A 72,089-nucleotide genomic window follows, 5' to 3' on the forward strand; every position below is an offset into this window, starting at 1 on the left:
ATGGTAGCTTTAAGGTAATAACAACCAAAGCCAGCAACTGAACTCTGTAGATCAGGCTCTCAGGCTACTTTCTCCCTTGCCTCTCCATCCCTCAGATCCAACTTTGAATCATAAATTAAGGTTTTTACACTCAAGATTAAGTTGTGAGTGAGCATTTGTGCCCCACTCTTGTGCAGACCAGTATGGTCAAGAAAAAGCTGCCAGTCACTGTTGCTCCATTTCCTCCTCCCACTTTTCTGTTGCTACTTTACAGAGGAAGTTTGAAACAAACTGAGGACTTTTTCTTTTATTCTCACAAAAGGAAATGGAGCAAAAACCTGAACTTGAAAGTAATTTATGTAGCTGTTTTTGTTTGATTGTTTGGACCATTTGTTTAGAAACAGTGCAGAATAAACAAACTTAAATCATTTAGCAGTTAAACTTGGTAGTTGATTAGAGAGACTGAAAGTTAACTATTCCATGTAAAACCAGCCTTATCAAATATATGGAGAATTGAATGTAGCTAATACAAGGAACAATCACTTTATTTCAACATTTTGCTCATTAGTTTTACCTACCACCTCCACTTTCTTCTATTATTTTTTAATTAATCAACTTATTTTTAATCAACATATAATAAACAATCTTTTAAGACTGAAATTGTATCTTAAGAAGCATCTTTTCTATTTTTTCAATACCTGTTACGGCACAACTACATAATCAATGTCTGAGGACAGAAGAAGAAAGGTGGAAGAGGTGACTCCATAGCAATGCCTCTGCCTATATCAGGCAGGAAGACCCATAGACAGACAGGATAAGGGCCTCAGAGAAGGTGAAGAGGGGAGGAGAATATCATGCCTTCCTGGAAGGAGACATCAGACCTGTAGAACATCCTGTCACTGCCCCTGACCACTTCAACCACATCGCTCCTCTTTAGCTACCCTACTCCTACCCTTACCAATGGTTGACCACCAAATCTACCCTTACTAAAGTGCTTCCTCTCTGCAACAGACATGCCAAACCACAAGGTTGGATGGGTCCTCTTAATTATGTAAAGAGGCCATTAAACTTATGCACTTTTGATTGGCTTATTAAGTTCAGAACATGAAGAGTTTGATTGACCCCCTCACCCCATCAGTCACCTGAACTGGGTCATCAGATATGCCTTTTAAAACCTCTAGACAACAGATATCCATTGGCATCCCTGTTTTGGAACCTCAACCCTTTGGGAGCTCTGCTTTTTAATACTCTAATAAAGCCTATTACTTTGCTCTCATCCTGTATCCATGGATTTCATTTGTGAGACAAAGAAGCTACCTGACATCCATGTTCCATGTCACACCAGGAATCTGGTTATTGGTCTCTCAGTTGGGGAGTGGACTTCAGTTCTCTTTCCTCAGAGGAGTGTGGAAAGCACTCCTCAGTTTCCCATGCAGGGCTCCCTTTTGCCATCTCCTGGTAGATGCCTCAGGAGAAGCAGCACATTCTGAGAAACAGGGCAAGTATTTTGACCTCACGGATACCCCTGGACCAAAGGGAGATGTTGGCAAATGGGAGCACAGCACCAGCAGGTGGAATACCTCAGGGTCACCTGTGTGCCCCCTGAAGTCTCTCTCCACCTGCCAATTAGGAGGAGAATTGGAGACTCACCATTCCCAGTGACCTTGACTCCTCCCCTGAGGGTCTTGGTCCTTGCATTGGTGAAGATCTAAGAATAGAAAATTTTTTTATTGTTCCTGGAATTGATGATTTTTAGTTAATATTTCAACATGTCCTCAGTGTGAGCTAGGAACTCCTTTTTATAGTTTGACTGGTCAAAGATGAAAAATCCAATTTGAAAAGCTATGCCTAGATATGTTGGAATTTTTAGCTTTGAGACTTTCACCTGAGAAAGAGCATGAAGTTGCAGTGAGCACAGTTTTGGGACAAAGCAGCTCAAGAATTTTGACTGGGGATTTTTGTTCTTTGGAGTTGTTTGTTCTTACAGATCTATTTTTTAAATTCATTCAATGCCTCAGTAAAAATAAAACTCATATCAATGATATATCTCTGGAAATAAAACAGTAGGAAGCATTTTTCAAGGCAAAGAAATTTAGAGCCAATATCCAGAGAAATAAGAATCGTATGTGGATTATCAAATGTGGTTTAGAATGAGGTGTCCCACAACAGCTCATTCATGAGACAATATGAGAATGTTCAGAGGTCATATGATTAGATTATGAGAGGCATGACCTAATCAGTGAATTAATCAATGCCAATGGTATGATAACTGAGTGGTAACTGTAGGCATGTAAGGCATGGCTGGAGGTTATACCGCACTGGGTTGTGCACTTGGAGTTTGAATTTTGTCCTAGGTGAGTAGAGCCCTCTCTCTCTCTCTCTCTCTCTCTCTCTCTCTCTCTCTCTCTCTCTCTGTCCCTCCCCCCGCCCCTCTCTCTCTCTCCTTCCTCATTGTCAGCTCCTGAGCTGTTTTCATCCACCAGGCCCCCTACCACCATGATGTTCTGCCTCACCTCAGGGATAGAGCTATGGAGTCAGCTGGTTATGGGCTGAACCACTAAAACTGTGAGCCAAAATACATTGGTTCCTCTACATTGCCAGATTTTTTGGTGACAGCAACACACTGCTAAAACAGATGTTTACCAAATGGCTTAATTAGTGAATGGTCTCTCTGGTCTATGCCTGCTGATATAGGACTGTATGAAGAGGAGCAACAAAAAGAGAATAATAAGAGCAAAATTGACAAGGGTCAGATGACACTTTGTTCATTAAAGAAAACTTTTGATTGCCATTCATAAGATTTCACACAATACAAATAGAATTGTGTATTTTTTTGCTATAAATTCCAATGACCAAACACTACCTAAATATAACTTAAAGAATTTCCTTCTACTTAATAAATTCATGGATTTTGGGGGGGTACTCACCCACCTAAATTCAATATATTAAGATAATTTGTTAACTTAAATAGCATCAGCATAAATTAATGTTAGAATAAAGAGAATTATGTGATAGAGAATGAAAAATAGATGATCTGGCAGATATCAGATGTATTGAAAAAGTGTAGACTGAAAAGAGCTCTAAATCTAATTAGGACATAGAATTATTTTTGTAGAGGGTATAACTATCCAATAGCTAAAAGGTTACATATTCCTTGGTTCCTATGCTGTTATAAATACAACTGAGCAAAACTGGTTCTCTATTGCAATTTTATGTCTAACAATTATCTTGCCCATTGATTTCTTCAACACAAAAAGGGAGAAGCACAATAAGAAACATGTACGTCTGGTATTTGGAGAAGTTCAGTTCCAACTATGATTTGGATGTTATGAAACAAATTATCTTAACTGAAAATTGTTTTTTTTTAACAATTTATATATTCATTAAGGCCCTCCTCTCCCTGCATGAGTTTAATTCCAGTCAGCAGAACATATCAGGTAACTATAAACCAGAGTCCAGTCACCATGTCTAAAGACATTGATCTAGTCTCAAGAACAAATGTAACTCCAGAGATGATGGAGACCCCAACTCCTACCATCTGTCCAAACCTGGCAACATTCTTGATACCTGGAATCAGACTCAAAGTGTTTTCCAGGAGCTGATTTTTCATGGTTGGTGACCATCTACCTCCAGCTTCAGGTTGAAATCCAGAACAGTCCAAAGACTGAATAGAAACTCACAATTTCTGTGGAATCTCCTACTCCAACAGGACTTGGTAAAGATTTCACCCTGATTAGTTCTGTGAGTTCTGTCACATAACTAGGACTTGGTTAAGGAACAGGAGCTGCTAGCCACAATTTCCATACACTTCCTACAAAATCATTACAAACTCTTTCCCTTTCCCTGGGTCCTCTTTGCTCCACCAAAGACAACTCAGTCACAGGTAAGGGATGCAGGTTGGTCTTCATTTCCATACATTTCTTCATAAACTGGAAGCTTTTCCAAGGCATCATTATTGATAGTGCCCATGCTGTTGTAGATTAATGTGCTGCTCAAAAGCGCGTCCAGGGTAACAATCCACATGTCATTCTTAAGATCACACAGTTAAAACATGCATTTTAAAACAAGCACCTAGAAGTCTTTTCTCTGTTCATTTTCTATTTTTTTTTACAGACTCCTTTTTGATTCATTGTACACAAATAGGGTACACATTTTCATTTCTGTGGTTGTGCACAATATAGATCCATATCATTCATGTAATAATACATGTACATAGGGTAAAGATATCTGTCTCATTCCACCATCTTTCATACCCCAACCCCCTCCTCCCTCTCATTTCCCTCTACCTAAAGTTCCTCCATTCTTCTCTTACCCACAAACCTCCACTCCCTCCAATTATATATCATCATCCACTTATCAGGGAAAACATTCAAACTTTGGTTTTTGGAATTGACTTATTTCACTTAGCATGATATTCTTTATTTTCACCCATTTATCTGCAAAAGTCATAATATTATTCTTCTTTATGGCTGAATAATATTCCATTGTATATATATATATACTACACTTTCTTTATCCATTCATCTGTTGAAGGGCATCTAGGTTGGTTCCACAATCTAGCTATTACGAATTGAGCTGCTATAAACATTGATGTGGCTGAGTTACTTTAGTATGCTGATTTTAATTCCTTTGGGTATAAACCGAGGATTAGGATAACTAGATCAAAAAGTGGGTCCATTCCAAGTTTTCTGAGGAATCTCCACACTGCTTTCCAAAGTGGCTGCACCAATTTGCAACTCCACCAGCAATGTAAGTGTGCATTTTTCCCCACATCTATGTCAACATCTTTTATTGTTTGTGTTCTTAAAATCCTATAGTTGTTTTAATTTGCATTTCTCTAATTACTAGGGATGTTGAAACTTTTCATATATTTATTGATTGCCTGTATGTCTTCTATAATGTATCTGTCCAGTTCCTTGGCCCATTTATTGATTGGATTGTTGATATTCAATCAACACATAAACAAAGCACCTTGAAAACAGAGTTAACATCAAATCTTGCTTTTGACGATTACATTGATACTTTTTGTGAACTCAGTGAACTCATTTTTTTCTCCTCTATGAAAAAAAATTCAAACAATATTTTCCTCAAAGGGCCTCTGTTTCAATGAATGTAATGAAATGAGAAAATAAGTATAATAAATAGTGTCCAATGAGCAATTAGTTGTTTAATAATAAAAGAAAGTTTTCACATGGCAATAAGGCAGCTATATTATATACACTGCATTAGTCACAAATGAGCATTCAAATTAAATTTAATGAAATCAAACATGTATTGGGTAGTACTAAAAGTTACATACTTTGCTTAGTTGTAGGGAAACAAAGATAAACATGGCAATTGCTACACTCAAAATGACTATCTCAAGTTATTACAAACATTAAAATTAGAGGCTACAAAGATCCTAATATGTTCTAAGAATTTACATATTAATAACAGATCTGAGTGGTAAAACTAATAGCCATTGTATTGGATAAAAATATTGTATCAAAAGAGAACCAAATCTTTGGGAGTTAGAGAAGGAGTGTGTGTACAATATGGAATTTCCTGGAAATTTTATTTGAGTGATAAAATATATGTAAAATATGGGCTTGAAGAAACAAAAGCAATATCTAAGGAGAAAATCTTACAGAAACAAAATAACATTAAAATAAAATAAACATAGAGTTATTAGCTCTGACTAGCACAGAGAGTGTCTAGGTACAGAAGATGTGACTTCGAAGCAAGCTCTGGTGCTGGGGAATGTAAAGCTTTATAAAAAGGAAAAGCTGTTTTTGTGTTGCCTAAAACACTGAATAAGCTGCAGTCGGATGTAGTCAAAACCTGATAGGATTCTTGGAATACCTTGAAAAAATGAAAACCCTAATCTAAATCTGGAATATGGAAATTTGAAAATGAAAAATTATTAATGTGCCCAACTTTCCAAATTCTAACGATTTTTAAAAAGCAATTGAGTAAGAGCAAAAGTTGAACATAGGAAAAACATTAATAGGCTTTGGTGCCTTGTCTGTATCTTTGTTTTGTATGTCATGATAGACTGTACTTCTTCACAGATAGAAATGTAAGTCTATTGAAGTGGAGATCTTGTTTCCACTTTAATCTCCAAAAAATGATTTGAGAGAGAGAGAGGTGGGGGAGACAGAAATAGAAGTTCTCATTCATTCCATCCCCAAAATAAAAACGAACACACTCAAAACCATCTTTTAAAACCTCCTGTGTTCCAGAGTGGCTGCACCAACTTGCAACTCCACCAGCAATGTAAAAGTGTGCCTTTTTCCCCACATCCATGCCATCTATTATTGTTTGTGTTCTTGATAATAACCATTCTGATTGGAGTAAGATGAAATTGACCCAGTTATCCCACTCCTCAGTTTATACCCAAGGGACTTAAAATTAGCATACTACAGTGACTCAGCCACATCAATGTTTATAGCAACTCAATTCATAATAGGTAGATTGTGGAACCAACCTAGAGGCCCTTCAACAGATGAATGGATTAAAAAATGTAGTATATATAGTATATATACACAATGGAATATTATTCAGCCATAAAGAAGAAGAATATTATGACTTTTGCAGATAAATGGATGGAAATGGAGAATATCATGCTAAGTGAAATAAGTCAATTCCAAAAACCAAAGTTTGAATGTTTTCCCTGATAAGTGGATGATGATATCTAAGGGGGTGGGGGGTGGAGGGTGAGAGAAGAATGGAGGAACTTCAGATTACACAGAGGGAAATGAGAGAGAGGAGGGGGCATTAAAAATGGTGGCATGAGACAGACATCATTACCCTATGTACATGTATGATTACATGAATGGTATGAATTTACATTGTGCACAACCATAGAAGTGAAATTATGTACCCCATTTGTGTATAATGAATCAAAATGCAGTCTGTAAAAATAAAAAATAATTTTAAAAATAAAGACATTGTAAACCATTAAAAAAAAAAAACCTGTCAATATATGCCTGTTACTCTCCTTTTTAGGAAACCTCCCTTGCTTACTCACATCAGAGAACTGATCACATGGTATTGTATATTAAATACAAACACATGGTCTCCTCAGCAGTGTTGATGGCTGTCTGAGGCAGGGCCTTTCCTTGTTGGACTACATCTATAGTACTTGGCCACTATCTTAAGCCCAGCTTATTAATAAAATTTTTAGTGAAATGGATGAAATGACTCAGGTTAATGAGAATGAATTAATTTCTGAGAGAAATGAAAGATTTTTCCTAGTACTATATTATATGATAGAATCTTTGAAGAAACCAAAGGAAGCCTCATTCCATACAGCTGAACTCCAAAATTTCAGGAACGGATCACAACAGCTAAATTACAAAGAATGTCACAGAGCTAAGAAAAGCCAGAATAAAAAGGACTGCTCTGGGACTGGTGGCCTCACCTTCTTAATATTACCAAAATCCTAGGAAGACAGTGTGTGGTTCAGTATGGAAGAGTGGGACACACTCCACATTCAGATGCCCTTGGTTTCAGATTGCACTGTGGGGTCCAGCAGAAGAAAGCCTGAACACAGCAAGCAAGCAACACACAGTGACAGCAGATCACCTAAGCAGCCTGGGTACAGAGCCACCCTGGATGACAAGTACCACAAGATAGAAGGCAGTGCTTTCTCCATGACAAGGATGTGCAACCTTGTGCCATCTAACCAGCTCATATAGATCACAGTCCCTCTCCCTCCTTTTAAAGTCTGGTGTATTCATAATTGCTAATTCCTTTTCCAGTTGTGAGAAAATATGTATTCATGTCTATGTGGCCCATCAGTGCACTGGATGAGAGAGAAGCCATGCTGCACATGAGGAGATATTTACCTGTTCAACCAGTCTGACTTCCAAAAGAGTTTAAGTCAGTGAAGGTATTGCAATTAGATCAAGACCTTTCAACCATCCGAGGAAAAAACAAACCAATTTAATCAACCACTATTTATTAACTCTTATGTTTCAGGTAACACAGATAAGTTAAAGTATCAGGAGGTACAGTAGTGACTGAATCAGGTAGAAATAGCTTCCCTTCAGGGGTGCTAAAGTTATGAATGCTAAGACACTGAGAATTTATAACACCTCATGGGTCAGTCAGGTGTTGTCTGATGTTTATGGACAGGAATAGGGTAAGGAAGAAATGGGTGAGACAATATATCTTCAAAAGTTTCACAAAACATTGTCTGCATCACTTTTCTCACTCGTTTCAAAGTCACTGTAAATCACATCTAATTGAAGGATCTCAGCAGCAGTTAATACATTTCTAACAACAGTAATATCACATCCCATTTAGCCAATTTGCCCCGTGTTGAGGAAAAGAGAACTGAGTACCCTGTGGTGCCAGGACAGAAGTGTGGATGGATGGTTGATGCTGCTGCTACAGTCTAGTTGTCTGCCCTTGAGTCTCAGAAACTTGACCTCTATTTTTCTTATTCTTTTTTAAATCTTCCCACTGTCAGAAGTTCTTTACACTGGATCATACCAGCCAACATTGTAAGATTTGGATGTGCTAGTCTACAAGGTAGTCTGCAACACAAAGACATGTACCCTACTCAAAAATTTTATTAAAGTTAGCTTTAACCACATCACCAAAACGGTGAGACAAAGATAAGCATTCTGATTTACTTTTCTTTTATTCATGTAAGTATTTTTTATGTACCTGATGTTTTATCCCGTGTTCTTATTGATAGAAATTTGGCAATAAAGAAGCCAGATTTCTTATTCTATAGGTTTATATTTTCATATGAAAAGACATAAAATAAATAAGTAAAGATATTTTAAAATATGTCTTCATACTGTGTTAAGTTTAAACAGAGGACCACATGAGACAACAAGGTCAGAGAAGACCTCTTAAAGACTAGCACTCCTGCAGAGCATTGAAGAAAACAAGTCAGTTCTGCCTGCTGCCAGCAGAGGATCAAAAATGCAGACAACTGGAGAAAGAAAAGGGTTTGCAATTTGCAAGAATAAAAAGGAACTAACATTGTCAGTAGTATAACAACAAAGAAAACATAGATGAATTTTGTGAAATTAGAAACATTAGATTATATGAGACCTTTACAGAGTATGAATTTCATATTAGTCCAATGGATGTTTCAGAAGGGTACCAAAGGCAACTTGATTAAAGATGACTCTGATTGTTTTGCATACAATTGATTAGACAGAGACAATATGATAGCAAGTAGCCACTTGGGCAAAAACAAGTACTTCAAGAAAAAGATGAGGGTGACTTAGCCCATGACAGTATCATAGTAAAGGAAAAAGGTACAGATCTGACCTGTTTAGTTAAAGAAAGAGGACACTATTCTCATTCAGGAGGCATCCACCTTTGTCACCGAATCACTTCCAAAGGCTTCACTTCCCAATACCTTCACGTTGGGGTTAGATTTCAACATGTGAATTTGGGGCTCTATATTCAACCATTGCTTTGTATAAACAATATACCATAGGTATTTAAAAGTCGATTCCAGCTAACACCCATGGAATGGTCAACAGTCCATCATGTCATTAACCTGATCTGAAATGATTATCTTAAGATCTGGTGATTTAACCCAGGAAGAATTTTTTCTACATTAAAGAACAAAGGTTTGGTTAAGTGATATAAGGATTGATAGAAATAATGATGTCAGTAGGCCTTAAAGGATGTGATTGTTTAAAAGAAGTAAGCAGGTCCCTGTTCTTTTTCATAAACGCGACTTAAGTTACAGCAGTCCTAGAAGCCCACAGCAGACATGCCATGTTTCTGGGACTGGAGTTGCTGCCTGCTTCCCTCACTACAGGGGGTGGATCTTGTTTCTGGTCTTATTTCTAGGCTAGAAAACCTGCCTGAGAACCTCCCTGTAATCCGCTTCTAGTGAGACTTTGCTTCACAGAGGCCTCTCAATGGGACACAGGCAGCTTGGTTACATGTTCTTACTTCCTCTCTGAGATTATATGTTTGTGTAACAGAATGTAATCTGAGACTGAGGAGGCCGGAAGGAGAGCTTGTAGCTCTCTCCTCAGCTTTCCTGCTTCCTTATGTTATTTCCAGTTCTCCTGGACAGAGGTCTGCTTCATTTCTTTGTATTTCCAACAAGTTCCCAGCCCTAACTTCTCAATAACAGAATAGTTTCCTGAAAACACTGATTTAATCTGGGTTGTTCAAACATGGCACCAACAGGTAAGAAGGTGGCACTAGCAAAGTGGACACTATTTGAAAACAGGCACAAGGGGTTTTAGAAGTGGCCCAAATACTATGTAGAGGAGGTGGGTATGCACTTGACTTCCTAAAAAACATTTGAGAAGGAGTTTGAAATAGAACCATTGTTGGGGGCTATGCCATGCGGACTACGCCAAGATGGCGCCTGGCAGCCAGCCAGAGGTTGTTTTGATCACATCGGTGGTGAGGAGGTTGATTAACATAAGCACACCCAGATGATTTATCATTGGCCGTATTCAATTAAGTCCACGTACACAATGCGCGCACAGGTGTTCCTAAGTGCTCCTGATCATGCCTGCTCCTTTTGACCTTTACCGTGATTGGACAGCTAGCTCCTCACCTAATCTTCGCATAATTGGCGTCAGCCCTACCCTTCACCTCCTGGAGGGGATATAAGCCGGCTCTCCTTGAGCACCGGTTGGTTCCTGGGTTTCTGAATCATCAATAAACCGTTTCCAGTTCAAGAGTCTCGCTACTCGTTTGTCTCCTGTGCCAAATTGACCCTGCTGGACGGCGTCACATTGTACCTTCAAATTTTTAACAAATACATGTTGATTTTCAAGAGAGGACTTTTGCCTAGAAACTTATTTGGGGTATGTATAAACTTTAACCTAACAAGTGATGACTTTTGACTAAACTTTAAACCGGGTAGAGAATCATTTTGTTGTGCTTTCATTGTTTTATTACCTTGCTTTTGATCTCTTCATGATAAATAGCTACAATTTCATGTCAACATTTCCTTATGGAGGGGTTTTACAGTCCATTGCTGGTCACATGTGTTGGGAAGATGTGATGGGACATCAGAACTCTAGCCTTCCCCCATATTGCCCTTCACCAGTCCCTCCCAATGTGCGGTATTCAGGGTCTTTTTCTAAGTGACAACAGCAGTTCCTTGGAATCTGGCTCAACGGCAGGACTTCTGTTGTCAATGGTTTCATTGGGGAAACTGAAGGATGACTAAAGTAATACTTTAAGATCCTAAAGAAAGCACAGGTGTGCTCTTAGTTAGGACGTTAGAAGGAAGGAACAAATAAGGAGTGTTTGCCATTTTGCTGTCTTGTGGCTTTGTGGACAATAAGCAGAACCTGTCAGAATATGATCCTCATATAAAAGGCATGGTTTTATGTCAGCAGAACCAGCCTGGAATGACAGAAGGACTATGGCAGGAATGAGGTTTGCATGACTCTGGCACTTTGTTTACTATTTTAAGCATTTTATTTTTGTTAGGAACCAAAGATGCACGTGATGGCATTCCTGAGTAGTTTCTGTGAGTGAGAAATTTGAAGAACTCAAGGCTCATGGAGTGTCCAGTCCTTCAGAGAAGACAGGAAGCAGTTTCACACTAACATACAGGTCCTTCTGCTTCGGTGAGCTGCTTCAGCACTAGTTTCAGTCATGTTCTTCATTTTGAGAGCCCTAGAGACTGAGGAATAGGGTGAGGACCTGATCAGCTGGTGCCCTACTGGATCACAACTCAAGTGTTTAATCAGCCCATACCTAGTATTTGGCAAAATTACAGACTTAGAGTTCATTCTGGCTGGAAGTCTTAAGCATTAGACAGCTTAAAAGAAATCCTGAAATGTTGAGTTAATCCTGAAGAAAAACTTCCCTTCTAATTCATCATCTTTATAAATATGGGGGGGAGGAATTTAGAGACCATTCCAGTTTAGTATCTTAGGAGAGTTATATTTGAACATGTACTGGGGAGTAAACTTTTAAGGACAATTGAAAGGCCATAATGAAAACAAAATCAGGATTCAGGTCTTGGTCTTTCTAGTTCCCTGTTCTTGTGAGTAAACTATTCCTGTTGGGCTGACTTATACTATTTCTAATAGTATCAAAAGCTTTTATCCTGTCCTAGAAGCTTTCCCAGCCATGTATTTGTGTGAATAAATGACAGATTCATCTAAAGTGTTAAAAGCATGGAAGAACATAAGATATAAAGTTTGGTATTTTCTCATTTTTTACCTCAGCTATCCAAGTCCCAATCTATTGTGACCATGGACACTAGTTTCTTTTGTGTGTTTGCACAGGTAGATAATAACATATGTGCACATACATTATGTTCTGAATCCAGTGGTCTCATATATATATACACACACACACACACTTTCTGCATCCTCTTTTTCACTTTCAATACATCTTGGAGATGTTCTCATATTAATAACAACGAAGCTTCCCCTTTCATATTAGTGAAAATGCAGAGTATTCTTCTGAAAGTATGTCTCAAGGTTTACCATATCAAAAAATCATATCACTGATTGTGTTAGTCAGCTCTGTGACACTGTGACCATAATGTATAATAAGAATAACTTAGAGAGAAAAAAGTTTATTTTGGTCAGGGTTTCAGAGGTTCAGTCATTGGTCAGTGAACTCTACTGCTCTAGGCCTGAGGTGAAGTGGAACTGTCACACTGGAAGGACATAGCAGAGAAAAGCTGCTCAGCTCATGGTAGCCAGGAAGCCAAGAGAAAGACAGAGGGCACCTGAGGAGCCAGGGACAAGATATAATTCACAAGGGCATGATCTCAATTACCTATTTCCTCCAGGCATGCACAACCTACCTACAGTTAACAGTCCATTCAATTATTAATCCATCAAATGGATTACAACTCTCATCAGTGCCCAAAACTCCACCTCTAAACCTTTCTGAATTGTATATCATGATCTCAAAACATGAACTTCTGTGATACATTTAAGATCAAAACATTAACACTGACCAAGGGACTTTAAAGTTTTGTTTTTCAGTCTTTTGTCATTTTAATGATCCTGTGACAAATATGCCATTAACAATGTCCATTTCATCTTGGGTAAATAGATTTATAAGAAAAATGACTAAATGTGGAACTGCTAGGTCAGAGATATCTACATTCTAATTTTTAATGTATAATAGCAACCATTCACAATCTCAATAGCAAATAAGAAAGGTCACCAATTTCACCAAACCATTGTTACCTCAGGGTCCTGGCAAAATTACTCTTCCTACCCATAAATGAAGTGAAACACAACTTCATAATTTCACTTTGCATGACTTTTATTATCAGTAAAATAAAAATTTTTACCATATCTCTGCTGATTTTAGAAAATGTGGTTGTCTCTTCTCATAAGAGTTCATCATTAGTTATGATATCACCGTGTCTGAAATGCAAATTGCAAATGTTTACTTCATTGGCATTCATCTTTTTGCTTTCCTCAAAACTCAAAACTTCTCTAGGAATTATTTCATTATATTCTCATTTGTTTCCCATTTCTTTAAATTATTTAATTCAGTTAAAATTAGGTATATTTCTAGGGATGTCAGTCCCTGATATTATTTGAAAATTGCTTTTCATTTAAATTTTTCATGAATTAAACTGCTATGAAATGAGCAACAGTATTATATAATTAAAATAAGAAGCCTCATTTTATTATTTCCTTAGAATTCCCTTGTAATAGATCACATATATTCCTTACTATATCCCAGAGTGCTTCAGCCTCAGTTCCTACCCTTAACACAGAGGAAACTACATCAAGGATCTGTGAGATCAGTGAAGGTTCAGTGCAAGTTTTTTGGTTTTGCTCTCCTCTAGTTCATCTCGTAGTTGATCTATCTCTTTTCTTAGCTTCTTAGCTTCCTTTTGAAATCCTTCGCTCAGAAGTTTTTCTTGGATCTGTAAAAGAGCAGCAGTTCAGTTTTGAAAATCCCATTACTAACAGCCAGAGTTTTGCATTGAACAACTTCAGCATTTAATTGTGGGGAGCAGTGATTTGGATCAAGGTTTTTGATTGCCTCATGGTTGTGGTGCATTGTTTGCACTGGGAACTCCCTGTACAAAATTACAAGTCTAAGTTTGCCCAGTTGCTATGGTGATACCCTGCCCAAGGAAACTGTGCAAAGGTTCAGAGTTTACAGTCTTGATCTTGAAACTCAGACACTAGCTCCCAGGGATAAAGGATTCTGAGCATAGCAAGATAACCATAATGTCTCATCAGTGCTGTGAACTTCAAGCCTGCCTACTTTGAAGAAACTTTCCCACAAATAACCTTTTGATGATAAAACCTATATAATAAACGTGCCGAGCCAGCTCTGGGTCATTGTTCTCAACCAGAGATCAGTGCCCCACCTGATCCCAGCTTTTTCTTTTAATGCTGTGTGTTTTCCTAATCCCCCATCACTGGTTTCTAAATTAAGTCATGCTGGTCTTGGCAGTTATTCACATGTGTCTATTTCTTTACCCCCTTAGAAAGTGTTTTGATGTCTCCAGGCATTTGGACCTGGATAATGGGACAATCCATGGTTCATACTTTTGTGGGATCTCCTCAGCACCACCTGGCTGTGTTAGAGAAATGTATTTTTCCAGCCCAGAGAATGCCATGAATCATATGGTTGCAGAATGGATGCACCCAGCATTCACCTTCTCCTCTGCGGGCTAGAAACAAAGTCACAGTTGTGGAGCTGCATGTGGAGGTGAGTGGCACTAGGAAAGCAGTGGAGTTCAGCAACAGAGAGATGGACACCTGGTGAACACAGAATCTTGGGACAATGGCATAGCAAGATAAACACAATGTTCCAGTCCCTACTGCCAAGCACTGAGGTCAGGTGTTGGGAAGTCTCCTCTTGATGAGAATAAAGGGTCCCAGTCAGCTCCATTAGTGTACATGCCAATACACTGCAGACATACAGTCTAAATAGATAAAGAGACCTGGGGTCTACACTTTAGGTTTGCTCTGGAGAAGTCCATTCCTTCTCCCAACAAACTCTCAAGGGGCTGAAGCCAGAAGTCATCTTGAGAAAGGTCCTTTTATCTGAGTTTGCGCTGCTCAAGGGTGGCTCAGATCCCTGCATATTCTCATCTCTGGGACTTCATGGACTTTCCACTGTACTGCTTCAGTGGGTGACTGTTTTGTGAGAGGGTCTTGACTCAGGGAACTGACTCTGACAAAAACTCTGAAGGAAGAACAGACTTGTCAAAAAATGGTGCTGGGAAAACTAAATATCCAGATGTAAGAGAATGAAATTGACCCCTATCTCTCATCCTGTACAATAAACAACTCAAAATGGATCAAAACTGAAGTATAAAACCTGAAGTTCAGGAACTACTAGAGGAAAATATCAGAAATACTTTAAGATATTGGCACAGGCAATGATGTTTTAGACAGTGTTACAAAAACAGAGGAAACAAAAGCAAGAATTGAGAAATGGGATTACATCAAATTAAAAAGTTTCTGCACAGCAAAGGAAACGACACTAAAGAGGAACCTTGCATGAAAATCTTCGTGGCCTATTCTTCTGACATTGAATTAATAACTTCCAAAATCTTAACAACAAAAAATATCCAAGTAATCCAATTAGAAATGATCAAATAATCTAAACAGATATTTCTCAACAGAAGTACAAATGGTCAATAAATAGGTTAAAAAGTGCTCAATATCTTTAGGTATCAGGGAAATTCAAATCAAAATTACCCTCAAACTATATCTCCTTCCAGTTAGAATGGCTATTGTCAAAACAATAATGATGACAAATGCTAGAAAGGATGTGGAGAAATAGGAATACTTCCATGTGGTTGGCAGGAATGTAAAGTAGTACAGCTACTGTGGAAAATGGTATGGAGTTTTCCCAAAAATCTAAACTTAGAATTTACCACATAATCCAGCTATCCCACTCCTGGGTAAATATCTCATATGTGGAAACAGTGACAAGAAAGTAAAAGAGGGAATATTAGGGACTAGGAATGGGGCTGGGAGGGAGGAAGGAAGAGAGGAAAAGGGTAGAGGAAGGGTCTACAGACCTGATCAATGCACAGTCTACCCACATATGGAAATATCATAGTGAATTCCATTAACTTGTGCAATTAATATACGTCCATATTCATAATTTTTAAGATCCTAAGAAAATAATTTCTCTTGGCATGCCGATTGAAATCTAATTGATTATTGGTTCCACTGAAGTAGCATGACTTTGAATTTCTAACACATAATGGGAAATACCTAGCACAGAACACAGGTTATTAAGCCCCTGGTTGGGACAAAGACTTTAAATTACTCTAGTTATAGAGGAAGAATCAGGCTATGGAAATAAATGGAGCAATTTCAGAACTTTCAAACATCTTCCATTTTATATCAGATCAAATTTGACACATGCATCCAGATGAATCTAATTTTGATCTCTTTGATGGTTGTGCCATGAATCCTAAGGATCACTATTCAACTGGGACACAGTAAGACCATCCTATAAACTCAACAAACCTTAATCCATCACCCTAGGGGACAGTGTATACTCTGAATTCTATCAGTATATAAGGTGCTGGAGTCACATAGATTTACAGACTTCAGGAGGATCCAGGTGTATGTGAGGAGTTAGAGGGACACATACCTTTTGAGTTTCCCATTGGAATCATGCCCATGCTTGACATGTTGGTTTTTCCCTTCCTGAGGAACCAACGCATTATCTGTCAGGCACTGCCAGGCCCTGTCCAGACTCACCTTCAGCTTGTGGTCTAGATTCCATTCAAACCTTCTCAAATGGTTCTGCATTTTCCTGTCCAACTTCTTCTCCAACTGAGCAATGTGTTCCTTTGAGCTTCCCTCTTGAGCTTCTTTCCCTTCCTGCTCCTCTTTCTGCTGCTGTCTTAGCAGCTCCTGTTCCTTCTCAGCTGCCTCCCTCTTGGCCCGTTCAACTGTTTCAGAAACCGAGGGAAGAAAAAACAGTAAGGCCTGGGCTCTATCATCCTAGGTTCTTAAACCAAACTGATTTCAGAAAAGGCAAGAGGGATATCCAAATCCTTCCTTTACCTGTGATAGCCAGAGTACATTTCCAAATATGATAGAAAACTCATTATCTGGCCTCCCTGTTGCTCTCAGAGGTAGCAGAGCATGTGCTCCATAGCAGGAAAAAGCTTCTGGTTTCTGGAACGTTTTTCTGTCCAGATAGTCAAGGCCTGTGCGGGAACCTTCCCCACCCTCTGAGAGCTGCAGCCCCCTCTGTACCTGCTATGGCCTTCTCTCCATCAGTGAGGGCCTTGTCTGAATGGAGGATGGATTTTTCTATGGCAGACTGTGACTGCAGGAAGTTCTGAAGGACCTCCTTTGCCTGGGGAACCAAGAAGGAACAAAAACACCAGGCATAAAGATCTAGTTTTCTGATGAGGAAGTTGTTATTCAATAGATCACAAAATGGACTTTCAAATTTTGCATCCTTCTTAGGATACCATAGTGATTCCTGTCCTCCTGTGGACACAACAAAAGTCCATGCTCTTTGGTGAGACATGAACACCCTCTAGTGCAGCCTCTTCCTAGCTCCCCATTGTCCTCTCCCATGAATACTGCCCACCAACCTCCCCAGTCAGATGTGGAGACAGTTCTACAAACACATAACCCCTCCATTGTTTGTGATATTTGCACATCCTTTTCCTTCTGCCTGGATCTGTTCTAACCTTTCTTATTTAGGATCATATCTACAGTTTCTTTGACTTGTATCTTCTACCTCCTCTACCATGAAGCTTTTCTAGGCTGCCTTCTGAGTTTCTTTTTAGTTTTGTTGAGATTGACTATTGTATACATCAAAGGTATATAATATGATGTTCTGATATATGTTTACATTGTTTAATAATTCCTACACTCAAGCCAATTTTCATGTTGCTCACATCACATAGTTACATTTTCCATTGTCATAAGAATGATGAAATCTACTCTCAGTAACATTCATGTACACAATAGATTATTTTAACTACAGTCACATTTGTATATCAGGTGTGCAGCACTTACTCATCTATAGCTGCATGTTTATATATTTTACCAGTATCTCCCTTCCCCTACTCTCAGCTGCTGCTAATCACTATTCTACTCTAACTCAACTGTATTTTAATATGAGCTTGATGGCTATTTGCTCTTGTTTCAGAATGGAAAAGACAATGTATAGAATGGGAGAAAATATTTGCAAACCATATATCTGATAAGGGGTTAACATACAAAGCATATTAGAAAATCATAACTCAACAGTAAAAAAGTAACTAACTGATTACAAAATGGGCAAAAGACCTGAATAAACGTTTTAAAAAAAAATTTCAAATGTCAAACAGATATTTGTAAAAGTGTTCAGCGTCACTAATACCAGTGAGACACAAATAAAAACCACAATGAGATCACAGCACATCTGTGAGGACGACTATAATCAATGAGTCAAAGGACAACAAATGTTGCTGAGGAGGTGGAGAAAAGGGAACCTTGTAGAACTGCTAGGGGAATGTGAATTGGTGCAGCCATCATGGAAAACAGCAGGAGAATTCCAAAAGGAAAAAAGAATTCTGAGTTTCTAAAGGCTGCCCTATAAGTTCTGATTGTATGATCTTAGGTCACTTATTAGGCCTTCTATGCACTGCACTTCACAAGGGTATAAAATATGGAAGGTAGTAATATGTACTTTATATTATTCTGAGAATTAAGTGGGTAATGCAAGGAAATCACCAGAAACTGTACCTGGTATGGGAAGAGAATATTCTGTTTCCTAACAACTATGTCCATCATCATTCTCTGCTACTATCAGTACACACCAGTTACCATTAACATGATAAACCTATCACTCCATACACCATTGACTATTATTTTTCCAACTGAAGTGTGCTAAGCCTCACAAGAACAAAGTCATTTCTTTCATAGTGTATCTTTTGTATTTATCAGAAAAAAATTAAAACACCTTTTAATTTTTTATTTTAATAAGTAAGAGAAATGTTTGGTTTCACCCGAATTCCTGGTTCTAAATCCTCTCTGGGAAAACTATTTCCAGTTTATTTAAGAGTATTTAACTAATAGGGGATATAAAATGATATAAATGTCAACATATTGCCATTCTCTGCCTTTGCTTCACAAATGATGCTGTGAGCTTAGAGTGTCAGTAGGAGCAACAAGGCCTTCTGACCACACCCTATTGGCCCTCCCCCCTCCTCTTACTCCTCACCTTCACTCCTTTCCTGGGCAGCTGCTTGTAGCCAAGTTCCACCTTCTTCTTTTCTTCTAAGTAGAGACTGCGGCCTCCAGGAACAGAGAATGCTCCTCTTGAAATTCTTCGCATCAGGGGCTCTGAAAGTTTCTTCAACTGAGCCTGGCAGTATTTGACAGATGCCTCTTCATTCTGCATCAAGAGAGCTTCCTTCTTTCTCTCTATGGTGTCCTGGAAGGGGAGTGTAGGGAAGTAAAATTAAAAAAAAAAAAAAAAAAAAAAGTTGTTATAAAGAAGGTCCAACAGGGATCCTCTCGGAAAAATGCAGTCTGACAGCCTCAGAGAGGACTGGGATATGGAAAGGAGTCAGAAGATGTGCTTCGTTCCCCCATCTGGCCAATTCACTGTGTGACTCTGAAAAGTCCCTCATCTCCCTTAGGGTCAGTCTCAATATATGTGAAATGATGGGGTTGGAAGACATAAACTTTTTGACTTATTTAGTAATAGTATGAATAATAGCAATGTAAACCCTAGTTATCACCCATAAAATGTTAAATGTTAATTATGGTTGAAAGTATAATTCCCTCAGAAAATGTGGGTTGCTACAGATGAAAATACATGCATGGCACACCTAATTCCCAGGAATGAGTGAAGTGTGTTCTGAGCAGAGTTTTGAATGCTTTACAAGTTCTTTTGGTGACAGTTTCATTGTGTGAGGATATAGGAATCAGTGCATTTGTTTGTTTCTACTTGCAAATTACAATCCAGCTGGATTTGCTCAATATGAAATAAGAGAATTTTGTCACGTTAAGGTCAGTTCTAGATAGTCTGAAAGAAAAACTTTCAGTGACAGTTCCTCCAGTCACAGAATTAAGCTGTCACCTGAGTGTTCTTTCCTAAGTGTCCATATCCTGCATTGTCCCTGGGTCTGTGAGTATGATGGATAGTAATCCTATGCTTACACTATGTGGCATTGCACAGGATTCATTTAGGAAACGGACAGAGCACCCTGTTGAACCTAACCATATCATCCCATTAAAGCAGTTTTCTCTGGCTGTAGCAGAAGGGAAATCAGAGACTAGAAAGGAGGGAAAGATGGAAGGCATCACTAGCGTTTTGAAGATGAAAGGTGCTCCCAGGTGCCCAAAGGATAAGTAAGTTCATTTCACATCTTGATTTCAGCTTGTGGTATACTGAGCAGAACACCCACACACCCTGCGCGAGGATCTGACCTAAATGAGCTAATGAATGCATGCTGTTTTAGGCTGCTGAGTACAGGATAATTTGTTTTGCAGCAATAGAAAACAAAGTGTCAGCCTTTAATTAAAGAGAACACTAGTAGCCTGACGAGTCTTGTTACCCACAGAAATTTAGCTTATTGGGGCTGGAGTTCTGGCTTGGTGGTAGAGTGCTTGCCTAGCATGTGTGAGGCACTGGGTTCAATCCTCAGCACCACAAAAAAATAAATAAGCAAAATAAAGGTACTGTGTCCACCTATAGCTAAAAAAGTTTTTTTTTAAATCTGTTATTTCCGAGATGAGAAGGATACAAATCTTGGAATAAAAAAGTGGAGTCTAAGGGTTTTTGTGGCTTTGTGATGGAGTGATTGCCTAGCATGTTTAAGGCCTGGGTTTGATCCCTAGCACAAATATAAATAAATAAATAAATAAATATCTGTCGCTGGCTCTTTGCGGTTCCAAAATCCATGGATATTTGTCACCGCCTGCAGCAACAACTTGCACGGGTCTTATAGGTGGTGGAGTGGAAACTGAGGCACTTCTATCTTTCTCTTTGGTGCACTTATTTCTTGCTTGTTTATAGAGGATAGAGGAAATGAGGTTTACTTGCTTTGAGAGGAGAGAGAGAGAGACTGTTTCTTGCTTGTTACTTGCTTTGAGAGGAGAGAGAGAGACCCCACTTATCAGAGAGAAAGAAACTTTGCTTAAGAGAGAAACTTTGAAAGAAAGACAGGCTTTTCTTAGAGCTTAGAAGGAGAGAGGCCTGCCACGCCTTAAAGTCCTGCATCCTGTGAACTAAGGGTGTGTCTACCTAAGGTCCCCTAGTGATGCGTCTCAGTTCTCTGTTCCGCAATCTGCCTTCCGCAGCTGCCCCTACTCGCTGCTGTGTTTTTCCCTCTGGCTGCTTCTAATGGCTGCTGTGGCGTGTCTTCTGCTTCTGCTTTTCTTCTGCTAACGGCTGCTGTAGCGTGTTTTTCCCTCTGGCTGCTGCCCCGCGTGTGTCTTCTTCTACTAGCTTTTCTGGTAATGGCTGCTGCCGCTTCTGTCTCGCTCTGCCTACGCTTATATCACCTCCAGGACGCGGAGAGCAGGGCCACACCTCTTACGCAAAGATTAGGTGAGATGCTCAGAGCAGGCAATTAGTGCTGGAGAACACATGCGCATACATTGTGTACGTGGACGAGAAAATCACCTGAGTGTGCTTATGTCAATTAACCTCCTCGCTGCCGATGTGATCAGGCGCCATTCTGGTGCCGCCAACATGGCCCAGCCCCCAAAAAATATCAACCTCATTCCAGGATAAGATCAGGAAGAATATAAGCAAAGGTGAATTACCACCAGATTCTTCTGGAACTCATGCTTGTCGTCCTTGAAGGAGTGCTCCATGAACACTGTGATGGCTTCCCTCTCACAGGCTGTGTGCACATTCAGCAGCTCCTGGAGTGTGTCTGTGGGGAATTCCACTCGCTGGGCCATCTGCTCACTGTAGTGGTCAGCTGCCTTCTGCACGGCTGCTGAGTTCTTACACTGGGTCAGAGTGGTCACTGCATCCTCCAAACAAGGCACCATCCCGCTGTTGATGGCACCCACATATATCTCCACCAAACTCCCCAGCACTGAATAAGGCCAAAAAACACATAAAAATGTCAAGTTCTCATTCAATAGAATTCAAGAGATAGACTCCACTTTTTTATTCCAAGATTTGTATCCTTCTCATCTTGGAAATAACCTACATTTAAAAAAAAAAAAACAAAACTTTTTTAGTTGTAGGTGGACACAGTATCTTTATTTTGCTTATTTATTTCTTGAATTCATTATGTTTTTAAAACCACACACAATGCAAGGGACTGATTATTTATGTCCCTCCAAAATTCCTATGTTGAAATTCTCACAGTGAAGGCGATGGAATTAGGAAGATGGTGCCTTCTGTGAAGTGATTAGACCATGGGGGAACAGCTCTCATAAATGGGGTTAGTGTCCTTACAGGGGACTCCAGGGAGTTAATTGTCCCTTCTACCAAGTGAGGACACAGCAAGAACTGAGCAGTCTACAACCTGCAAGAGTTCTCAGACTCCACCATGCTGGCACCCTGATCTTGGATTCCTAGTCTACAAATCTTGGAGAAATAAATTTATGTTGTTTCATGCTCCCAGTTTATGGTGTTTTTAAATTATAGCCCAAAGGACAAAGAAAAGCAAACATATGCCTTGCATACTTTTTCTATCAACACCTACAATTTCATATTTTTTCTTTATTTTAATTATTCTCTGGGGCATAACATTTTAAAACATTGAATATTAACCTTCATCAAAAATCATCATAGTTACGATCCAGCTATCTCACTTCTTGGTATTTATCTCAAAGTATTAAAATCAGCGTACTATAGCAATACAGCCCTCAATATTTATAGTAGCAAAATTCACAACACAAATTACGGAATCAAACCAGGTACCCTTCAATAAATGAATGGGTTAAGAAATTATGATATATATACACAATGAAGTTGTACTCAGCCATAAAAAATAAAATAAGATTATATCATTTGCTGGTAAATTCATGGAAATGGAATTTCCATGCTAACTGAAATAAGCGAGTCAAATGTCAAAATCAAGGATGAAATGTTTTCTTTTATATGTGGAAGCTACAGCAAAATGAAGGAAAAAAGGAGGAAGGATTAAATATATAACAGTGTACAGAAGATCATAGAATAGAAAAAAGAAATTGAGAGGAAGACAAGAGAGATGGGAAAAGGAGGAAATGTGGAATGAATTTTTTAAAATCATGCTAAGTACATATATAATTATACCACAGGGAATCTCACCTTTATACATAAATATAAAGAACAAATCCAAAGTAAATAAATAGGTGAGTGATAGGAAGATTAGTAAAGTAGAGGAAGGAGAATGGGGGAAGGGAGATGGGAAAAGAAGGAGAGGAGACATGAACTGAAATTGAATTCCATACATGTATGAATTTGTTGGGATGAACCAAATGACTATGTTAACTATAATGCTCTAAAATATTTTCTAAAAATATGATCTCAGATCTTTACAAAGCTGAATTTTCAATTGTTACTGTGATGGAAGCAATTAGATCATGAAAGTCAATGTGGATGAGAGGCTAAAAGAGATAGGTTTAGGCAGGTTCCACAAACTCACTCAAGTAATTGTGATTATTTACAAATACCATAATATTGTGATTCTTCTTTCTCTTTTAAAAGATCAAAATAAAATAAAATAATCAGTTTTTCAGGAAAAAAAACTTTTTTGTAAACATGAAGAGAAAAATAAGATAAACAGGTAGACTAATGAAGTAGGGTATTCTAAAAATTATTTATTTCTAATTCTTAACACTTCAAAGGATTTTCAGGGAATCATAAGCTAATATTTATTTTGGACTGGTTTAAACTGCCAAGTAGTCTCCCTTTTCGCAGGACCTCCCATAAAAAAGGCAATGCAATCTGTTTTTAACCCTATAACTTCTATTTCAACCAAAATGAGGCCCTTCATATATGTTAGAACTGTTAATACCAGTGATAATGTTTGAGGCTTTGGTAAAGAAATTGTAAGTCCTATGACATGAACACATACACATTTTCGTATGGTATATGAATATTGATAAATATTCTATGCACTTCTGTATAAAAAGAAATAAAAAACCGAATAGCATGTACTATTATTCAACAAATATTGGACCACACAGAAATATCATTTAAGAAAAATAGACTCACGCTTCCCAGTGACTTTAACTCCTTCCCTGAGGGTCTTGATCTTTGCATGGGTGAAGATGTAAGAACAGAAATTTTTTGATTGTTCTTGGAATTCAGGATTTAGTTGATTTTCCAACACGTCGTCAATATGAGCTAGGAGGTCCTTTTAGTATTTTGGCCGGTCAAAGACAAAACACTTCCGGTTTGGAAAGAAACACCTAATACAATCCCTTGATTTATTAGTATTTTTTGCTTTGGCATTATTACCTGAGGAAGAGAGAAAACAGAGTCACAGTGAGCACAATCTAGGGACAAGACATCTCAAGCATATCATGACTTAGAATTATTATTCCTTGGAGTCTTCTTACAGATCCAATTTTATATATTCATTCAATGGCTCAGTGGAAATCAAACTCATATCAGTGATGTATCTCTGTAAATGAATTGTTGGAGGCATGTGCCCAGGTTAAGAAACTTGGGTTGGTATCTACTGAACCAAGATCAGCATCTAGTTTATAAGACTTTCATGAAGTGATTTAACTGGTAGATAGTTACATATCAGTATCTGGTCTAATAGTACTGATAGTGGACGTCCAACTGTAAGACTGCATGAAGAGAAGCCACAAATAAAGACAATAGAGCAAGAACTAAAAGAAGACAGATAACGCCTTTTTAAGGAAAACTTAAATCACTGTTAAGAATTCAAACAACAAATAGGATTATATAGTTTGCGTATAAACTTTGAAGACTATAAACTACCAAAATGTAAATTATATCATTTGCCTCTATTTTATCAGACACTCACCCACCTAAATGCAATACTTTAGAATAGTTTATTAACTGAAAATAGTATCATCATAGGTGCTAGGATGAAGAGAATGATATGATGAGGAAACACAAATGAAGGCTCTGGCAGACAGCAGAAGTATTGAAAAAGTTCAAACTGGAAGGGGCTGTTTAGGTCTATTTGGAGTGTAAAGTTGCTTTTGTGGAAGACATAACTAGCCACTCCCTAAAAAGTTAATATATATCTATTATGGTTTGGATGTGAGGTGTCCTCCAAAAGCTCGCATGTAGACAGTACAAGAGGGTTCAGAGAAGAAATGATTAGGTGACAAGAGCCTTAACCCAACCAGTGAATTAATCACCTGATGGGATTAATTGAGTGGTAACTGAAGGCAGGCAGGGTACACTGGAGGAAGTGGGCATTTGGGACATAGGTTTGGGGTATATATTTGTATCTGGCAAGTGGAGTCTCTCTCTCTGTCTCTCTCTCTCTCTCTGCTTCCTGATCATCATGATGTGAGCTGCTTTTCTCTGCCACATTCTTCCACCATGGCGCTGTGCCTCACCTCAAGCCCTGAGGAATGGAGCCAGCCTTCTATGGACTAAGACCTCTGAAACTGTGAGCCCTCAAACAAACTTTTCCTCCTTTATGATTGTTCTGGTCGGGTCCTTTAGTCACAGCAGTGAAAAATCTGACTAAAACAATGTCTGAAAGAAGAATAAATATAACTGAACAAAATAGGTTCTGCACTGTAATTCTATGACTAACAATTAACTGGTACATATTTTTTTTCATTGTTTTTCCACAAAAAGGTAGAAGCATAAGAAAGAGTAGTGTCAGGTGTCTTGAAAGGTTTAGTACCTGATGTTAAAGTACAGATTATTTTAAGTGCAGATTGGTTTGGAATAATCTTTGTATACGTTCATGCCCTACTCTCACTGGATGAGTTAACTCTAGTCACTAGAACTTATCACGAAGGAACAATGCAGAGTCCAGTTATCATTTCTATAGACCTGACCTTGTCTGAGGTTCAATGCAACCCCAGAGATGATGGGCAGTGTTCACCAGACATCAACACTTACTAGACATTCCCCCTCCCAGATCATCTCATATACCTGGAATCATCCTCAAGGCATTTTCCAGGTACTCGTCTTCCGTGATGGGGTGACCATGTAGATTCAGCTCCAGAGTGAAATCTCGTACAGTCCAAACAAAGTCTGGAAAGAAACTCACGAACGCTGTGGAATCTTCTACTCCATCAAGTCTTGGGGAAAACTTCACCCTGATTAGTTCTGCTAGTTCTATCACATAACTAGGACTTGGCTAAGGAAAAGGAGCTGCCAGTCACAGTTCCCAGGTTCCCCTTAAAAAATTATGAATACTCTCCCTTCCTCTGGGTCCTCTCTGCTCTACCAAAGGCAACTCAGTCACTGGGGAAAGGATTCAGCTTGACTTCCATTCCCTCCACAATTTTCCAATAAACTGCAAAGGATACTGCAGCTTTTCCAAGGCATCATTATTGATGGTGCCCATGCTGTTGTACACTAACGTGCTGCTCAGAAGCACAGCCAGGGTAAAGGTCCATGTGTCATTCTTAGGGTCACCCTGGAAAATATGTTAAAACAAGCACTGAGCAATCTTTTCCTTCAATATTCATTCAGTTTTTTGTTCAGTTATTTTTCATTTGTTATTATAGACAGCACAATGTTGATGCCAAAAAAAAAAAAAAAAAAAAAAAAAAAAAAAACAAGAAAACAAAATTGAATCTCAACTTTGGCAAGGAGTTTTCTTGTGACTAGCATTGTTTCCTCATGTGTGGAAGAATTCTAACAATACCTTCCTCAAAGGGTCCTTGTTTTTCTGAATGGGATGAAATATGGAAATGCATGTTGAAAAAGCAGGGTCTGATGTTCAACTAGTTGCTTAGTAGTAAGGGACCACATGCTCACTTAACAATAAGAGGCTTACATAATACACGTTGTGCTCATCACCACTGAGCACTTAAGTCAAACCCACAGAGCTTACATATGTGTGGGCCACTAAAAATGTTGCTCACCTTGTTTATTTAACATATACACAACAATTTTTTCAATCTATATGATTATCTGATAACACATTAATTTGAAAATAAATGCAACAAAGATAATAACATACTTAAAGGGTTTACATATTAGTAATGGATCTAAAGTAGAAGGAATAACCATTATATTGAAGAAAAATAATGAATGTGTCAACAAAAACAAAAGCTACTGAAAGCAGGAAAAGACTGTGCATGACATGGAATATAACTGGAAATTTCATCTGAGTGCTAAATGTCTCATAAAATGTGAATGTAACAGAAGGGGTATGCAAATAGAAATACTTGCAGAAGCCAAATCAACATTAGAATTAAATAAGAACACCTCTAGCTATTAGAGAAATGCAAATCTAAACTATTCTAAGATTTCATCTCATTCCAACCAGAAAGGTAAATATCAAGATTGCAAGAAACAGCAAATGTTGGTGAGGATATGGGGGAAAAAGCTACACCCTTACATTGCTGGTGAATGGGAATGCAAATTGGTGCAACCATTATGGAAAGTTGTATATAGATTTCTCAGAAAACTTGGAATGGAACCACCATTTGACCCAGCTATCCCACTCCTCAGTTTACACTCAAAGGATTTAAAAGCAGCATACTACAGTGACACAGCCACATCAATGTTTATAGCAGCTCAACTCACATAGCTAAGCCGTGGAACCAAACTTCATGTCCTTCAACATATGAATAGATAAAGAAAATGTGATATATATATATATGTATATATACATATATGACGGACTATTACTCAGCTTTAAAGAAGAATGAAATTATGGCATTTACTGATAAATGGTGGAGTTGGAGAGTATCATGCTAAGCGAAATAAGCCAAACCCAAAAAACCAAAGGTCAAATGTTTTCTCTGACATGGGGTGATAGGGAAGAATAGAGTTACTTTATATTAGGTAGAGGAGAGTGAAGGGAGGAGAAGGGGTATGAGAGTAGGAAGGATAGTAGAGTGAAATAGACATTATTACCTTATGTACATATATGACTGCATGACCAATGTGATCCTACAATATGTATAGTCAGAAAAATGAGAAATTACACTACTGTCATGTATAACTAATTAGAACAAATTTAAAAATTTTTAAAAGCAACAAAATGAAAAGCAAAACAAACAAACATAAGCATAGAGTTCTTAGGTCTGATGGCTCAGAGCCGAGGGTAGGTACAGAAGATGGGGTTTCAAAGTTAGCTCTGTTGCAAGATGGCAAAGAGCTTTGAAGAGAGGCAAAGCTGCTTTTGTGTTGACTGAACTACTGAAGAAGCCAGCAGTCAGTTGTAGCAAAACTCTGATATGTTTTACTACCCTTCTGAGGAAACAAAAATCCTGAAATTCAAATCCAGAATATGGGAATTTGGAAAGGAAAAAATATTATGAATATACTGCATTTCTAAAATTCTAATTATTTAAAAAGTGATTGAGATCAGAACAAGTTGGACTTAAAACAATCAGGGCACAAAGATTGTAACTTTGGTATGTTGTTTCATAAGCAAAGACAGAATAGAATATCTACTTAATCTTGGGACAAAATGAAACCTACAGAATTGCAGATCTTATTTCCAAATCAATCTTTAAATAGGGAAGGAGGAAAAGAGGGAGAGACTGATAAAGAAAGAGACACGCTATCATTAATTTTACCCTAAATGTAAGGATAAGCAAAGTAAAACCCCAATTAAAAAACCTCCTGCCTATTGGTATCTGTCTCTTAGTCTGCTTTCTAGGAAACTTATTTGGTTTACTCACACCCAAGCAGTGATCACATGGCATTCAAGCTGACTTATTATATACATGGTATCCTCATTAGGACTGAAGGCTCTAAGACAGCAGGATCTATACTTCATCAATAGTACCTGGCTAAGACTGTAGCTCAACTGCTCCATAAAGACTTACTATAACGGATCAAACTATTCAATTCAGTTCTCAGGAATACAATTTTATCTAACATATCATATTATATGGTATCAATTCAAAGAGATAAGTTTCATTCCCTAGAGTAGAATTTTGGGATTTCAAGAATGAAACACAGAAGTTAAAATAAAAAGTATCACAGAAAGCTAAGAAGAAATATCAGAATAAAAAAGATCTGTCTGAGACTGCCTCACCTTTTCCACATTGCCCAGGCCCTCGGTGTCCAGGAGGACCAGGGTGTGGTCTGGCTTGGTGGGGTGGGGCACACACCACATCCAGATGCCCTTGGTTTCAGATTGCACTGTGGAGCCCAGAGGGAAGCCTGCAAGGGAAGAGCAGAGAGCAACTTACACTCTCAGCAGATATCCAAGACTCTCCTGAGCTACAAAATCACACTTGAAGAATCATAAGAGCCCATGATGCAAGATACTACTTCTCTGATTTTATATATTTCACATATTTATTAAGTATAAGCAAGTATATCTATAAGTGTATATGTGTATGTGTGGAGATTTATGTTTTTACTGGGTGTGAGTATGTTGCTTGTATTTATGTTTTACTTTATAATGACAATACTTATTAAAAAGAAAAAAGATGATGCTTCTCTGTTCATCAAGGATGTATAACTTTGTGTCATATAATCACCTTCTATCTTTCACAGTCAGCCTCTCACACATTTTAAATTTGGTTTATTCGTAATTTCTAATTCCTTTTCCCACTGCAGGAAGATGTGCCTTCCTGTCTGTGTGGCCCACCAGTGCACTGGATGAGAGAAGTCACACTACACATGAGGAAGATTTGATTCTTAGCTGTTCAACCATCCTGACTTCAAAAGGAAGTCAGGTATAAAAATTAGATCAAGTCCTTTTCATCATCTGAGGAATAGACAAAGCAATTTATCGAACAATTATTTACTAAGATACTGTTATTTTCAAGGCACTGGAGATAAGTTAAAGGTCCTTCTGAGGTAAAGCCCATGAATGAGAAGAGAAGACGGAGAAGTAGACCCAGGGATAGGAAGAAGCCAAAAGAGTGTGGTACAGAGATGACAAAGAAGGAAAGTGTTTCTAGGAGCAGGTTGGTGAAACAGGAGAGATGATGCCCAGCAAGGGACGGGAATGGATGAAAAAAAAACACATTTTGAATCAGAAAAGATGGGGTCTTTGGTATACATTGAAAGAGAAAGAGCAATTCAGTGGAATAGTAGGTTTTAAGAACACAGAGGAGTCAACTGAAGAGAGAGGTTGGAAGAAAGTAGAAAAAGTAAATTGAGAAAATATTATTTTGCTTGAGGTAGAGTTAAAAAAAAAAAAAAAACCACTGGTGTGGTAGTCATAATGAGATTTGGAGTCCAGAGAGAGCCTCAAGACATGACTAGTTAATAAGAATAAGACAGTGGAAAGGAAAATATCATGGGAGGGCAAAGATCATTGTAAGACCTCAGGCCCTGAACAGTTAGAAATGAAGGATATCCCTTTTACAGGAAGCTGAAATGACAGGTGTAAACCCAAGTATTGGACACATTGACAAGGCTGTAATTTTGCTGGTGAGACTTAGATTTGTTAGAGAGGAGATTCAGATTCTCCCTCCCTGTTACCCTGAAGATTCGGTGACAAAATGAGGCAGAGCTTGATTGAAGTAAACAGCCCTTCCAGGAGACCTCACTCACCAAGGTTTTCTCCTGCGAGACAGTTCATCAAGTAGGACTTTCCTGTGTGATATGGCCCTACAATAGCCACAACCACTACAGGCTGAGAAATCTTGTGAAGAATCTTCAAGGCTTTCTCGTTCACCCTTAGCTGCTCATTTTTGTTTTCCACCAGACACAGTGGGACCAGCATAATGGGTACAGACGCCATGGCAATCTACAAAAGTAAAAGGGCCTCACAATAGAAATAAGAGCACAAATTCATTCCCTCACTCAAGTTTAATCAAAGCATGCTTATGACAGCAGGGGCCTTGGGGGATTTCCATATTTTTCTATGGCACAAAATGTAGGATAGTATGCAGATCCCATGGGGCTTCCACTATCAGAAATCTGTACAGACACCAGTCCAAGGTTTTACTTCTATAATAAAAATAAAATTCAAGCAATACTTATCATGCACTAAAAGTCTATACAAAGTTGTTACATATGTGTTACATACCTGATCTCATTGATAGTTACAGAAATTTTGAAAGTTAAGATTAATCATACTCACTTTTCATATGTACAAGATGACATGCAGAAAGACTGAGTGGTTTGCTTCAACATATCTAGTGAATCGGGGGAGTCCCTGTGATCGAAGTCAGAGATGTCACTTCCCTACACCATGCTTTGCAACCACTCATGTGGCAGAATGATCTTTCTCAAGAATATTACTTCCTGTGTTCCTTAATCAGTAGGACACAGGGGCTTTCCTCTTCTTTACCAACAGCATTCTCTAATCCATTAGTTTGATGGAGTGGACTCCTCTTGTTCCTGCAGAATCAGGCCCTCATGCCACAAACTATCCATTGGTTCCAGACTGACCTCTTGCTGACAAGGGTTCCAATCACCAAGCACTTTTGAATGGTGTGCTGTTTTTATTCCTTGATACCCAGTCCTATTAATACTTTTACTTACTAAATGAGTTGGATAAGCATTTATCTTGCACCCACACTGCTTTTATTCCTGGGATAAAATTACTTACAATCTATGACCTTGCCCTCAGTATAATGCTAGCGTAACTGTATTAGTTAAGAAAGATTAGGTTCATCCGTGAGAAATAGAACAAAGATTGCATCATTATTGTAAATAATTTAAACACACAAATATCTTGCATAAATCTCAGTGTTAGTCATTCACATGTAATAGGGTAGATTTGTTCATTAAAGAACTGAGGCACAGGCCCCATCTTGTATATTCTTCCAACTATCAGGGTCAAGTTAAGGTCCAAGATGGCATGCCGTATTTACTGTAATAGTAAATTGGAGAAAGGAGAAAAAGATAAGCTACTCCTTTAAGAATGTATCACTTCCACATAAAAAAATAGATTGTAAGTTATCACATTACCAATTATCTGGAATTGCCTTCAGTATTCTGGAAAAACATGGACACAGTACAAGCAGCTATTTTTTAGTATGGGAAAAGGAAAGAATAGATACTTGAGGACAGCTAGAAGTGTCTCTTACTGTCACAAACCATAAAGACAGACACTGTAGTCTAAGTTCTGGGGAGACAGTGCCAAGTCCATCTTGTTCTCTGCCTGGCACCCATGCCAGACACACAGTCTGCCTGCCCTCAATCAACGTTTATTGAATGAAAATAATCCTGAGGAAAGAGGATATGTGAATGATACGGATCAAAAGACTTTCATACTAGTAATTGAATCATGTGGAGATTACTTAATTCAACTTAAGAACACAGAAGACAATGTTTAGGAAATCCTAAGGGGACAGAGGAATCCTTGGGAGCAGGAAGTTTTGGAGTGAAGGTGAACAGAGTGAGCATCCAGGAGAGGGGGAGGTCAGTGGTGTTAGATACCGGGAGAGTTCACCACAATTGTCAGCAGGAGAACAAGGACAACTCACTTAGCACAGGTATAGTGAAGGGATGGCAACAGGAGCCAGAGATGGAGTAAGGGTTGCCCTGGGAATGAGGGGATCCAAGAAAAGGAAGGTCTGTTTCAAGAAGGAAAAGTGAGAGGATGTCTTAGAAGACACATACTGATGTGACGTTTTTAACGTTGAAAGGTCATGTTCTCTGCTATTTTGTCAACTAAAAATTGGAATAGGAACAGAAATAGAAAACTTATGCTTCCATTTGGAAAACAAAAGCACACAAATGATGTCCAAAATACCTCTAGGAATAAATCTAAGAGAAAGATATCTGAACTTTCATGTGCTCTTAAACTTCCTCTATAATTCAGAATTATTTTTTCAAAACAAATATTTAACTACAGCATGTTAAGTATTAAAAGTACTATTATTGCATGAATCTCTTTGCAAAAATTTGTTTAGCCTTATGTATCAGTGACTTTCTATGATATATCCAATTTTTTTTACTGAAACAATATGTAAGAACATTCTGTTGAAGTCACTTGAATATCTTTGTATTTTAAATGCCAAATATTTAGCATGTATCTATTACTATCAAAATTTTTCAGCTCTGTCGTTTACTACTGCTACAGTTTGTATGTTGAATGTGCCTCAGAGACCCGCGTGTTAAAGCTTTGTCCCCAAGGTAGCACTGTGGGGAGAAGGCAATACCTCGAACATGTGGGACCTGGTGGTAGGTCTTCAAGTCTTTGGGGGTGTGCCTTGAAGGTATCAGTGGGACTCCAGTCACTTCCTCTTTTTTCTCTTCTGCTTCCTGTCCAAAAGTTGAGCAGTATTGCTCTGCCACACACTCTTACCATGATGTGCTGTGTCAGTGTCATCGTAGAACAAATAAATGAAACCAATTGACAGAGACCAGAACCTCCAAAACTGTGAGCCAAAAGAAACTTGTTTTCTTATGAGCTGATCATCTCAGGTCTGTGTTATAGTGCTGGAAAGCTGACTAACACAACTACCCATGTAATCTGAGCAAAGAGTTTAAACTAGCAAAGTCATATTTTTAGTTGTTTTATGAGGGTGATAGGTAAAATAATTGTTCCTACCTCAAATTTGTTTTAAAATTTAAATTGAATGATGTAATCTTTATTACAACAATGTTTAATATGCAATATTTTAGTAACAGATTGTTGAGTAGGTAAAGATTAATCTGCAAAAACTATCATGACAGATTGGTCCACAAGATAATGTATTTCAAAATATTCTGTAAATGAAAATTAAAGAGACACAGTGTAAAGATAAAATTTTCATTGGAATAAGACATTAATAGGCTGAAAACACACTGCTTTTGTTCACACTTCCTTTGTTAGATCCTTCAGGCTCTATGGATATGGAAACTATAAGCCCCTTACTGTCACATTATAATCCCTGGATTTGCATCCCTCTTTTCAAGGAGCAGATTAAAGGGACCTGAAAGATGATGTGAATTTGATGGAGAATTTGTTTATAAAAACCAGGCCTGTCATGCCTCTATTATGGAAGAACCACAAATTGAAGCTTCACATTACCAGAATGAAGTTTTTCACTATTGCTCAGAAAGTTATTTTCAGAATTTGAGACAGAAGAGTATCACTTGGAGAGGTTGTAAAACTCAGATTCCCAAACTTAAGAATCAATGTGTTACCAGCTGTGGTGACACACTCCTGTAATCCCTGCAGCTTGGGAGGTTGAGGCAGGAGAATCTTGAGTTCAAAGAAAGCCTCAGCAACAGCAAGGTACTAAGCAACTCAGTGAGACCCTGTCTCTAAGTAAAATACAAAAAAAGGTGGGGATGTGGCTCAGTGGTCGAGTGCCCCTGAATTCAATCCTCGATATCCTGCCCCCCCCCCAAAAAAAAACATTAAAGAATCAATGTGTATTAAAAAAAAAAAAAGTCACCACACTTTGGGTACATACACACTGATACACATTGGATTACCTTAGGTTAATCCTGATATCCCTGAAGAAAATAAGTGTATAGAAAAAAAAAAAGAAAAGAAAAACCTCAGTTTTGACTACAGAGCAATCATTTCATCTAAAAGGAACAAATGTGGGTACTTAATTTTCCAACTTGGATAAATAAGAAGCAATCTGTTCCAATGATAATTGCGATGAAATCTTAGGTACAAAACTCTTTTTGCTCTGTATTTACAAACCACCATCTTTGTGATGGATGCTATTTGATCAGGAAGGTCCTTGAAGAAAATTGAAACTTCCTTTTGAAAATCTGATTGAAAATGAATATAAAAGAACTTTCTTTTTATCGTTTTTTTTTTTTTTTTTCAGTTGTGGTAAAATTCACAACATAAAACCTTGTTAAAGGTACTTCTCAGTGGTTTCAAATATCTTTGTGCTGTTTTGCAACCATCGCCATTATCCATTTGCAAGATGGTTTTCATCTTGCACAACTAATACCTGTATCCTTTCAATTATATAATTCCACATCCCTGTTACCCATCCCTGGGCTACTACCATTCTATTTTCTGTCTCTGATTTGATGTTTCAAAATACTTCAAATAAGTGAAATCACAACTATCTTTTTGTGACTGGAAAATAAGCCACTTGGCACAATGACCTCAAGCTCTGTTCATGTTTGAAGTATATGTCAGAATATTCTTCATTTATAAGGCTAAATAATATTCTATCATATACATATACCACAGTTTGCTTATTAATGCAAGCATAATTCTGGACATTTAGTGGCTTCTGTGTTTTACGCATTACAAATAATGCTGCTCTGAACATTGGTGAACAAATGTCTCTTTGAGACCCTGCTTTCAATACTTGTAGGAATATAATCACAGGTGGAATTGATGGATCACATGGTAATTAAATTTTTTAGTTTTCTAAGGAATCATCATATCATTATTCATAGTAGTTATACCTTTTCATGTTCCCACCAAGAGCTAGAGGGTTTCAGTTTCTCCATATCCTCCTCATCAACACTGATTATTGTATGACTGTGTGTTTGTCTCCCTTTATTCATTTTTTAATTTATTTATTTATTTAATTTTTTTGTCTGTGGGATTATACCCAGGACCTCACTCATGATAGGCAAGTGCTCTTTCATCAAGCTACATCCCCAACCCTTATATTCTATTCTTTGTAAATAGCCTTCCTACTGAGTGTAAGGTGGTTTTTCATGGTAGTGTTGATTTGTGTTGCCATAATAATTTGTAATACTGGGTATCTTTTTATGTTATTGCTGGATATTTGTATATTATCTTTAGAGAAATATTAATTCAAATTCATTGCCATTTTTTCTTCAGGTTAGTCTTGTGTTGCTAAAGTTCAGTATATAGTCTGAATATTAATCTTTAATTAGATACATGATTTACAAATATTGTTTCCCATTCTCTAGGGAATATCCATATATATCCTTTTAATTTTTTTTAGCAATGTTGTGTTTTTTTTTTTTTTAATTCTGTCACCTTCTTGGTTAATTTAACAAATATTTCAATTTTTTGATGCCATTGTAAATGAAATCTTATTTTTTAAAATTTCCTTTGCAGTTTATTCATTGTTAATGCATAGGGATGCATTAGAGGAGAGAACGTTTATTTGGCACTCATAAATTCAAAGGTCTCAGTCCATAGAGGCCAATTGCATTGTTCTGGGCCCAGTGAGACAGAGCATCATGGCAGAAACGTGTAAAGGAGGAAAGCAGCTCAGGTCATGACACCAAGTAGCAAAGAGCCAGTTCCACTTACCAGCAACAAACCCATAGGCACACCCCAAGTGACCTACCTTCTCCAGCCACACCCTACCTGCCTATAGATACCACCCAGGTAATCCACTCAAGTGCATTAATGCACTGATTAGAGTAGAGGTCTCATAACCCAATCATTTTACTTCTAACCTTTCTCGCATGATCTCACACATGGTAATTAAATGGTAATTATTTTTAACTGTTGATTGAAAGACTGACAAATAATTACAATCTCTTAAGATCAGTATATTCCCTTAAGGACCATCTTTCTCACTGTTTTCCCAGCAGCCTACAGAGACAGTCAGGAAACGTTGGAGAAAGGGAGGAATCAGGGGAAGCTCCTCCCCAGCCACCTGTCTACCAGAGCATTGGATTTTGGTCTCTAGTTAAAGGTCAGGGTGAAGAGAATCAAAATCAAAAGTCTGCAATTGTTTTTCAAAAATTTAACTGTGTGGGAGCTTTTCATTGCATTTAAACCCAAATGGAAACTTGAGTGAATGACTAAGGCCTGGTGAATCATCCTCTGTTGCTCCACACCTAGACTTTGATTTCAACACCCTGGGTGTGTCCCTTCTCCCCAGTTGGCCTAGGGGGTCCTTGGCCCCCACAATAGATTCAGAACAACAGTCAACCATGTCACCACAGTGCCTAGAGGCTAGAGTATTTCAACATCCTGAGTCAGTGGTACTTTTTTGGGAGGGAGAAGGTTGATATTTAAATTTTTCTTGCTCATCTCTTGTTAGCTTTCTCTTTCTCTCTCTCCTATTATTATAATTAACATCAGCACTTTTCATTATGAATAAAATCATACACAGGTGTGTGGTCTCCAACTTTACATTCCAGATTCATTGCTATTATTTTGAAGTTTATTCTACCAGTTTTCTCACTAGATTAGATCTAGACCATGAGAACCTGGAATTTATATATTTGGGGTATTTTATTTAAGTAAACATGACAAAAATATTAATTCAAAAGTGTTTACTGGAGCTGGGGAGCATAATTAATGTTGGAGGACTAGAACTTTAGGTTCTGGATTCAATTCTTAGCACACACATACACACAAAGTGGTTATCTATTGAAAATGAACAGAGTCAGAACCATGAACAATTAAAAGCTGACAAATGCACTAGACATGCTGGTACACACCTGTGACCCCAGTGGCTCAGGAGGCTGAGACAGAAGGGTCACAAGTTTGAGGACAGCCTCGGCAACTAAGCAAGGCCCTAAGCAACTTAGTGAGACCTGTCTCAAAATAAAAATAGAAAGGGTTGGGGATGTGCCTCAGCGCTAAAGTGCCCCTGGGTTCAATCTCTAGTATGAAGAAAAACAAAACGCTGAGAAATGCTACAAACACCATCTCTACTTATTGTTTTTAAACTTCTATTAAGGTACTTCCTTTCTCTCATATTTAAGTTTTAGTATGAGCAATCATTCAAAAAGCAATGTAGTAATTTAAATCATTCCACTGTGTTAAATTATAGGACAAAAATCTTTTTTTAATTTTTTTTTATTATTTTTTTTATTTAGCTTTTAATTTTTTACAAACTGCATTTTGATTCGTTGTACACATTATATCTTTTGCTATACATGCTACCTTCTGAATGTATGTAACTAGGCACTGGGTTATTAGAACAGCTGTGAACTTACTTTCATTGGGTATATTTCTTTGCCTAGAAAGTTCTGTGTTGCTAGAAAAGTCGTCGAGAGTACCCATCCCATTTTCATGTCTGAGTAGAATTGAATCTTTGACAATATCAGGACAGAAACTGAGTACCAACAGCTAGGTGTTCATTTATGTAGCACCATCAAAAATAAATTGCTAAAATAAGTTATTCACAACCATTGCTTGAATGAAGTACAAGAATAAATTTCAAAGTGAATCTTTCAAATCTCCTCATTTCCTGTACTATGTCAGGCAATGCTATCAATAACATTTTTATTGGACTATTTGTGTTTTTGTGAGCTCATTTCCATCACTTCCTAATTTCAGAGTTAAAATATACTATTGTTTTGTGAAATTAGTTGGTCAATTTTTATAAATTGTCTTTTACTTATTTTTTATTTTTGATTGAGCAATGCTATTTTTTCTTTAATACTTAGAGGACACTTACTCATGCTGTCAATACAAATATGGGGCTCATTGCTATTAAGTATTTAAAGATGGACAGAACAAGTTTCTTCCTTCAGCCAGTCTATGTCTTGATGGGTACAAATATTGTAAAATACAGCAAGAAGCAATGAATGGTAAAATGATGATACAAATAAGATGTGGTCTCTGCCCAAGTAACAGTTTTACTTGTAAGCAGTATGTTGGTTTCAGAGAAGAGATATTTCTATTGTATCTAAGAATTAGAGTTCAGCAAAATGATTTTAGAGAAAATATATTTTAGAACAGGAGATTCACAAAAATAGGGATTACAGGCTGGGAAACAGCCTGGATTCAAAGCCGCTGTAGAACAGGCTCACTGAGGATGAAGTAGAAAAATCATTTGGGACCCAAATTTTAGGCTTTGTTGATCACCCAGGAAGAGACTTTCAAGGCTACTATGTACTCAGCTGTATTGGGAGTTCCTTCTCTCTAATGGGAAGGAGAAACAGAGAATAAAGTCCTGTCGCAGGAGGAACAAGTTGCTTAGAAGGCTGATGACAACTTGAGAGATATGTTTAACCCTCCCCACTTAGACATGAGTGGAAGCATTGCTTCTCATGGTCATTCAGAGATTCAGATTCCTGCCTTCTCTGTTTTGTTTCCTATACGCTAAAGCACGGTATTCATCTGCAAGATCAAATATTGACTGCTGCCACATCTGGTATCCTGCATAAATAGGACAGGAAAAGAGCAAATGCTTGAATAATGGCTCAAAGTTCTCTGGACCAGACCTACAAAGTAACATAAAAGTAATTCTAAAGTGACTCTATTATTCCCTAAGAAAGGGGAAGGGGGACGTGGGTAGGAAGGATAGTAGAGTGAAACAGACATTATTACCTCATGTACATATATGACTGCATGATGGATGTAATCCTACAACATGTACATTCAGAAAAATGATAAATTATACTCCATTTTTGTATGATTTATCAAAATGCATAAATTCATTCTACTGTCATGTAGAACACATAAACATTTTTTAAAAAGTAATTCTGAGGGCTGGGGATATAGCTCAGTTGGTAGAGTGCTTGCCTCTCAAGCACAAAGCCCTGGGTTCAATCCCCAGTACTGCAAAAGAAAATAAAAAAGTAATTCTGATGAAATCTCATGTATAAACTTAATCACCAGGACAACCCAGCTGAAAGAACAGGGAGAAAAATATAACTTCTGTCTGGGTTGCCAAGAGCTCATCTTGTAAAATAGAACCATAAAATATTTAAAACTGAAAATTCTGTCATAACTCTCAAGTATGTAAAATATCAGAAAAAGATACTTTTTAAATCCTGAAAGAAATTTGTTAATTTCTATAATTGAAACTGCTGACCTAATATAGTGGCCTTAACTTCCTCAGACACAAGGATTGGTGATGTAAAGTGAGATGTGGGCACCCAAGAAATGGTTCAAACTAACTCTCTCTCTCTCTCTCCCTCTCCTGCTCTTAAACTGCTCTTATTTTACTTTTCTAAATTGTTCACAAGCTTAGAAAGATTTAATTCTAGAGAAAAAGAATATAAGACTAGCTAATTCTTACGCCTTTAATATTTGAGTACTGTTAATTTGTTAGTATTTATTATATTTTAATATCTATTATTAATTTATCATTTACTATTTTAATTACTATCTCGTTGGATTTAAAACATTTTTAAATAGGAAAAAATGTACATGCCAATACATGCCAATGAAAAGCAAAGACAGTAGTTTATTTAGGACAGCAGATCCATATTTAAGGGACAATGGGGACAATCTCAAGAGAGATGTCTTTGGGGTAAAGCAGGGAATGCACAGTCAATGGATAGTGCAGGCTGTCTCCAGACGGGGAGACAGTAAGCAGCCCGTTGGTGTGGGGTGCTGATATTTTTAGACGCCCAGTTCTAGGAGCTGGATTAGAGCTGGAACCAGAGTGGACCTACATAATTTTGTGCCAGTTTTCCCTTCTTCATGACACAAGGGCAGAAGTCTAGGGCATGTGCTCAGGAGTTGTAATTTTTCCTGGGTACTTTTCACATCTCAATAGTTCATGGGTGTTTCATTTGAGACCCAGTATCTTGTCCTTTATTCCCGAATTCCTATCTCAGAATGATGAAAAAAGCCTAAGGTCTAAAGCTCATGGCATGATGTGCTTTTATTTAGATTCCTTCTCCAGGAGAAAGATTTGAATGCATGTGGTTTATTTGGGATGTGATGACAGAAAGTCAGTTGAAAGGAAAAAAAAAAAAAATAGGGAGTAAAAATGGGAAAATGGGAAAAACAGAAGTATTAATTACTGAGTTGGAAAAAAAATCACGGGAACTCAAGATTAATCCCATAAAATCTCACTATTGTAATCATTGTTTTCAAGGGAAAAGTGGAAATAAGTGACATTTTTGATCTATATAGTTCTATGTATAGCTTGAGTTCCTGATCTTTCTGATTCCAATCCAACACAACTGAATTCATTCAGTCTTTCCCCTCCATCCTTTTAAACTCCTTTTTTTAACTATGAGCATTTTGGTTGTCATTACACACAATAAGTTTACCTATTTGCTCAAATCTAGCATACACAGAAAGTAATTTCAAAGTTGTTGATAAATAGAGTAAATTGTTGGCAAACAGTTCTTTTTTGCGGTACTGGGGATTGAACTCTGGGCCTTGCACTTGTGAGGCAAGCACTCTACCAGCTGAGCTATCTCCCCAGCCCCGACAGTTCTTCTTTTGTCTTTAGAATGCACATGGTCAAAACACTATATTCCCAAGTCGCTTGGATGACTTCTTTCATTTTTTGCTTTCTGTGGTATGCTTAACTCATTTGTAGTTCACTTAGATTCACTCATTACTTTCTGTTTCATTTGGGTCTCCTTCATATGTTGGTGTATTGATTAATTTTCAGTATGTGTTTATTTTTTGAGTATATGAAACACTACAATTCTAAAAGTTCAAGTCTTAAGCATAGGGAGACTCTGTCTCAAAATAAAAGTTAAAAAGAGCTGACCATATAGCTCACTGGTGGAACTTCCCTGATTCAATCCACAGTACCAAAGAAGGAAAAACATGTCAGAGCTTGCAAGAAGATGTAGTTAGAAAAATGTCATTTCATCTCACTTCCTTATTCCCATTTCAGGTGTTTTTCTTTTCTTTCTATCACATCCCGCCCTCATCCTCTATTCAAATACCATCTTGTTAGTTGCTGGTTTGTCCTTCCTAGATTTCCTTTTCAAATATAATAATTAAATTCAGGTAATAAGCATTTCCTTCTCTTCCAACATTAATCATTTTCATGTGCAGGAAATTTCGATGTTGACTATTACCTCCAAGTACATCAACTGTACGTGGCTTTTAATCATTTAAAGCAATGAAGCTTAAATAGTCTAGAGAATCCAGGTTGGTTTTTCTCTTAATTCTGCTCCATATGGAGAATTTTATACACAAGTACAGGCACACCTCCTTTATCCAGAACTTGGTAATCAGATAATTTTAAATTTTTATGAAGTTAAAAGGAATAAAAAATTTTTGCATTACTAATACCTTAACTTAGTGATTTTTTTGTCAGTACCTCAATCCCTGTCAAAGAGTATCTGAGTTTCCATTCTTTCTCTTTATAATGTTGGTTACTTCTGACTCATTCCACCTTAACCGAATGCCAGTCCTGCCTCAATCTAGTTACCCATTTATTCAGGGGTAGGTGACAAAAAAGGTCATTCATTTTTCTCTGATCAGGACCCATTTCCTCTTACAATTGCCCATTGAAGATTAGTGTCAAACTGATCATCTAGTCAATTATACAGCATGAGGCGTAACATACAAAATGGGAACCAGTCAGTGACTGGCTCAGAAAAAGTTTCTGCACAAAGATTTTAGAAGTTCCCAAATTGATCTCTGGGACAATGGCCCCTTTAGGCAAATTCTATGTTGCCAAATTTTATTATCTTGAACGATGAGAATTGTCAATAAAGCAGATTTCATCTGAATTTCATTAGGTAATGTAAGTGTCAAGAAGGACATGACAATCTTAAAACCTTCCCAGTTCCCTCTATGGGCACCTTTACTGGAAACAAATTCAATACAGCAGGAGCAGTGAGCACACATGCTGCCTCTTGATATCCCCAGGATTATAAGTGAGCTCCCATCCCACAAGTGGCTCGTGAACAGCATCTCCGGGAGACACTCATTTTAGAGAGAATCGATTCACTTCATAAACATACCCATCCCTGCCCCAGTCTCACCTGGACTGAGGATCCTCTCCAGTTGGGAAGAAGGCAGCTTCCAGGAGGTAAAGACTGCTGACGAGCTCCTTCCCTTCTCAGTTTGACCACACTGCTTTCTCTTTCCCCTCCCTCTGTCACTTTATTTTATTACCTTACTGCTCTGACTTCCTGAGACTTTACGGGCTTCCTTCAGTGACCTAAAGAGGAAATGTGTAAACAAAAAACGAAACTGAAAAATCAGAAGAAGAGGGAACTGAAAGTACTGAACTCCTGCATTTGTTCAACAACCATAAAAGAAATCACTGAGAGAAGGATTTTTTAAAATTAATTTTTATTGTACACAAATGAGATACATACTGTTTCTCTGTTTGTACATGCAGTAAAGGCATACCATTTGTGTAGTCATACTGTTACATAGGATAATAGTGTTTGATTCATTCTGTTATTTTTTCCTCCCCCCCCCACACCTCCCACCCCTCTTTTCCCTCTATACAGTCCTCCTTCCTCCATTCTTACCTCCCAGTGTCAACATGCACTGATCAGGGAGATCATTTGTCCTTTGGATTTTTGAGATTGGCTTATCTCACATAGCATGATATTCTCCAATTTCATCCATTTGCCTGCAAATGCCATAATTTTATTCTTCTTTATAGCTGAGTAATATTCCATTGTGTATATATACCACAGTTTCTTTATCCACTCATCAATTGAAGGGCATCTTGGTTGGTTCCACAATCTGGCCATTGTGAATTGAGCAGCTATGAACACTGATGTGGCTGCATCTCTGTAGTATGCTGATTTTAAGTCCTTTGGGTATAGGTCAAGCAGTGGGATAGCTTGGTCCATTCCAAGTTTTCTAAGGAATCTCCACACTGCTTTCCAGAGTGGCTGCACTAATTTGCATCCTCACCAGCAATGTATGAGTGTTCATTTTTCCCCACATCCTCGCCAACAGCTGTTGTTGCTTGTATTCTTGATAATCGCCATTCTAATTGGGGTGAGATGGAATCTTAGGGTGGTTTTGATTTGCATTTCTCTTATTATTAGAGATGTTGAACATTTTTCATATATCTGTTGATTGCTTGTACATCTTCTTCTGTGAAGTGTCTGTTCATTTCCTTAACCCATTTGTTGACTGGGTTATTTGTATTCTTGATGTAGAGATTTTGAGTTCTGTATAGATTCTGGAGATTAGTGCTCTATCTGAAGTATGAATGGCAAAGATCTTCTCCCACTCCATAGGCTCTTTCTTCACATTGCTGATAGTTTCCTTTGCTGAGAGAAAGCTTTTTAGTTTGAATATATCCCAGTTATTGATTCTTGCTTTTATTTCTTGAGCTATGGGAGTCCTGTTGAGGAAGTCTGATCCTAAGCTGACATGTTGAAGATTTGGACCTACTTTTTCTTCTATAAGATTCAGGGTCTCTGGTCTGATTTCAAGGTCCTTGATCCATTTTGAGTTGAGTTTTGTGCAGGGTGAGAGATAGGGGGTTAGTTTCATTCTGCTACATATGGAATTCCAGTGTTCCCAGCACCATTTATTGAAGAGGCTATTTTTTCTCCATTGCATATTTTTGGCACTTTGTTTAGTATGAGAAAATTGTATTTATTTGGGTTTGTGTCCATGTCCTCTATTCTGTACCATTGATCTACCTGTCTATTTTGGTAACAATACCATGCTGTTTGTTTTAGTATTGCTTTGTAGTATAGTTGAAGTTTTGGTATTGTGATACCCCCAGCTTCACTCTTCCTGCTAAGGATTGCTGTAGCTATTCTGAGTTTCTTATTCTTCCAAATGAATTTCATGATTCTTTGCTCTATTTCTATAAGGTACGTCATTGGGATTTTAATTGGAATTGCATTGAATCTGTATAGCACTTTAGGTAGTATGGCCATTTTGACAATATTAATTCTTCCTATCCAAGAACATGGAAGATCTTTCCATCTTCTAAGGTTTTCTTCAATTTCTTTCTTTAGTGTACTGTAGTTCTCATTGTAGAGGTCTTTCACCTCTTTTGTGAGATTGATTCCCAAGTATTTTATTTTTTTTGATGCTATTGTGAATGGGGTAGTTTTCCTAATTTGTCTTTCTGAAGATTCATCACTTACGTATAAAAATGCATTGGATTTATGAGAACTGATCTTGTAACCTGCTACTTTACTGAATTCACTTATGAGTTCTAAAAGTTTTCTGGTGGAATTTCCTGGTTCCCCTAAGTATATAATCATGTCATCAGCGAACAGGGATAGTTTGTGTTCTTCTTTTCCAATTCGTATCCCTTTAATTTCTTTGGTTTGTCTAATTGCTCTGGCTAGAGTTTCAAGGACGATGTTGAATAGAAGTGGTGAAAGAGGGCATCCCTGCCTTGTTCCAGTTTTTAGGGGGAATGCTTTCAGTTTTTCACCACTTACAATGATATTGACCATGGGCTTAGCATAGATAGCCTTTACAATGTTAAGGAATATTCCCACTATCCCTATTTTTTCTAGTGTTTTGAGCATGAAGGGGTGCTATATTTTATCAAATGCTTTTTCTGCATCTACTGAAATAATCATGTGATTCTTGACATTAAGTCTGTTGATATGGTGAATTACATTTATTGCTTTCCGGATGTCAACCCAAACTTGCATCCCTGGGATAAAACCCACTTGATCGTGGTGCACTATCTTTTTAATATATTTTTGTATTCGATTTCCTAAAAATTTTGTTGAGAATTTTTGCGTCAATGATCATTAAGGATGTTGGTCTGAAATTTTCTATCCTCGATGTGTCTCTGTCTGGTTTAGGTATCAGGGCAATAAGGGCTTCATACAATGAGTTTGGGAGGGTTCCCTCCTCTTCTATTTCATGGAATACTTTGAGAAGTATTGGAATGAGCTCTTCTTTAAAGGTTTTATAGAACTTGGCTGAGAACCCATCTGGTCCTGGACTTTTCTTTGTTGGTAGATTTTTGATGACTTCTTCTATTTCATTACTTGAAATTGGTCTATTTAAATTGTGTATCTCTTCCTGATTTAGTTTAGGTAATTCATATGTCTCTAGAACCCTATTGATATCTTCGAGATTTTCTATTTTGTTGGAGTGGAGATTTTCAAAATAGCTTCTGATTATGTTTTGTATTTCACTCGTGTCTGTCATGATATTTTGTTGTTCATTCTGAATTTTAGTAATTTGAGTTTTCTCTCTCCTCTTTTTTAGTGTGGCTAAGGGTTTATCAATTTTGTTTATTTTTTCAAAGAACCAACTATTTATTTGTCAATTTTTTCTATTGTTTCTTTTGTTTCAATTTCATTGATTTCAACTCAATGAAATTGAGTTCATTTAACTATTTTCTGTCTTCTACTACTTTTGGTGTTGCACTGTTCTTCTTTTTCTACGTCTTTGAGCTGTAGTGTTAGGTCGTTTATTTGTTGATTTTTTCTTCTTTTATTGAATGCGCTCCATGAAATAAATTTTCCTCTAAGTACTGCTTTCTTAATGTCCCAGAGATTTTGATATGGTGTGTCTTTGTTCTTGTTTACCTCTAAGAATTTTTTATTTCCCCCTGATGTCTTCTGTTATCCATTCATCATATAATACCATGTTATTGAATCTCCAGGTGTTGGAGTAGTTTCTGTTTTTTACTCTATCATTTATTTCTAATTTCATTCCATTATGATCTGATGGAATATGAGGTAGTATCTCTATCTTCTTGTATTTGCTAACAGTAGCTTTGTGGCATAATATATGGTCTGTTTTAGAGAAGGATCCATGTGCTGCTGAGAAGAAAGTGTATTCACTCTTGGTTGGATGGTATATTCTATAAATGTCCACTAAGTCTAAATTATTAATTGTGTTATTGAGATCTATGGTTTCTTTGTTCAATTTTTGTTTGTAAGATCTGTCCAGTGGTGATAGAGGTGTGTTAATATCACCTACTATTATTGTGTTGTGGTCTATTTGATTTCTGAAATTGAGAAGGATTCGTTTGACCTCCATGGATGAGCCAATGTTTGGGGCATAGATATTTATGATTGTTATGTCTTGCTGATTGATGCTTCCCTTAAGCAGTATGAAATGTCCTTCTTTATCCCTTCTGACTAACTTTGGCTTGAAGTCCACATTATCTGAAATGAGGATGGATACCCCAGCTTTTTTGCTGAGTCCATGTGCATGGTTTGTTTTTTCCCATCCTTTCACCTTTAGTCTGTGGGTATCTCTTTCTATGAGATGAGTCTCTTGCAGGCAACATATTGTTGGATTTTTCTTTTTAATCCAATCTGCCAGTCTATGTCTTTTGATTAATGAGTTCAGGCCATTAATATTTAGGGTTGTTATTGAGATACGATTTGTATTCCCGACCATTTGATTCATTTTTTTTTTTTTTTGACATTACTTGGTTTCTCATTTATTTGACTATTCCTTTAGGATAGTTCCTCCCTTTGCTGATTTTCATCGTTGTTTTTCATTTCTTCCTCTTGGAATATTTTCCAGAGACTGTTCTGTAATGCTGACTTTCTTTTTGTAAATTCTTTTAGTTTTTGTTTATCATGGAAGGATTTTATTTCATCGTCAAATCTGAAGGTAAGTTATGCTGGATATAAAATTCTTGGTTGGCATCCATTTTCTTTCAGGGCTTGAAAAATGTTGTTCCACGTCCTTCTAGTTTTTAGGGTCTGGATTGAAAAATCTGCTGATATTCTTATTGGTTTCCCCCTGAATGTAATTTGGTTCTTTTCTTTTGCAGCCTTTAAAAAATCTGTCTTTATTTTATATGTTAGGTATTTTCATTATAATGTGCCTTGGTGTGGGACTGTTGTAATTTTGTGTATTTGCAATCCTATAAGCCTCTTTTACTTGATTTTCCATTTCATTCCTCAGGTTTTGGAAATTTTCTGGTATTATTTCATTGAATAGAGTTCATTCCTTTGGTTTGTTTCTCTGTGCCTTCCTCAATCCCAATAATTCTTAAATTTGGCTTTTCATGATATCCCATAATTCTTGTAGATTCTGTTCATGATTTCTTACCATCTTCTCTTTTTGGTCAACTTTGTTTTCAAGATTAAATATTGTCTTCAATATCTGAGGTTCTGTCTTCCAGGTGTTCTATCCTATTGGTTATGCTTTCTATGGAGTTTTAAATTTGGTTTATTTTTTCCTTCCTTTCAAGGATTTCTGTTTGTTTGTTTTTTTTCAATATCTCTAACTCTTTATTGAAATGATCTTTTGCTTCCTGTATTTGCTCTTTTAACTGTCGAATTGTGCAATCATTCAATGCCTGCATTTGCTTTTTCATCTCATTGTTTGCCTCCCTGATCATTTTAATTATGTACATTCTGAACTCCCTTTCTGACTTTTCTTCTGTCATGCTGTCATTGCGTTTTATTGATGTAACATCTAGATTTGTTTGGGGCATTTTCTTCCCTTGTTTTCTCATATTATTCAGGTATCTGTGTATCACTGAGATATTGCAGATTTCCTCTATTGACTTATAGTGTCCCTGAAGATTTCTAGTATATCACCTCCTAGCCTTCAGTAGCCTGAAGTCTTGGAGGAAGTTGATAATGCAGTGCTCCACAAGGAAGCTCCCTCTCTAGGGGTGGTGGCCTTCAGGTGGGGTATTTTCCCTGCTAGTGGGCAGAGGCGCCCCACTTGTTGACCAATGGTCATCCAAAGGGGAACTAGGCTGTGGGCTAAGGCAAGCCTGTTTGGGCCTGTGTCTCTAGTTTACTGTCCTTGTGGGAGAGCCTCACCCTGCAGGGAAGACTCATTAGGTGGGGAGGTCTCTCTGGTCAGCTCCCCTCGTAAAAGTTCCCCTCAATCCACAACTACCACCTGGGTTGGGCAGGCTTTCTCTGCAATGCTCCCAGAGGCCCCAACCTACCTCCTGGGCCTGGGAGCCTCACCCTGCGCCTATGAGTCTCCTTAGGCTGCTTCCTCCCTCCTGCAGGTTCCAGGCCTGCAGTCCTGGAACCTTCGCTCTGCCCCTAAGCGTCTCTCTGTGCTGCTCCTCCCCCAAGAATCTGCCTAGGGTCCTGGGACCGTGCTCTGTACCTAATTGTCTGACTGTGCAGCCCCTCCTTGGAGCAGCCGCCTGGAGCCCCAGTGCAGTTGCTCCAAGTTCAACCGACTCACTGTGCACCTCCTCCTTCGAGCAGCCACTGAGAGAAGGATTTGACACAATTTCTCAATTAGATCCTTCCAATTTGAAGAAATCTTAGAAACTTCTTGCAACAACAACAATAATAAATAAACTTTACTGTTTCATTTTAAATAATGCCATTTACCTCATTTGTGGCCCACTTTGAGATCATGAGGATGAGAAAGCCTTATATATTCTATAGATCCCATTGATTTGAATATCACACTGAAGCACAGTGGATCATCTCACTCATGTAACTTACAAAAGTGCCCCTGAGGGAATATCTTCATTTTATACACTTGTGATATTAAAGCACCTAACCAGGTCCTGGCCCTTAATATTTAATAAATAAAATAAATACAAATGAGGATAGCTCCCTCTTGTTTCACGTGATTTTGATCCAGTTACAACTGCTTTACATAGAACATCCCATCTTATTCTTATCACAAATACTTTTACCACAATGTTATGAAGAATTTTTATGATCGATTTAAATAACAGAGCTGCTAAGCAAAATTGGAAATAAGACATCTTGCTCCAAAACCAACACTTTCAACCACTTCACTAAAATAGTCCTGTGTTTGCTGAGTAAAAAACAACAATAATTAAGTCATCTATTTTGCAACTGATTTTCATGCCACATTTTTTACATGTATCATTCAAATCTCACAACACTGCTTCATGATACTGAGGTATTTTTGTGTTTGTTTATTTCAGTACTCAGGATTGAACTTAGAGATGCTTAACCACTGAGCAACATCCCTAGTCCTTTTTATATTTTATTGTGAGGTTTTTGTTTGTTTGTTTGTTTTTGAGATAGGGTCTTGCTAATTTGCTGAGACTGGCTTCAAACTTGCAATCTTCCTTACTCAGCCTCCCATATCACTGGGATTAACTGATGTATGATCCTGCACCCAGCTAACAGTGAGGTATTAACTATCCTTTCTACCCAAAATGGCAAAATATTCAGAGAGAGGATAAGTAACATATGTACTTAAAGCCACTGAGCTCAAAAGCTAGCAAATCATTGAACAAGACTCAGACTTGGAAATACATCTGATTTAAACCAAAATATCTCTACACTGTCTATAGATGAAAGAAGTGTGAGGGGTGTAATGTGACAGACAAGAGATCTAGAATGTTTGTGTATGTGTGTGTGTGTGTGTGTGTGATGGGAGAAATCCTACTTCTTGGCTGGCAGCAGTGAACGTCTCAAGTGAAAAACTTGCGGGAAGGAGCGTTCCACTTCAGCTACCTAGGAAAGTAAACAGCTGCCCCAAATTGACTCAGTGTTACCAAGGGAACCAGTATAGGAACCTGGTGGTCTGATCCCCCATGGCACATTGTGATCGGGCAAGAAACCTATAAAATATACAGCTGTTCCCCCAGTAAATGAGTTTGCAGGCTGCTCACCACAAGCCTGCTTCCACCCAACTCTCGGAGTCTAGGTCTTGACTCCGTGCCCTTATCCTGCATATGAGCTAGCCTGGCACAAGAGCTAGCCTGGCACAAGAGAAACTCTGCGTGTGTGTGTGTGTGTGTGTGTGTGTGTGTTTGATATATGTAAGATTGAAAGTGAAGTAATTCAGGGTCCCTTTGAAATAGAACCAGTACTCTGAAATCAGTTGCTTCTTTCTTGCTTCAACAATATCTGTTATTTATATCAGGCAACCAAAAAATTGTTCCAGAGACAATTGAATTCTTGTGTTTTGTTTAATTTAATGAAAAATCAAAGTAAATTCCTTCTGTTTATAAGATGAAAAGAGCCCATTGCCTCATCTGCTTTATAGTGTTCTTTACATACAAGATGTTTTTGGTTCTAGGTTTTGTTTTCCTGGTGAGCAAATAAAATAAGCCCAAATTCTTATTTTATCCATGTGAAAATGTGCTTTAAATAATTTCAGGGTACCTTAGTCCTTTAGGGTGGCTACAACAAAATACCATAAGGTGTCTGGATTTGTCTGTGCAATAGATAATTCTTTCTCATAGTTCTGGAGTCTGGGAAGTTCAATATTAACTCATTGGCAGATGCAGTATCTGGTAAGGGCCCATCTTCTGCTCCACAGATTGTGGTTCCTAGCTATGTCCTCAAATGGTGGAAGTGAAAAATTCTGTTCTCTTGGGCACCTCAACAGGGCCCTAAATCTCATTCTTGAGGGCTCCACACTCATGACCTGAACACTTCCCATGGCCCCGCTTCCTAGTACCATCACACTGGAGATCAGGTCTCAATGTGTGAATTTGGAGCAATGTAAATGTTCAGTCCGTTGCACAGAATAAGTACTGAGGTATGGCTATTTAAAGCTGATTTCAACTACAGCAATGAGGTGGTCAACGATCAGGTAAATTGGCCTGAACTGAAATGATCACCTTAATACCTCATGATTTAACACAGGAATCATTCTTCTCTGTAAAAACAAGAAAGGCTTGAAGAATTTACATGAGAAATGAAGTAATGATACCAGTCGGCTTTCAAGGATGTAATTGTTTATGAGAAGTAAGCAGGTGCCTGTTCCCTTTCATGACCATGACATGAGGTACCACAGCGTTAGAAGCTCATGGCAATTGTGCCATGTTCTAGGGATTGGAGCTGCTGCCCACTTGTCTCACTCTAGAGAGGAGGCAGCTTTTAATCTCACATTGAGACAGAAAACTTGCCTCAGAATCTCCCTAATACCCCCTCGGGTGAGGCTTTGCTTCACAGAAGGCTTTCACTAGGATGAGGCAGCTTGGTTACATGTTCTTAGTCCCTCCCTCTGAGGGATGCATGCTTGTGTGACAAAATGTAATCTGAGATTGAGGAGTTCAGAAGGAGACCGTGCAAATCTCTCCTCAGCTTTCCTGCTTCCTTATATTATTTCCAGTGCTCTTGGACAGAGGTCTACTTCTTTTCTTTTCTTTCTAACCAGTTCCCAGCCCCAATTTCTACTCCACAGTGGAAGAGTTTTCTAAAGACTCGTTCATTCTGGGTTGTTCAAACTCAGCCCAACAGGTGAGAAGGTGGCACTAGTAAGAAAGCTGTAGACACAACCTGAGAAAAGGCACAAGGCCTTTCAGAAATGGCCAAATACCAAGTACAGGAATGGGTGTGCACTTGTCTTCATGAAAAATTGTTGAGAAGGTGCTTGAAATAGATTTGCTATATCTTCAAAAATTCAACAATTATTCATTAATTTTCAAGTGCGGGAGAGGTCATTGTCTGGAAAATTATTTTGGATGTATATAAACATTAACCCAACACATGATAACATGTGCCCTAACTTAACTGAGGGGAGAATAATTACTTGTTTTTATTGTTGTTTACCTCTCTTCTGATTCCTTCATGATATAGAAATACCTACAATTTCATACCAACATTTCCATCTTGATGGTTTCATATTCCAATGCTGGTCATGTGTGTTGGGGAGATGAGATGGGGCATGAGAGCTCTTACCTAATCCTTATTACCCTTCACCAGACTCCAGATGTTCAGTTATCAGGGCATTCCTCTGATAGACAGCAGGAGGTCCTTAGGGACTGACTCATCCACAGGCCTTCTGTTGCTGATGGGAAGTGTGTGTGTGTGTGTGTGTGTGTGTGTGTGTGCGCGCGCACGCGTGCACGTGCATGCACACATGTCTTGTTTTGGGTTTTGTTTTTCCCATTTGTGATGCTGGAGACAGAACCCACATATTCTAGTCAAGCTGTCTTTCATGGAGCCACACTCCATCCCTTCCAAGTGCTTTTGGGTGGGGAAACTGGAAGGCTACTAAACATGACTTTCAAACCCTGAGAAAAGCATAGGCAAGCTCTTAGGGACTTAGGGACAGACCAAGAACTGAAATAGATTTCCATGCATGTATGAGTTTGTCAAAATGAACCTAACTACTGTGTAAAACTATATAGTCCTAGGACCTGAATTCCTTAAGACTCCACACATACTTCAGATAGAGCACTAATCTCTAGAATCTATAAAGTACTCAAAAAACTTTACACCAATAATACAAATAACTCAATAAATAAATGGGCGAAGGAAATGAGCAGACACTTCACAGAAGATGTACAAGCAATCAACAGATATATGAAAAAAATGTTCAACATCTCTAGTAATAAAAGAAATTCAAATCAAAACTACCCTAAGATTTCATCTCACCCCAATTAGAATGTCTATTATCAAGAATACAAGCAACAATATGTGTTGGTGAGGATGTGGGGGAAAAGGTACACTCATACATTGCTGGGGTTGTAGATTGTTGTAGCCACTCTGGAAAGCAGTGTGGAGATTCCTTAGAAAACTTGGAGTGGAACCACCATTTCACCCAATTGTCCCACTATACCCAAAGGACTTCAAGTCAACATACTACAGTGACACAGCCACAACAATGTTTATAGCACCTCAATTCACCATAGCTACACTGTAGAACCAACCTAGATGCCCTTCGACAGATGAATGGATGAAGAAAATGTGATATATATATATATATATATATATATATATATATATATATATATAAAATGTTGGACCTTGCTTTACACACAAATTACACAGATTGTATCTAATTCATGGGGACCTAGAGTTTATATATTTTAGATCTTTTCTTTAAGTAAAAGACAAAAACACAAAATAAAAGTGATAACTGAGGCTGGTATGGGAAGATTTTCAGTGTTAGAGGGCTACAGTGTTAGACTCTGGGGTCAATCACCAACTTCAAAGAAAAAGAAAAGAGAAAAGAAAAAAGGGGATTATTTATTGAAAATGAGCAAAGAAGCATAATCATTAGCATTTCTTAATGCTGACAAATGCCACAAATATCTCAGTTTGTTGTCTTTACCTTTGATTAAATAACTTCCTCTAATATTTAAATTTTACTTTAAACAATAATTTAAAAAACTAAAAATGTATTAATTTAAGGAAGTCTGCTGTGTTAAACCATAGAACAAAATTATATCATCAATTTACTCTTTGGCTATTACTGCCTTCTGGGTTCTAAGGGCAAATAACTAAGTACTGTGTTCTTAAAACAGTTGTTGACTTAGTTTCATTGGCTATATTTCTCTGCCTAGAATGCTCTGAGCTGCTCAAAAAGACATCAAGAGTGTCCCTCCTGTTTACATCAGTATGATTGTGTGGAATATATTCTTTGACAATGACATTACAAAAACTAAGCACCAATAGCTAGAAGTTACAGATCCCTTTTTATAGCATCATCTAAGATAACATCTACCCAGCACTGTAACTGAAGACAATAACAGAAGATAAATTTCAAAATAATAATTTTGAATCCCCTTATTTTTCCTTAATGTGCCACGCAGTGCTGCCAATCACATTTTTATGTAAAAGTTTATGTTTATATGAACTTATTACCAGCACCTCCTAATTTCACAGTTAAAACATACTACGATTTTGTGAAATGAGTTCATCGGTTTTCACAAATGATCTTTTTGCTTTGCTTTGTTTGGAGCTATGCTGCTTTTCCCTGCAACATTTAGGTACATGATCACTCATACGGGTGATATAAATGTGGGCCAGTGATTCGGAGTAAAGATGAACAAAACAAGGTTCTCACTTCAGCCAGTCTGTACATGGATGGGGAAGATATTGTAAGATGTAGGAAGAAGCAATGGATGTTTAAGTTATGATAAAAATACGATGTGTGGTTCCCTACTCTAGCAACAGTCAATTTTACTTGTAAATATTGTAGATGGTTTTACAGACATTTCTATTCTTCAAGTGGATCTTACTTACTCAGAGTTCAGCAAATAGATTTTGGAGAAAATATATTTCAGAACGGAAATACACAATGGTAGGAGCTGAATACTGGGAAACAGCCTGGCTCCAATGCAGGCAATGAAAAGGTTCACTGAAGATGAAGAAGAAAAACACTGAGGACCCAGTCATGGGTTTGTTGCACACTCAGGAAGGGACTTTCAAGGCCATGAGGTATTCAGCTGTGTTGGCGTTCCTTGTCTCTGATGGGAGGGAGATAGAATAAAGTGATGGTACTGGAGATGCAGATCTCTTAGGGGATGGTTGATACAACTTGAATATGTTAAAAAAAAAAAAAAAAAACAAAAAAACAAAAAAAAAAACCTTTAGACATGAGAGGAAGCATTGCTTCACATGATCATTCAGAGATTCAGATTCCTGCCTTCCCTACACACTAAGGCAGTGCATTCATCTGCAAGATCAAAGACTGACAGCCACCACATCTGGTATCCTGAGTAAGTAGGATGGGAAAAAAGTGACTGCTTGAATAATGGCTCAGAGGTCTCTGGACCAGACCTACAAAGCAACATACAAGTAATTCTGATGAAATCTCATGTGTAAACTTAATCACCAGGACAACCTACCTGCAAGAGCAGTTAGAAAAATATAATCTCTTCCTGGGTCGCCAGGAGCTTACTTCATGAAATAGAAGCAAACAATATTTAAAGATGTAAATTCTGTCATAACTCTACATAGAACAACATAAAAAAAAAAAAAACAGGTATTCCTATAGTTCTGAAAGGAGTTTTGCCATTTCTAGAACTGAACCCACTGATTTTGCCATTTCTAGAATGGAACCCACTGACATAAATACAGGGGCCTGGACTTTCTGAGACAATGAGACCAATGATGTAAAAATTTAAACCCCAGAGAAAAAAAGTTCTCTCTCACCAAATAGATCAAATGTCTGTCTCTCTCCCCCCACTCTTTCTCTTTCTGCATTCCCACCGCCTCTCATTCCCTCTGTCTTCTGCTCTTATTTTTCTTTCCTTTTTTTCTGTTTTTTTAAATATTTTTAGTTGTAGATGGACACAATATCGTTATTTATTTATTTTTATGTGGTGCCAAGAATCGAACTCAGTGCCTCACATGTGCTAGGCAAATCCTCTACCACTGAACCACAACCCCAGTCCTCTGTTTTATTTTGTTCATAATTTTTGAAAGATACAATTGCAGAGATGAAGAATATAAAATAGCTTTTTTAGTCCTTTAGTCTTTAAATTAAAATTTGTAGTGTTGTTACATTGTTAGTTTTATTATATTTAATACCCATTATTAATGTATTGATTTTAGTGTTTTAATGATTATATTATTGCATTTAAAACATTTTAATTAACAAAAATGCATATATTTATTATGTATAACATGTTATTCTGAAATATGCACACATTGTAGAATGGTTCAGTTGAGCAAATAAATGCACGTATCACTTCACAAGTTTTTTTTTTGTAGTGAGAACACTTAAAATCTATTCTGTTAGCAACTTTCAAGAATATAATATACAGTTATTAACAATAGTTACCATGTAATATATCTCTTGCAACTATTCCTTCTAATTAACTGAAATTTTGTATCCTTTGGCCAATCTCTCCCAAGCTCATATCCAACACAAGTACTAGTAATTACAGCTTCCATATAGAAGTACAATCAAACCACACTGATCTTTCTTTCTTTCTTTCTTTCTTTTTTTTTTTTTTTTTTTTTTTTCAGTATCAGGGATTGAACCCAGAGGTACTTAATCACTGAGCCACATCTTCAGTCTTATTTTATATTTTATTTAGAGACAGAATCTTGCTGAGTTGCTTTGGGCCTTGCTAAGTTGCTGAGGCTGACTTTGAACTCAAGATCCTCCTGCCTCAACCTCCTGAGCCACTGAGATTATAGGCATTCATTCACCACTGTGTCCAGGCACACTGGCCTTTCTGTGCCTGGATTATTTCACTTAAAATAATGTTCTCAGCCTCATACATATAGTCACAAATGATAAACTTTCCTTCTTTTTAAAGGATGAAAACTATTCCTTCATTTATATGTAGCATATTTTCTTCATTCAACCATTGATTGATTAATACATAGGTTGGTTCTTTATCTTGGTTATTGTAAATAAAACTGCAAGGAGCTTGAGAGTGCAGGTATTTCTTCAACATACTTATTTCTTTTAGTGTATTGGATATAGCTGGGAAGCTGAGAGAAAGAGGGAGAAAGAGAGAGAGAGAGAGAGAGAGAGAGAGAGAGAGGGCTCACAAGGTAAGGAACAGAGATGGTATATACCCTTCCAGGGCACACACTCAGGGAACTACATCCTCCACCTGAGCCCCACTACCTATACTTTTTACCACCTCCCAAAAATGTCATCAAATATGAATCCCTCAATGGATTAATCCACTGACAAGGATAGAGCACATGATCTAATCACCTTCCTAGATTAATCAACTTCTTGGGGGGACTGCATTTGTAACATGAACACTCATTTCCATAATGGCTGTGCTAACTTCCATGTTCACCAACAGTGTGCAAGAGCTACCTTTTCTCCACAGTGTCTCTAACAGTTTCTATCTTTCATCTTTGTGACAGTAGCTGTTCCAATAGGTGTGAGCAGATAATTTAATTACAGTTTTGATTTGCATTTCCCTAGTTATGAGCAGCGGTGGGCATTTGTCTGTCTTCTTTGAGAAATGTGTATGACAATAGTTTGTTCAATTTTAATTGTTTTTTGTTTTGTTTTTGCTACTCAGTTGCTTGGTTTTCTGACATATTTTGGATGTTAACCTTAGCAGATGGATGGCTTGTGTGTCAATCCACTGGTTTTTCTCTTTGTTCTCTTATTTCTTTGGCTATGCAGAAGCTGAATAGTAATCCCATTTGTCTATTTATGCTTTTGTTGCCTGTTCTTTTGTGTTCACATTCAAAACATGATTGCACAGACCAAAGTCATGGACCTTTGTCTCCATCATTTCCTTACAAACTCTTGCAGTTAACTTTTTGATCACTGTGGCCAAAACACCCAACAAGAACAGTTTACAGAAGGAAAGATTTAGTTGGGGCTCATGGTTTCAGAGATCTCAGTCCATAGATGGTGGACTCCATTGCTCCAGGCCTAGGATGAGGCATCACATCATGAAGGAAGGAGCCAAGAGGAAAGCTACTTAGCCCACAGTGGGGTTAGGAAGCAAAGCAGGGATGGGTGAAGGGCCACAGAGAGATGCATTCTTCCAGGGCACACCCCCAGTGACCCACCTCCTCCAGTCAGGCTCCTCCTGCCGACAGTTACCACTTAGTTTGTGCAACTAATAGGATGGATTGATTAGGTTGCAGATCTTACAGTTGAATCACTTCACTTCTAAACATTCCTGGATCAACAGGAGTTCTGGGGGATGCACATCATATCCAAACTGTAATACATTCTTGTATAGTTTTGAGTCTTACATTGAACTCTGTCAACAATTTCGACTACATATTTGTATCTGGTATGAGATAAAATCTAATTCATTCCCCTGCATGTGACTATCCAGGTAACTCAACACCATCAATACAAATACTCCTTTCACCATTTTGTGTTCTTAGCAACTTTTGCCAAAGTCAATTGACTGCAAAAGTTTGGATTTATTTCTGGGTTCTTAAATCTGTTCTTTTGGTCTGCATGTCTGTTTTCATGCCAACTCTGTACCTACTTGTATTAATTGCTAACACTTTGTAGCATGTTTTTCCTTTTGCTTTGTTTTGTTTTGTTTCTCAAAAAAATGATTTTGGATATTCAGTCTTTCCTGGTTTTGTACTAATTCCAGTATTTTTTTCTATTTATTTGAAAAATGATTTTGACTGATATTGCACTAAATGTCTAGGTTGCATTGGGTAATGTAGAACAATATTAATTCTTCCAATCCATGACTACAGGATTTCTTTTCATTTGTTTGTGTCATCTTCAGTTTCTTTCACAAATACTTTAGAGATGATAGTGCATAGGTCTTTTACATTCTTGTTTTAATTTGATCTCAACTATGTCATTTTTTGTCGTTATAGTTAATAGGATTATTTTCTTGATTTCCTTTTCAGGTAGTTCATTGTAAGCATATAGAACCACTTTTGATTTTTATATGTTAAATCCATATCCTGCAAGTTTACCTAATTCATTTACTCATTTTGACAAATTTTCAGTGAAATCACTAGATTTTTCTATGTGAAATCATGTCATCAAAAACAGGAATAATTTAACTTCCTCTTTTTTAATTTGTATGCCTTTTCTGTCTTTCTCTGGCCCCATTTCTCTGGCTAGATTTTTCTGTGCACTGTTGAACAGAAGTAAGTGTGGGACTAGAAGTAGAGCTCAGTGGTAGAGTGCCAGCCTATGAGTTTGATTCCTGAAGCACAGGCATGCACACACAGAGCAAGCATGAGCACCTGCGTCTTGTTCCTGCTCTAAGAAAAAAGGCTTTGACTTTCTCACCACTGAGTATGATGTTAGGTGTGGGTGTTTTACAGACAGCATTTTTGGGGTTAAGGTACCTATCTGCCATATGTCACTTGTTAAGAATTTTTATCATAAGACTGAGGATGTAGCTCAGTGTTAGAGGGATTTTCTAGCATGCTTAAGGCCCTGGGTTAAATCCTCAGTACAAAAAAAAAAAAAAAAGGAAAGCTATTTTTTTTATCCATTAAGGTGATCATATGGGTTTTTTTCGTCCTAAATTCAGTAAATGTAGAATATCACTCTATCAAATTGCTTATGTTCAACCATGCTTGCATCCCTGGGATAAATGGCACTTGATCATTTTGAATGGCCCTTCTCATTCTCACGTGCTATTGAAATTGACTTATTAATAATTTTGAGAAATTTGCAACAGAGATGTTGGGCTGCAGTCTTCTCAGGTGAACCCTTGCCTAGCCTTGATATCAGGATCTGGTCAGTGTTGTGAATGAGTTAGGAAGTGCCCCAGCTTTTACAAGGAAATAAAAAAGGTTGATATTAGGTCTTATTTAAAGGCTTGGTAGAATTCAGTAGTAAAGTCAATATGTCATGGATTTTTTTTATTTTTTTGGTGGAAGACTCTAATTATTACTTCTTTTATTATAGAAGAAAAACACATTTGGAGTCTTTCTCCTGGGTTTTATGGTGGGTAATTGAGGCAAGGAAAAATATCCTCCAAAACAATATTCTGTCAACCATTGGAAGTATATAACATTGGGAGAAAATATTGTTAAAATGATATCCTAAGTCAATGGAATGAGACTTACAAATGAAATAAACTTTTTGTTCCAGTAAGTCAACTTTAGAAAAGATTAGCCAACAGACTTATTTAGAAAAAGTTATTTTTTTTTTTAATTTTCATTTTATTTATTCATTCATTTATCTTGGTGCCTGTACTCAGCTTTGGAGTTTGGTGGAAATTCTCAGGCAGGAAGAGTCTTGTTTACTATCATGCTACTCAAAGCTTGGTGAGGGAAGCACAAAGACACCAATGTAGCAGCCCTTCCAAAGGAGAAGAGAACTGAAGTAGTTTCAGTTCAGAATTCTGAGTAAAATTAAATCAGAAGCACATGGATTCATGGATGTGTCAAATCCATAGCAGAGAAACCAGAAAAAAGTCTGCAATAAATTGGACCCTTGCTAGGAGTGGAGTCTGCTGATAACTTGATTTTGAACTTCCAGCCTCCACAGCTATGAGAAATACATATCTGTTCATTAGCCAGTTTATGGGTCGCTAATAAACAGCAGTGTAAGTGGATTACACACCTTCACTCCAGCTTATAAGTCAAAAGATATGTTTATACTTTATGGTGGTGCTAGGCAGATGGTGGTTTTCTACTTGCACAAACAAGGTATACAGTCATTCTACCTTGGCACTGATGCTCAGAATGGAGCAACTCAGGGCATGCCACTGCTTCACAAAATGAAGTGATGCAGAGCTGGGCACAGCCCAAAAACCCTGTTCTGTTCATCATGGGTGGACTCACAGAAGAACACAGGCTGCTCTCCACAGGATTAAAGCATAAAGCTATATAAAAGCCACTATCAATCGAGGACTAAGAAAACTAGGCCAAAAGTAGGAGAAAAAAATTAAACCTGAGAGAAAATTGTAATGTACAGAAAAACAAATATACAATAGAGAGAATCAAAGCACCTAAAATGTTGATGTCTGATGAAGATTAATAGAATTGACCAAGCACAAAGAAATGACTAATTGCCATCTTCATTTGCAAAGGATACAAAATGACTCAAGAAAATTTGTCCTACACTAACAATTAGAAAGAAGCAGATAACACTGGGCAAAGTGGTACACATCTGTAATCCCAGCAACTCAGGTAACTGAGGCAGGAGGATTGAGTTCAAAGATAGCCTCAGCAACTTAGTGAGGTCCTAAGCAACTCCCTTAGTGAGACCCTTTCTCCAACTAAAATATTTAAAAAATCACTGGGGAAGTCACTTGCTGGTTAAGTGCCCCTTGGTTCAACCGCTGGTACAAAAGGAAAGGAAAGGAAGGAAGGAAGGAAGGAAGGAAGGAAGGAAGGAAGGAAGGAAGGAAGGAAGGAAGGAAGGAAGGAAGGAAGGAAGGAAGGAAGGAGCGAGCTAATCAAAGCATCTTAATTTTGTTAATCTACTAGAGAAGTGAATTCATAAGACTAGTGAATAAACTGAATTTCCAAAAGGAAAAATGTTCCTTGAAAAGACAAGTCACAAACATAATTTTAACTTTTGTCTGAATGTGGAATTAAAAAGTAATAAGCTTAAGACTTCTCATAGTAAAATTCAACAAAGTCATTTCTTTCAGGTAATATTTTCTGGGTAAGTCTTATGTATCAGGTGTTGCAATTCAAATGGTCATTTATCTGCTAAGAAGTATTCTATACACACTGATGACATCCAATATTCAGCCACACAGCAGGACTTACCTGGTTACCTCTAAGTTATTGATATTAAAATGGTCTAGTAGGAAAGGTTGCTCAATTGATTGGTTGTTCTCACCGCTCATGGTGTAAGCAGAAACCAAGCACCCAATAAAGTTTCAGGGTCAAAAAGAAGAGATGGAATTTCATTCTGGTGAGTGAATGAGGAGATAAACTCCTTGAAAACAAACTGTTCAACTGGGGTGATCATTTTATGTAAGTAGTAATTTTCCTTAAATTATTCCAGAGAAAGCAGTAATCTGTGGCTGTTGAAATGTGCCTCCTCCAGTTCATACCCATGGGCTGGATAAAGAGAGTGTGAATCTCCAATTCTGGAATGATCACTTTACAACTTGGGAATTTAGCACAGGAAACATTCCTCTCTTTATCAGCAAAAGCGGGTTTGTTAATGGACATAGACTGGGGAGGCATGAGGAATATTGAAGCCAGTGGGGTTGTATGAGGGGTCAGGAGAGATGAACAGGACTAGAACACTTTCTATGAAAAGGCAGGAGGCATGGCAGGCATAGAGCAGTTCATGCCAGCTGTGCATGCTCCAGAACTACAACCCCTGACCCATCACTACTCACTCCACAAAGGATCCTGCCCCAGACCTCACTTCAAGGCTAATGATGCTGCTGTAGACCTCATAGTGTCCAGGCTGGACTGAGATTTGCTTCACAGGAAGCACCTCTCTAGACAATGGACATATTATATTGTTTGAACAATTTTCTATGTGCACATCATTGACAAAATCGAATCAGAAGCTTTTTTGACTGTCACCAGGTTTTCAAATTTGTGGGGCTGGAGTTCAAGGTCAATGACTTCTAAGCACCAAGGGGCTACTAATGTTACCACAACAGCCCAACATCTGGCAATGGGCCACGTGGCTATTCAGGACAGCAGAATGCAAAAGACCAAGGAGAAGAGCGAGAGAGCCTCCATAGGTGTCAGGGACTGTGAGAAACAGAATCCAGAGTGGTTCAGAGCCTCTGAGACCCCAGTCAAGGCAATTAGAATTCACTCACAGAGGATTCTAACTTGCACTCCCATTGCCAGGAGAGAGGTTAAGTTGAAGAAGTCATAGTTACAAGCCTACAATGGCATGGAATATTAAACATGTTCCCTGAAAAGAAATTCTGAAACAAAGACCAAGCTCAAATAAGATGCAAAACCTCCACAAGTCATGGAAAGCTGGAGCTCACATCAGCCTCAGGATTATCTTACAACATGGGTCTTCTCAAGCCTAACTCAGGCGGGGAAACATCCTGAGAACCTGGTGCTGGCCCACAGGGCTGGCTTGTGACTATGGGAAGATAGTCAAAAGCTGGGGTGGGAATGAGAACAATCAAAACTAAAAAACAATACTTTCTGAAAATGTTAGGAATTCACATCCATCTGTTCCAAAAAACTCTGTACTTACACAAAGCAGTTGAGTGCCAAGAATGCCAGGTTCCTGTCAGGAGCACCCATACTGTTTGTACTGGTGTCAGGATCACCCACATGTAGCAAAGCCTCTTGTGCTGGTCACCTTCCCACCTGCTGGTGCCCATGTGGACTCTGAGGGACCATGTGACTCTCTTGTTAGCTCTTTTGCTTCCCCAGCATTCCAGGTATTCCTGGAGGGAGGTTTGCTCTCCTTTCTTAGAACTTCTAATGGGTTTCTACCCAACCACCTCCTCCCCAGCACTGAAGAGTTTCTGTAAGAAGAAAATGCTGTGAGGACTATCGAAACCCAGAGGGACAGGTGAGAGGGGTTTCCAGAGAGACACCCTGTAGACTAAATAGGGAAAACGGAGAAAGGATTGCAGAAGTGTCCAAAGCAGGGGATTTTGTATTGTATCAGAATACCATGAACACAAAACTGCCTCACTACAATTGAAGAAGCACATGAGCTAGAACTTGATTATTGAATCATTTGATTAATTTTTATTATTAAGGAGATGTTCTGTCAAGAGTTTCATGCATCCTGTGATGTGCGTAAACTTGCTTACAACAGATGACAGTTCATAACTCAAAGCAAAAGTACAAGAAGTATCTTGTTACATAACTTATTTTCCATTTTCTCACCATTAATCCTTATCTCTAAAACATTTTGATGTGACTATTTCTTACCACTATTGCTGGTTATAAAACTTGGAGAGATTTGGTGGGAGTGCAGCATTATCACGCTTTAAGCACCTTATCTAAATAAAATAATCAACTATATACTGTATAGTATTCAGGGTTTTTCAATATTCTACCCATGACATTAGTCTACATTGCAGTGTATGGCTACAGGATCACTTACTCCCATTGATATAAAGTACTCCATCTGTGAGCATATTATAATATTTATCCATGCAAGTGCTAATACACATTTCAGTAGTATCTAGTGTTTGGGGATGATGGAAAAAAAAAAAAAACTTATGAAAATTCCTGTACCTCCCACTTAGTTCACAGGCTGGCACATTCTAATGTATACACTGCTGTAAGGCATGTGTTCAGCACTAGCAGTTTCTCCAAAGAGTCAGCATTGTGCTATCTCGTCTTTGCACTGGCAGTGTGTAAGCATTCCAGGTTCTCCACAAGATCATCAGACCTTGACATTGTCAGCTCTATTTTCATTGGCAGATGTGTAGTGGTAACATTCCATGATATTAATGAGTCATATAACTGAACATTTTTTCAGGTGTTTATTGCACATTTGAATATCCTTTTCTCAGTTTGTCTTTTCTATGCATACCACTTTATCATCCTTTTGCCACACAATATATTTTAGATCAGTGTGTTTGTATATGCTTGAATGGCTTCTTACATAACAATGGGTATAACATTTGCATTCGCCCATTAAAACACATTCAGGTTGCTTTCATTTTATTAATATATTATATTATCATATATTAAGGAACATCCCTGGTTTTTGTTGGCCTGTTAACTTTTGTTCATTCTCCAAAATTTATCTCAGAGCCAACCTCATGAAGAAAACCTGATCTCCGGGACACTGTCTTGACTCAGAAGACATATTAAAGAACTTAGAGCACTTCTTGAATACACAGTTTGGACCTGGATTCCCTTCCCTGGGAACTCATCTTCTGAGCTCTCTTTCATAAGCTATTTCATGATGGGCTTCTTCACTCTGCTAAGATCATTTATCACAATAAAAACTCATTTGTCTAATTCAAACATGTTTGAATCATCTCAAATTACATGGTTTCACAAAGGGAAAATCACATCACCAAGGGATTTCTGTGACTTTCCTGTGATATTTGGGTGCTTTTAAAGGATGCCTAGACCATTCTGAGTCTTGACTCATTCCTACAACATGACTGTTTCCATCACCATGAAAGGGATCTTTCCACTGTGGTTGTTTCTCCAACAAAGCAATTTAGCAAAATGTTTTATTACTTAGATTACTGCTGGCACACACACATCCTTCATATTATTGCCCCCTCTAATAGACATGTGAATGAACTTTTGCAAACGAGTCTCATTCCCTTTCTATCAGAAACTGGGGATCTGGGTGTTAAACACTAAATCTTTGTCTCACTACTCAGACCACATTATCCCATTGTCTATTCAGCTATGAAAGAGAAGAGGGCACTGCATGGAAAACTGTGAGAGTTCCCATACACCCAGACATCCTTGTTTTTGGAAATTTATGGCAAAAGGTAGCTCAGGAGGAAAGAGACAAGAAGCTGAAATTGAATTACACATTTTGAGGGATCTTGGGCTTTGGTAATGTTCCCAACCAAGCCACCACATACATGCCATAAAATATTTCTAGCCTGGGAAATACAGATGCCCCCAGTGGAAGACTCTGCTATCTGGAGAATCTGCAGAAGTACCAGAGGGATATTAACTGAATCACTTAAAAAGAGCTACACAGTCTGATCTAAATTTAGATATTTAAAATCAGGTTGTTGTTTTGCTATAGAACAGAATAGCAACTGATTTCTGGAAGTTAGCCTATTGTACAAGTTGTAAACACAAATGAAGGAGATGGAAGCAGACCTCACATATCAGCAATGTGGATTATTTAGCTACAGAGTCAATCAGGCATTGGAGGGCCTCACTTTCTGGGTAGCAAATGGCCACCAGTCACAGGAGGGGTCTGGGATTCTGTAGGTTACACTAATAGATGACACATTCAACAGAATGTGTCTTTTGGGGCAATCTGGAAAAAGGTTGTAAAAATTTGAAACTTTTTTTTACTGGGAAGGGATGGAGGGTCTCAGTGTTTATCTTCTTCCTCTGGGGGTCATTGTATTATAAAGGATCAATGTTTATCCAAGGACTGCCATTTTAGAATTGATGAGTGCTTCCTTCGCAAGAATTGTTTTGTCACTGGGAAAGGATTTATTGGAAAGGATAAATGTTTTGCCTTCTTCCTCCCTCCCTCTTCCTGGGCCACACTGTATTGCCATTATCATTTTCCATATCATTCACAAGTAACTCTCCGTTGCTTTGTTTCCATCTGAACTATGTTCACAGGCAATGCCTCTTCAGGTAGCTTTGAATGACCTTGGGGGTTGTTTGGCCAGAAAAACCTGCATACTAAGTGATTCTTTTAAAAATTAATAATGATGTGCTGAAACACAGTCCCTCTGAAAGTAAGGACAACTTTATCATATTGAAAATTAAAGCTCCAAGTTTTTTTAGCTTCCCACCTTGCTCAGGCTGAGAACAGAAATGACACACACACGCGTATACGCGCGCACACACGTTCTCTAACACTGCATAGCTAAATCTACATTCTATTACTATTATAATCTATTACTGCCTTTGTCCTGCTTACCACTGCTTCCCTTTAAAAGCTTCCCTTGGTCTTGAGTTTTCTGAAGATGGTGATTTGAAATAAAAAGGCTTCCTCTGTCTTCCATCAAAGTTGGTCTTGAATAAAAACTATTTTCCTCTCACTCTGCCTCCTGAGGGTTTGATGGAGCAAGGAGGGGTAAAGCCTCACCTCTTGTCCCCACAGGGAATAGTTCTGTGCAGTAACACCATGGAAAATTTGGAGGGAGCAAAGGGGAAAATGTGTTTAAGAGTTCTAGCACTTCCCATTATTGTTGTTCAAGAAAAAGGATATGATGTTTACTCTTTCAAGTGTTTCTACAAACAGGTAGGTCATTTTATAGGCTAAATTGGGGGGGGGGGGGTAATAAGCATTGATGACCTGGCCAGGAACCAACACTTTTTACCACTTCCAATTCATCCTACCTTGATGCAGTCATGGGAGTTGTTAAAACACAAATTAAGTCATGTCACCATTCTTAAAAGTCTTTAAGAACAAACTCTTAAGTCTCCCATTACAGTAAGAATGATATCGAGTCTCCCTGGACATCAAGGCCTGCAAGATCATACTCAGCTTGGCTCCTGCCTGCCCCTCTTCCCATCTCCCTTTGTCTCAGCTTCACCACCTGGCCCTCCCTTCAGGACCAAACACCTCAAGATCTTCCTCACTTAGGAATTTGTACATAAACTCTTTCCTTTCTGGAATTCACATCCCTCACTTCCACTGAAATTGTGTCCTCAGTAAAAATTCATCTTAACTCCTTTCCTGATGGAAAAAGCACCAACTGATTAACCTCAATTGGTTCTAGACTTTCTTTCTACACTGACTCCTGGTACTTGGTGCTAATCCTTCACAATGCTTATGAGCAATTTAAATTCTAGAAGTTGGTATAATTCATTTGATGTCTTATTTCTGAACTGAGACATACAAGAGCACAATAACCTCGACTGTAACGTAGGCATGTTTCCCTCAATACCTTCTCAAGTCTTCCTCAATGCCAGGAGTACATGGCCAGGGTCAATGTAGTACCTGTTTACCCACTGACCAGATGCAATTATGATTTAAAATATTCACTTTGACCTCACTGAGGATCCCACATGAGTTTTTCTCTCTGCATTGTGAATGTGTAAAACAAATCAGAACACAAACTCATAAAAGCGAGCTTTGGTCCATCTTGAATTTCTGGCTATAATCATCGCCATCATCATCATTTTGTTAGCTTTTCATGTATTTTTCTGTGACTGGAAAGAAATGATGTCTCTAAGATACACAATTTAATTACAAAATCAACTTATTTTGGAATTTTGCTCAGATTGGTTTGTGTATATACTAGAGTTTTATATTTTATTCTTGGTTCGATTATTTGTAAAGGTCATTTTGAATTGTCAACATGATTGGATTAAGAGATGCTGAAGATTAAGAGGCTTCTGGGTGTGTCAATGAGGGTGTGTTTAGGAATGATTGGTATGTGTGATAGCAAACTGAAGCGGACACCCTCCCTAAGCATGGGCAGAAGCATCCAATAGGATGGTGGCTTGGATGGGATGAAAGTTGGAAGAATAAGGAAGCAGGAGCAGATACAAACTTCATTCTTCTTGAACAGATTCTTGATTGCTGCTGCAAATGCTTGAGGATATCAGATTCTTGCTCCTTCACTCTTCCAAAGCAGACTGTGCCAGTGATTCTCCAAGGAGTTTCCAGAAGCCTTCTGTGTTGAACTAGGGCAGCACTGTTGATCTCTCCTGTTCTGAGGCTTCAGCATCTTGGATTGTGCAGCTACTAATTCCTCCAGCTCTCCAGCCTACAGGAGGCCATTGAGGACTATCCAGCCTCTGGTAGTATAAGCCAATCTAATGAATCCCCTTTTTATAGTCATACTGCCTATTGATTCTGTTCCTCTAAAGAACCCTGACTAATACAATATTATTCTTAATCAAAATGAGAGGACAATTGTAGGAAATTTCTGATACTGAAAATATTTTGAATGATAACATGTAAACTCTTTGAACACAAAATGTTGAAAAATATTAATAAAACACCGCACATTTTCTCATGTATCCATAAAACTACAAAGAAGAGAGACCTGAGAAACAGCAGGAGTCAGAATTGGAGTCACATGTCTGTAATTCCAGCAGCTCAGGAGGCTGAGGCAGGAGGTTTACAAGCTCCAGGCCAGCCTCAGCAATTTAGCAAAGTCCTAAGCAACTTAGTGAGACACTGTCCCAAAACAAAAAATAAAACAGGGCTAGAGATGTGTCTCATTGGTTAAGTGCACCTGGATTCAATCCCTGGTATCAAAAAAATAAAAAAGGAAATACAGCAGGAGCCTGAGGATTAGACCATATTGCTTTGTCTTCTCCGCAGAGAATCGGGCAATTTAAAAACATTTGATCCCAGGAGGCATTTGGTGATGTTTGGAGACATGTTTGGATGTCACAGCTGGGTTGGTTACCACACAGGTACTGCTGTAAACAACCAGTTAGAGGGCAGGCATGCTGCTAAACATCCCACAGTGCAAAGAAGAGGCTCCACAACAAGTACCATGCAGCCCAAAGTGTCCTTTCTGAGAATGGAGAGCAATGAAGGAGGGCAAACTACTGCCACACCTGGAGTTGCAATGATGCTAGCATCTGTGAACACCCAGCACATGTACAGCTTCTGAGTACGGTGTTTTATGCATGTTTGATCTCAGTGACACAGTTTTTTCTTAAATAGCTATGCAGCCCATGGAAACCTACAGTCAGGAAAGAAAAATATGTTTCATAATGTTTCAGGAAAAATGATTTGGATCAAGTTTACACTTTGACATTGATCAGACTTCAATTCAAGAGGTATGTTTTCTAGCAAATGAACAAAGGAATCAACTTCACTTCCATCGAAACAAAATGTAAATACAAAAAAAATTTCCCAAAACTGTGTTCCCATTTTTCAATTGGCATGAATTGGCATCAGGGACGAGAACTGAGCTTTTTGAACAAAATTTGTACCCCAGATGGGACCTGAGAGCAGCCCCCACTCTAGCTTTCTTGAACGGGCCTGTCACTCTAAGCAACTGCACTTCCATGCTGAGGATGTAAGGCAAACATTTTGAGAGCTGACTGCTGGAAAGTCAGGAGGCAGGTGAGTGTGCCTCAGGTCAAACCAGAGGAGCTATTCCTGTAAGTAAAGGGAAGGACCGAGGGAACATCCCAGCAGTTGCCAAAGTTCCTTTTGCTTTGGAGAACTCCCACCTTCCTTCCCTGAACTGTATGGTTTGTTTCATCTTGGTCTACTTTGAGAGAAAGGAAACTGAATGCAGTAAATTTACAATACCTTGGCCGTTTGATAAGGTCCCCCAGTGTGCACTTCCAGACCCTTGAGTTTACACGTTTGGTTCCCCATCTAGTACCTCTTCATGGTGATATCCATAGTGCCACTGGTGTAGAAGTCACAGTTAAACAGGAGTTGGAAACTTAGGGAGATTTTTCCCCTATTTGGTCTGTCTATTCTAAAGGTTCCTGTCTTTCAGCTATGGTTTGAGGATCCTCTCTGTTTGTCTCTGTTTTTTGTTTGTATCTGTTTCTGGCCCTTTAAGACATAAGCAATACTGTGTTGATCCTATAAATTTTTTTCTTGGGAAAGATCTAGGCTGAATGGACCACCTATAGATATAAACATATCTAAGAAAAAAATCATGTTTCAGTGTAACAATCTGGCCTTTGAATTTTCTGTATTATTGTACAATCTTGCAGTTGGGAGTTAGTCTGCCAGAGACAAAATAAGTGAAAGATTTTGTATGTTCAGGAATGTATGCAATTGCATAATGAGTCTAACCAGTCAAAAACTAACCTTGATACAAAAAGGTGCTGCCTCTGATATGCAAGTATAGCAGACCACCAAAAGATAATTTAAAAATATATTTTTTTAATCCTTTCAACCCAGTGCGGACAGTCTGAGTACTGCTTCTCAGCCTGACCCCAGGCATCTACAAATCATCCTGCTTTGGGTCAAGGACAATAGTCCTGAGATAAAGCGAGGGGGAAATCCCAAGAAATCTGCCTGGCCTATAGAGAAATGGTCCAAGAGGACATGGCCTCTACCCTGCTTTCCAGCCACTCTTTGCCCATGGGAATAAAATTGGCATTTGAGAACAGGGCTCAGTTCACTGTTTCTGCAGACAAATGAAATCTATGTGGGCTGTAGGCCTCATCAATTTTCTTTCTGTATTCTTGTCTCATGAGTTGAAAGAATGAAATCAATGGATGGTGGCAAAGAACAAAAAATAAACAAATAAATAAAATTAGCTTTAAACAAGAGGGAGAAAGATAGAACTCCAGGTGATGTGAGGGAGAAACTAACAGAAAACTTTTCCACTTGAGTATATTAGTCTGGGGACTTAAGGCTTCTGGATAAAGGCATTGATCAGAGTCCACGCTGAACAGACATTAAGAGTGTTGGAGCTAATTGTTGAACTATATGCTGTACAGATGTTGGGAAGTTACCAAGGCTATTGGCTTGGTCCATGACTTTCTATTTGGCTGTGCACTTTTAGTACTCAAATTTTAATTTTTGTGAAATGATATTTAAGAAAGAGGCAAATATCAACTTCAACAATAAAACACTTTACCTAAGATTTGTTGAGCCCACCTCACCTAAGTTTTAAGACTCTCCCTCTCACCTTACTTCTATTAGGATGATTCCAAAGTAGGTTAGATGTAAACTCATTTAAAATTATGCTCAAAGGAAAAATGTGGTGAAAAGATTACTGTGACCTCAAAATAAATAGGAGATATATAACTAAGTAAGATTTGGGATTATGGAAATTATATTTCTTGGTTCAGAGGTATTATAAAAACAATATGTTTTTGCTCTTATTAATTTAATTTTGCAGTTTCCTTGTGAACTTTAGCTGTTATCTTTTAGTACCTTACAGAGGTATAACTTCTAATATATACCTGAGTTAATTTGAGATGATGAGCCATCACCTACAGGACAGACTGGATATAAAGCTAACTTCCAGAGCTTCTACTGACCCCCAATTAAATATAAGGAGTAAATAACTGTAAAGTTATAGACATTAAATTTAAAACCCAGTACTGGTAAAACTGACTTGCTGGATAATTAAGACCAAAACTTGGAGACTGAAATTAAGGAAGTTAATCACATTTGGCTCTTGCCCTCTGAGTCAGCTTGAACTCAGGGAATAAGGGGTCTTCTTTAAGGACTTTGCAACTCTAGGCCACATGACTTCCTGATCAGTAGGATCACTGAGACCCTGGAGAACAGAATGACAACCAGTGCACATGCTGCAAAAAGGGAGGGTGGTTAGAAAAGGGAGACATCCCTAATCCTTCCAAGGGAAGCCACATGGCCAACAAGACTCTTGACCCATCCTGGCAGATAGCACTAAAGGAGCTAAGGAGCTGCTCTCAAGTTCCCCAAGAGTGACCCCCTGAAGAAACACAACTGACTCTTAACAATAGGTAGGAACAAGGTCAATTTGACCAGCTTGATCTTAAACACCTAGCAAAAACATTTATAACCAAAGCACAGCCATCCCTGGGCATTTAAAAGAAAGACAATGATTATTTTAATGTAACTTAAAATGTACACTTGTGTTAGCTCCACCAAGAGTAAGTAAGCTGGAAGCCGTAAATTAAGGGTTCTTGTGGGAATGCCTAATATTTAATTATCACAAAGAACTCTAGAGACACAAGATTGTCCTATGTTTCAGAGACTGACTAAAATATTAATTGCTTTTGTATTAATTATTTGCAAGAAAGTAATGCTTTCCTGTCTTGTTTACTGTTGTCCTAGCATGATCATTGCCCTGTGGATACCTTGTTCAGTCACCTGCCAACTGCCACCATGGACCTCTGGACTGCTATGATGCTGAAAACCCTTAACTGTCCATGCCCCAACTGTCAGAAAAAAAGGACTTTGGGTTACTTCCCCCAACTTCACCCTCTCTCAGCAGGAAGCAACATGGAGATGTCATCACCCATTTTTCCATAGAAATGGAATGAAGAATTGGACAGTGAGGAAATGTAACAGTGGTACGCTTTACCTTTTGAATATAGCTCTTGCTGCTTATTTTTAAAGGGACATGTTTTTCTTTTTCTCTTTACCCCTTCCCCTCCCTAACCTGGGAGCAGAAAACAAGATTAACTTGAGT

General features: G+C 38.1%; 1 protein-coding gene across 1 annotated transcript; it reads right to left on the reverse strand.

Annotated features, from left to right (window-relative positions):
* Positions 1-12,771: 12,771 nt before the first annotated feature.
* On the reverse strand, positions 12,772-42,541 carry LOC306668110 (guanylate-binding protein 3-like). Its single transcript, XM_079151174.1, is given in 13 exon segments — positions 12,772-13,703; positions 13,706-13,822; positions 16,638-16,831; positions 17,142-17,244; positions 19,108-19,320; positions 21,663-21,943; positions 24,058-24,202; positions 24,206-24,303; positions 25,939-26,135; positions 26,319-26,428; positions 29,012-29,139; positions 30,487-30,682; positions 42,430-42,541. Coding segments are annotated over 12 exon segments (1,908 nt in total). The 5' UTR covers positions 30,677-30,682; positions 42,430-42,541; the 3' UTR covers positions 12,772-13,571.
* Positions 42,542-72,089: the final 29,548 nt, after the last annotated feature.

This window comes from Sciurus vulgaris (assembly GCF_902686455.1).
Source record: "Sciurus vulgaris genome assembly, chromosome: 1".
NCBI lineage: Eukaryota > Metazoa > Chordata > Mammalia > Rodentia > Sciuridae > Sciurus > Sciurus vulgaris.